This window comes from Chelonia mydas, chromosome 3, assembly GCF_015237465.2.
Source record: "Chelonia mydas isolate rCheMyd1 chromosome 3, rCheMyd1.pri.v2, whole genome shotgun sequence".
Lineage (NCBI taxonomy): Eukaryota > Metazoa > Chordata > Testudines > Cheloniidae > Chelonia > Chelonia mydas.
The window spans coordinates 90,973,997-91,046,085 of record NC_057851.1 but is presented as its reverse complement, the minus strand read 5'-3'; the positions used below and the strand labels follow the sequence as shown (position 1 = coordinate 91,046,085).

General features: G+C 42.1%; 3 protein-coding genes across 5 annotated transcripts in view; 1 reads left to right on the top strand and 2 right to left on the bottom strand.

Annotated features, from left to right (window-relative positions):
- Positions 1–3,232, top strand: part of CCDC185 (coiled-coil domain containing 185) — a 3,655-nt gene extending 423 nt beyond the window's left edge. The window contains exon 1 of the mRNA XM_027828501.3: positions 1–3,232. This exon is cut by the window's left edge and continues 423 nt beyond it. Coding sequence (XP_027684302.2) covers positions 1–1,515 — 1,515 coding nt within the window. The 3' untranslated portion in view covers positions 1,516–3,232.
- A 35,055-nt stretch (positions 3,233–38,287) lies between these two features.
- SMPDL3A (sphingomyelin phosphodiesterase acid like 3A) lies at positions 38,288–59,760 on the bottom strand. Of its 3 annotated transcripts, none has more exons than XM_037894712.2 (8): positions 59,417–59,760; positions 56,050–56,263; positions 52,922–53,066; positions 49,683–49,779; positions 47,170–47,348; positions 45,718–45,898; positions 42,117–42,241; positions 38,288–41,180 (listed from the first exon to the last, which is right to left on the bottom strand). In XM_037894712.2, the coding sequence occupies exons 1-8, from the start codon at positions 59,559–59,561 to the stop codon at positions 40,881–40,883; spliced, it is 1,386 nt and encodes a 461-aa protein (XP_037750640.1). In that variant the 5' UTR covers positions 59,562–59,760; the 3' UTR covers positions 38,288–40,880. The 3 variants fall into 3 exon arrangements, with proteins under 3 accessions (XP_037750640.1, XP_007066257.2, XP_037750641.1); XM_007066195.4 differs by lacking the exon at positions 59,417–59,760 and adding an exon at positions 58,680–58,759; XM_037894713.2 differs by lacking the exon at positions 59,417–59,760 and adding an exon at positions 56,637–57,015.
- Positions 59,761–64,577: 4,817 nt separating this feature from the next.
- Positions 64,578–69,180, bottom strand: FABP7 (fatty acid binding protein 7). The gene is made up of 4 exons (XM_007066194.4): positions 68,905–69,180; positions 67,939–68,111; positions 67,211–67,312; positions 64,578–64,934 (listed from the first exon to the last, which is right to left on the bottom strand). The coding sequence occupies exons 1-4, from the start codon at positions 68,975–68,977 to the stop codon at positions 64,884–64,886; spliced, it is 399 nt and encodes a 132-aa protein (XP_007066256.2). The 5' UTR covers positions 68,978–69,180; the 3' UTR covers positions 64,578–64,883.
- Between the last annotated feature and the right edge of the window lie 2,909 nt (positions 69,181–72,089).

Genomic DNA, 72,089 nt, shown 5'->3' with positions numbered 1-72,089 from the left:
TTCCGGGGGGACTGCGCGGGGCACCCCGAGAGCAGCCCCTCGGGCAGGGGCAGCCGGCTGGAGGAGGTGCTCAGGGAGGACCGGTGGGCCAGCCCTGTGCAGAGGACCCGGCAGTATGGCCCGGATTTCACCTCTGAGGCCAGCAAGCCCCTCTCCGCCTGCGCCTCCTCTTCCTCCTGCCAGCTGGAGAACGCCCCCAGCAAACCCGGGAAGAAAGAGCGCAAGAGCCGGGGCTGGCAGGAGGCGTGTGAGAGCAGCCCAAGCCTGAGTGACCTGGTGCACTCCTTTGCCAGACAGGATGAAGATGAGGATGAGGAGGATACACAAGCTGAAAACCATTACCACAGTCACAGCGTCCACCACCCCCCGAAGTCAAGAAGGAGAGAGCCCCAGGTCAGCCTCCAGGATCTAACTGATAAGAGATATGAGGACTTAATCCCTGAAAGGGACCTAAAGATTGCAGCTCTGATGCTGGCCAAGCATCGGGAGGAGCAGGAGCTGAAAGAGAGGCAGCTGAAGACCTCTGATGCCTGGGATAAGATGAGAGGGAAGGAGAAGAAGATCAAATCAAACCTGGAAAAAGAAAGGCAGCACCATCTTGCTGAAAGCTTGGAGAAGTGGCAAAGCGACAGAGAGCACAGGAAAGCCAGGCTCAGGCTGGAGGAGCAACAGCTTTTGAAGGCCAGAGAGAAAGAAATGATGTTACAGCACAAGAAGTGGGAGAAGCTAGCCCAGGAGCAAGAAATGAGGCGGAAGGAAAAACGTGAAAGAATTAAAGTGCAGGCTGAGTACAGGAAACACTGTCAAGAAAAGCAACTGAGAGAGAAAAGAATGGCTGAGAAGAATGCTAAGCAGCACAACTATAATCTATTAAAGGAAAAAATGGCACAGGCCTTTGAAAAAAGACTGTTGAAAGAAATGGAGGGGAAGAAAAGGAGTCAAGATCTGAACCATTATGAAAAAAGCAGACCCAGGCCCCTGAAAGCGCAAATGGATCACCAAGTCAAAGCTGATGAGCTTTATAAGAGGCTTTCTATAGAACAAAAGCTTCAAAGATCTCAAGAAATCCTTGATCAGCTGATGGAAGAAAGGAACAAAGAATTAAAAGAAAAATCTCTAAGGGATGAAGGACAAGGCCTATTGGCCAAGTTTAGAGCAAAAGAGACAGAGGAAGAAAAAAGAAGGCGTAAAAATATGTTGCTGCAGATAGCGGAGATGAAGATCCAGCAAGCCCGAGAAATTATGTCTAAAAATATCCAAGACAAAGCACAAAGTAGCAAGGAAAATAACTATTTAAAAGAAAGAAACCACCACCACTTTCAAAAACAAAAGGTTGAAGATGAAAAATGTCACCTACAGGAAAGTCAGGAAGCCATCAAAAGGAAAGAAGAAAAAAACAATAGAATTTTAAGGGACAAGGGGGCTGCTGTTGAAAACTCTAGAAAAATAGCCAGAGCATCTTATGACCTGAGAGAAAAAGTGAGAGAACTGATTAACAGCCATTCATTTGACTAGATGGCTTTAGAAGTCCATCACAATGGAAGTGTTCGTAAAGGGATCTAGTAAGACTTAAAAAGAAAAATTGCAATCATTCTTGTGCTAAAAAAGATGGTTTGCAATACATTCATTTTGTGGCTTGTCTAGAATTCTGCATTGTATTACACTAAAATGGTTTCACCCTTAACCTGGGTGTGTCTCATAAATGCACTGATCATTTTCAATAGGAATATGGCCTAAAGGATTTCACAATGTTTTATTTAAGTGCACCATTTTGCAATTGTATTCTGTTTATAAACTGAAAATGGGTCACCTAGAATCTATACTATTTCACTGATTAATGTAGAAGGTAGATCTTGCTGGAATCCAGAAAAGGTTACTAAAAAAGCACGAATGCTATCTCATTGCAAGCACACAGTGTGAAAACATGGGCAGATACCTTGTCTTAATCTGCATTTGTAAAGCATCTTACAGTATTAATGCTACATAAACCCATAATAACAAAAGTCTAGGTTCCAAGATTCCAAGAACTGAATAATGCAACGTCCCCAAATGTTAAGTAACTTGTTTTTTTCTGCCTTCAAGCACTTAAATACCCTGATCATGCCATATATTCGGTGAGAAAACATTACATAAGTATGTTAAACATGAATCATGCCAGATCTAAACAATCTATGGTTGCAGGTATTTTCTGACTGATAGTGCTTGCATACAGTGGAGTTCTCACTTAGTTCTTACTGTGAGTCATATGCTTTTTTTTTTTAAAAAAAAAAAATATATAAAGGTGTTCATTTCAATAGGGAGTTCCACATATTGACAGATAGAGGATCTGACCCTGATTGTATAAAGATTGAGTGCTTTCATACTGATCATGCATGTATCCAAAAGTTCTCTTTATTTCTATTTCTGTTGTCTGGGTGTTTCCCCAACTGTTTAAAATCTGAACTTTTCAAGCACTGAACAAATTTGGGTGTAATTTATTTTTTTAAACAACACTATTCTACTATCATGTCTGCATTTGATAGACTAGATGTATGGCTAATGTCCGAGACTTAAATCTACCTCCCCTACCCCGAATCTTTCACCAGTACTGATTTAACAGTAAAAAGAATGTTACTCATCAATATATAAAGAAAAATATTTACCAATAGAGTGTGTGGGGTGAAATCCAGATGCAACTGAAGTCAATAGCAAAATTCCCATTGACTTTTGTGGGGTTAGGATTTCACCCCTCCATAGCAGATTTTAAAGACACTAGTTTACAATCTGGTTAAGGGACTGCCATACTTCCACTGTCCCAAATGTGTCACACTTCAGCAAAAGGGTGCCCAAAGGCATCAAGTTCAAGTGCTTTCATCTTGAATAGGATTCAACTTGATTCACTTGGTAAAAATGCTTCATATCACATAAAGTTTCACAACGTTGAATTCTATTAAAAATGGAAGGGGTGAAATCCTAGTCCCATTAAAGTGGGCTTGGATGCTTTCCCACCATGTCCAAACAAACATTCGGCTTCTAGTTTTCTCTAGCTGAGATCGGAATATGGTTTTATGTCTAATTAACTGTATTGCTTTTGAAACACAGCTAAAGTTCCATTTTGAACATTTAGTTGAATTTACTTAGATCTTAGTGCAATCTAAAATGCAGCTCTTCCATTTCCTGTAGTTATGCACATTATTATGTTGGTTTTAAGAAACTGATGAATGCATTTGAGATGCAGTGTCTGGCCCTAGACTATTCCAAGAAGCAATTTTAAACAATGGCAATAGGAGGCTTGGGAATGCTGTGTGTATTTGAAAATCTAAGCTTTCAATTAAAATACAAAGTTTGTATATTTTGTATAGTATTTCCTCTTAGCTAAGCTTTTAAAGCACTGAACAAATTTGAGTACAGGTTTTTTTAAACATTTGTTATAATTCAGCCATATGAATGCTACTTCGATCAGTAGAAAGCCATATGGTAAAGGACTGGTAATGATACAGAAGGCCTTCCACTTCCCGAACACTAGGAGTTATTCCCATTGGTAAAATTACCAATGGTCAGTTTTAGTTCTCAAACATTTATTTAATCAATCCTACATAAATACTCCAAATAATTCATATATTGAATTTAATTCTAGTAATATCTAAATCATCCAAAATAGTAATAATTTTGGAAATATTCTATTTATATTTTAACATGTGGAATAATTTTGTTGTTCCTGCGTTGTACAATTAGTAGCTTTATGCAAAGAAAATGTAAAAGGTACAATATCGGAAACAGTTTTAAATGGAATTACTAATGTAAAATATATTAAGTATTGTGCTCTTCTAGAAACAATGGATTATTTGATTTTATATCAGAATATTCTGAGTACTTCTAAAGCACTCAGATGTAGATGTAAAGTTTTGTGATGTGAAGCGATATTTGCATCGGGTTGAATACTACTGAAACTTCAAAATGTAAAACAAGATGTATTAGACCATCTAAGAATAAAACTGCATTAGTATGAGTATACTATCAGAAATGAATATATTTTTATAAAATTTCTGGGACAGTGAATCAAATCATTAAATGTAGTATTTTGTTACTGTATAACCTCTGTCCTACTGCATTTATGTTTGAATTCATATTTTTCTTACAGTATGTTTGATTTTTAAAATGCAAAATGTTTGAACATTCACAGCATGCTAGACATAAAAATACATATCATAATAGAGAGAAAAAGAAATGCCTTGATAATACTTGAAGTAATTATGAAAAACAAGACAGAACCACCTGCATTCAGAATGTTGTGGGTTTCATTTTACAAAATACCAACCCAGCTGAAGGGTCCTGTGATGGGAGCTCTACTCACTGCTTGATGGCACACCTCCTGGTGGTTCTGAGGATTAGCTGTGCGAGGCCAATGCCCCTTCCTGCAGCTGCACTCTGTCACACTGTCTCTTTCACCCTCTGCAGCTCCTCTCACTCCAGGAGTCATTGACTCCTCTTCATGGCTCAGCCCTCCAGCTGGGTCACTATGTGGTTTCACCTTCCTGGGATTACCCAAAGTCCTTCCACACAAACAGTCACCAGTATTCTTCTATGGCACTAACCTGATGGTGCCACTTTCCCAGTGGCCAACAGGGAATCTGGGCCCACGCACTACTCCAGTCCAGGGACTATTGTGGGTTCCCTCAGACCGTGTTGCTCCTTCCCACAGCTTCTAGTCATCCTTGCCCCACTCCGCCAGGTGTACAAGCTCTAGCTCCCTCCTCCCAGGGAGTAACTACAGACTACTGATCCCTGTAGCCTTAAACACACCTCCCTTCTCCCAAGGAGTGATTGCAAACTACTTCCCTGCAGCCCCCTTCCTGTTGCCAGCTTCCTGGCTTTATAAACCTAGCGCAGCTACTCCCCCAACTAGACTTCATCAGCCAATTAGGTCTCAGTGATCCCTGGCTCTCTTCCTAGTATATATACTAGGGCTGTCAAGTAATTAAAAAAAGTAATCATTAATCACTCAATTAAAAAAAAATCTCAATTAATCATACTGTTAAACATAATAGAATACCATTTATTTAAATATTGTGGATATTTTTACATTTTCAGATGTATTTATTTCAATTATAACACAATACAAAGTGTACAGTGTTCACTTTATATTTATTACAAATATTTGCACTGTAAAAAAACAAGAAATAGTATTTTTAATTCACCTAAGTACTGTAGTACAATCTCTTTTATGAAAGTTAAACTTACAAATGTAGAATTATGTACAAAAAATTACTTTGTTCAAAAATAAAAGAATGTAAAACTTTAGAGCCTAGAAAGTCCACTCAGTCCTATTTCTTGTTCAGCCAATCTCTCAGACAAACAAATTTGTTTACATTTGCAGGAGATAACGCTGCCTGCTTCTTGTTTACAATGTCATCTAAAAGTGAGAACTGGCATTCCCATGGCACTGTTGTAGCTGATGTTGCAAGATATTTACATGCCAGATGAGCTAAAGATTTGTATGTTCCTTCATGCTTCTACCACCATTCCAGGGAACATGCATCCATGCTGATGATGTGTTCTGCTTGATAACAATCCAAAGTGGTGCAGACCGACACATGTTCATTTTCATCATCTGAGTCAGATGCCACCAGCAGAAGGTTGATTTTTTTATTTTTTTTTGGTGGTTCAAGTTCTGTAGTTTCCGCTTAGGAGTGTTGCGCTTTTAAGACTTCTGAAAGCATGCTCCACGCCTCATCCCTCTCAGATTTTGGAAGAGATTTCAGATTCTTAAACCTTGGGTCAAGTGCTGTAGCTATATTTAGAAATCTCACATTGATACCTTCTTTGCGTTTTGTCAAATCTGCAGTGAATGTGTTCTTAAAATGAACATGTGCTGAGTCATCATCCGAAACTACTATAACATGAAATACATGGCAGAATGCAGGTAAAACAGAGCAGGAGAAATACAATTCTCCCCTGAGGAGTTCAGTCACAAATTTAATTAATACATTATTTTTTAACAAGCGTCATCAGCATGGTAGTATGTCCTCTGGAATGGTGGCTGAAGCATGAAGGGGCATACGAATGTTTACTATATCTGGCACGTGGATACCTTGAATGGAATTTTTTTAGCCAGCATTGCAATTGCCTGTTCTCATTTTCTGGTGACATTGTAAATAAGAAGAGGGCAGCATTATCTCCCATAATGGTAAACAAACTGGTTTGTCTTATCAATTGGCTAAAAGAGAAGTAGGACTGAGTGGACCTGTAGGCTGTAAAGTTTTGTATTGTTTTGGTTTTGAGTGCAGTTAAGTAACAAAAAAAAGTCTACATTTGTAAATTGCACTTTTACGATAAAGAGATTGCACTACAGTACTTTGAGGTGAATTGAAAATACTATTTCTTTTGTCTATCCTTTTAGAGTGCAAATATTTCTAATAAAAATATAAAGTGAGCACTGTACACGTTGTATTCTGTGTTGTAATTTAAATCAATATATTTGAAAATGTAGAAAAACATCCAAAAATATTTAATAAATTTCAGTTGATATTCTATTGTTTAACAAATGCAATTAACTCAAAAAAATTGTGATTAATCACAGTTTTAATCGTGCGAGTTAACTGGGATTAATCGATAACTCTAATATATATATTACTCTAATATATATAAAAATAAATGAACGGCTAAAGTGTTGATTTTTTGCAGCTCCAGACTATTGACTACTGAAATGAAGGGAAATAAGGATAAAAACATATTTGAGGACAGAATCAATGAGCCACAACAGACAATATTAACCAAAAACTATTCTGTAGGATCAGATCTAGATTCTGAACGCTAGAGGGAGGTTGTCCACAATGCTATCCAAATGATAGAATTTTCACTTATTTGAAATACATTTGTATATAGTGTCAGTGCTGACTTAGTCTCAGACTGATTGTGACAGTGGCATCACCATTCATATGAAACGAAGACAAAACTAAATATGTAAAATCAAGTGAGTGAGAGTCAGAAACTAAAAACAAGAAAGTACAAATGAGAATTGGCACAATATTTCAAAATAGAACAAGTAGAATGCTGAGAAAAGCCTTTAGATGATGGCAGCAGTAACAATATTTCAGTGTGTTCATTTACTTGAGAACAAGAACACTGCCTAAAATCTGGGACAGCCTCATTTATTGTTGGACAACCAAATGAAGTATTTTCTAGCCATGAATAATTGATTAGATTTTTTCTCTTCAGCCTAATCAGTGGATCCTTAGCAAAATGCCCATGTCATTGAAGGCCTCATTGAATATGCTCTTTATAAGCAAGCTATCTACTATATGAATAGAAGAAGTTTTGAATTGGTCTCCAAAAAAAATTGTATAACTATGTAAATGTGAGGTCTATGGTCCTGATCCTGCTTTCAATCAAATGTATTCTATGTTATCCTATTCTATATAGATTTCTACCATTCTTCACAATAGCATCCAAGCACCTTCCAGTAGAGCATTAGGCAACACAACTAATATCTGTCACATGTCGTTTGTTCTCTCATCTTCTTCCCAGGGGTAGGGAGTTTGTGGGGGGGCAGGGGGGAGGAATTGGGTTTGCAGTGGAGTGTTTTGTTACGTTTCTGTTTTGTTGTTATGTACATGTTATGTGTTTACGTTACAGAAGGCAGGTAAGAGAAGTTTGCCTTGCACTTAGAGCAGAAGGTGGGGAGGTTTGTGACGATCTATAGTTCTTAGAGGAGTTCATTGCACTGTCTCCTGCACAGATGAGCTTTACTCTTATTGTGGGAAGCACCATTGTGCCAGCAGAACAAGGTTGTGCCCGCATAACAAAGTCCTCATGCTGGAACTTTGGGTGATCTTTTAGATATCCTGACTGGGCCATTGAGTGCCTTGAAGATAAGCATCAGAAGCTTGAACTTGACTCAATATTCTATGGGAAGCCAGTGTAGGGAGTGGAGGACAGGTCTGATGGCCTCACATTCACCTATGTTGCAGCATTTTGTACTGGCTGAAATTTCCTAAGGGCTGATAGCTTCATGCCCAAGTCCAGACAAAAGGTGATGAAAACAAGTATAAAAAAGGCCAGGTTATCATCTGTCAGGATGGGATGGAGTCTCCTGGCCAAGTGGAATTGATAGTAGGAAAATACCCATTTACTTCAATAGGCTTAAGATCTGGCCCTATGACATTTCTGTCAAACAAACAAAAAATTCAGTGCTGCAAATATAACCTTTGATTGTCCATATTATGTTACTGATTTGGGGTGAAATTTACATTTTTGCAGAAGACCAGCACAAGGTCTTGGGCTGCTCCTGACCAATGCCCTATTTTTAAGTGGTGCATAAATCTTGTGTAGGTCCTCTGCACAGGGTGAACTTCACCTTGTAAGAACATAGTCAAATGCTGGTAGTAATGTCAGGGACACTTGTGAGATACTTTTTCTACCTCATCATCTTCATTATAGCCTTTTACCGTGTATGGATGGATGGGGAAGTGAGCTGAAGTTCAAACTCCCTCCTTTCTATAATAAACAAAGTTCAAATCTCTAAAGAGAACATTTTTAAACCCACAATTTTAAACAGCTTTAAAATGTCATCTAAACCAGTGGTTCTCAAAGCTGGTCCGCTGCTTGTTCAGGGAAAGCCCCTGGCGCGCCGGACCGGTTTGTTTACCTGCTGCGTCCACGGGTTTGGCCGATCCCTTGGCCCGCACCGCTTCCCCCAGCCCCCATTGGCCTGGAGCGGCGAACTGCGGCCACTGGGAGCAATCGGCCGAACCTGTGGACTCGGCAAGTAAACAAACTGGTCCGGCATGCCAGGGGCTTTCCCTGAACATGCAGCAGACCAGCTTTGGGAACCACTGATCTAAACAATTTCCTCACATAGTCAGATCCCTTTGTGTTTTTTGGAAAGCCTTTTCCTTTAAGAAATGCTGTTTCTTCTGGCTAATCATAGAAAATGTAGGGCTGGAAAGAACCTGAGAGATCATCTAATCCACCCCACCTCATGGATGCAGACCAAATATACCCAGATCATCCCTAACAGGTCTTTGTCTAACCTTTTTTTAAAAACCTCCAATGACAGGGATATAACAATCTCCCTTGGTAACCTATTCCAGTGCTTAATTAACCTTATAGTTTGAAAACTTGTCCTAATATCTAAAATAAATCTCCCTTCCTGCAGATTAAGCCCATTGCTTCTTGTTTTACCCACAGTGCATATGGAGAACAATTGACCACTATCCACTTTATAAGAGCCCTTAACATACTACTAGAATTGCTGCTAACTGATATTTATGGCCACTGGCGACAACTAGTTCAGAGTAATGTTGAATGTTTTGAAATATTGTGTACACACACCAGGCTGGTGACTAAGACCTCAATCCTAAAATGAGGTCTGCACAGATTAGCACAAAGATCATAGCAGAGTCAGGGCCATAGTCTAAATTCACCCACTCATTGGCTGGACAGCTCTCACTAGACTAGGAAATCTCCCTTAAGTCCTGCATTGGCATGATCACCCCCAAATATCTGGAAGTGGAGTATTTTCCAGTTACAGTCTGAAAACCTTAATTCCCAAACAAGGCCAACAAGCAAGCTATTTGGAATTTTTTTTTATTGGGCTATAATGGATTGTATTAAATGTATAAAACTATTTTAAAAACTAACACAAAATACACAAGATTTTGGAGCAATGTTCACAATTGCTTTGGATAATCTCTGCTTTTAGGATTACTTTCTTCTTTTTTTAAATCAGATAATTTGAGGGATGAAGAAATCTATGATCTATATATTCTAATCATTGTCTTTCTTACTTCCATTTACTTATCTTTACATCATATGAAGGCAAACTAACCCGCATAAATGTCTTGTAGATTACAAGATCCCATGTACAAAAGGAAGACAGATGGACAGCATCTTATTAGCACACATTGCATAACACAATGAAAGACAATGAGAAATAGGACTTACATTTCTCCTTATCAAAGAGGATAAGAATGCCAGAGTTATCCAAAAAAATGGTTATGGACCAAATGAAACAGGAGGAAAACACAAAAACAAAAAAAAACACTTATAAGATAGGCTCATACCTCTGAGGTCGCTATTGTGATTCAGATACAATGCGCCAAAGCTATAGGCCAGTAAGCTGTTATCTAAAAGGGAGAAAGAAAAGGCTGGAGGCTGCAAGCTTCGTTCATTAGTGAATTCCACACTTAAGGGGAGGATGGGGGAGGGGGAGAGAAGGGTAGCATTCATGAAATGTTATAGCTAGGGCCCTACCAAAGTCACGGCCATGAAAAATGTGTCACAAACTGTGAAATCTGGTCTCTCCCATGAAATCTGGTCTTGTGTACTTTTACCCGATACTATACAGATTTCACAAGGGGAGACCAGTGTTTCTCAAACTGACCCAAAAGGGGATTGTGCGCGGGGGGGAGGGGGTTGCACAGTTATTGTAGGGGGTTGTGGTATTGCCGCCCTTACTTCTGCACTGCCTTCAGAGCTGGGTGGCTGGAAAGCGGCGGCCGCTGGCCAAGTGCCCAGCTCTGAAGGCAGAGCTGCCTCCAGCAGCAGTGCAGAAGAGTGGCAATACCACACTATGCCACCCTTACTTCTACACTTCTGCCTTCAGAACTGGGTGGCCAGAGAGTGGAGGCTGCTGCCTGAGGGCCCACCTCTGCAGGCAGCAGTGCAGAAGGAAGGGTGGCAATACCGTACCACGCCATCCTTACTTCTGCGCTGCTGCTGGCGGTGGCACTGCCTTCAGAGCTGGGCTCCTGGCCAGCAGTCGCCGCTCTCCGGCTGCCCAGTTCTGAAGGCAGCGTCGCTGCCAGCGGCAGAGCAGAAGCAAGTGTGGCAATACCGTGACGCCCCTACAATAACCTTGGGACCCCCCTCACTAGCCCCTTTTGGGTCAGGACCCCTCCAGTTACAACGCTGTGAAATTCAGATTTAAATATCTGAAATCATGAAATTATTTTTAAAATCCTACAACTGTGAAATGGACCAAAATGGACCGTGAATTTGATAGGGCCACAGTAATATACATAGTAAATTGCTCTTTATTAAAAGGAATCTGTTTTATTTAAAGCTGATATTGTTCTCTAGAGGTGAAATCCACTCCATCCACCTGCATAAATCTTGAGTATTGAGGCTCTATGGGGGTACAGTATAGAGATTATGGGGAGCTGATACCCATTCCTTAACGCAGGGCCAACAGGGATGCAGAGTCCCTCTCCCCACCAAAGCTCCAGGAAAATATGGCTCCCTCAGCCCTTCCCCAGCCCTTACTCTCATCGAAGCCTTCCGTATCAGCTTATGTGGGACTGGTGTTCAGACTTTCTGCAGCATGCAGCAGTGCTCAGTTTTTCTTTCATAGCTGTTCCAGATATGGAATCCTAATGCTACTAGGATGATCTGAGGAATGGAAAACCTGTCTTATGAAAGGGGACTCAAGGAGCTTGGCTTGTTTAGCTTAACAAAAAGAAGGCTGAGGGGAGATATGATTATCCCTCTGATATATTTGTAAAGAACAAATACCAGGGAGGGAGAGGAATTATTTAAGATCAATACCAATGAGGACACAAGAAGAAATGGATATAAACTGGCCATTAGGAAGTTTAAACTTGAAATTAGACAAAGGTTTCTAACCATCAGAGGAGTTACGTTCTGGAACAGCCTTCCAAGTGGAGCAGTGGAGGCAAAAGACATATCTGGCTTCAAGACTAAGCTTGATAAGTTTATGGAGGGGATGCTATGATGGGATAGCCTAATTCTGGCAATTAATTGATCTTTGACTATTAGCGGTAATGATGCCCAATGGCCTGTGATGGGGTGTTAGATGGGGTGGGATCTGAGTTACTACAGAGAATTCTTTCCTGGGTGTCTGGCTGGTGAGTCTTGCCCACATGTTCAGGGTTTAGCTGATCGCCATATTTGGGGTCGGGAAGGAATCTTCCTCCAAGGCAGATTGGCAGAGGCCCTGGGGGTTTTTCACCTTCCTCTGCAGTGTGGGCACGGGTCACTTGCTGGAGGATTCTCTGCATGTTGAAGTTTTTAAACCATGATTTGAGGACTTCAATAGCTCAGACATAGGTTAGGGGTTTATTATGGAGTGGGTGGGTGAGATTCTGTGGCCTGCATTGTGCAGGAGGTCAGACTAGATGATCATAATGGTCCCTTCTGACCTTAAAGTCTATGAATCTATTGTAATGCAGCCCTTGTTCAGGGCTTAAGTGCTGGGGAGATCTTGAACTCACCCTCCACACTGTGAGTGAATTTCACCCTGATACAATAATGAAGTAAGTCTCCAGGAATCTTCAAACACAGTGGTTCCCAAACCTTTTTCGATGGAGAATCCCTTCAAAATCTGTCTAACTGTTTTGAGCCCCTTTCATTTCCAGTACTATGGAACACCCCTGCCAGCATGGGAATGCCCCCGCCAGTGTGACCTCTCACACATGGTGGATGTGAGGTCACAATGCATGGAGGATGCCATTTTGTTCTCAAAATGGAATCCTCCATGTGGCAAAAGTGCTTGAACACCATTCTGGTGTGTTCTGGCCTGGCTCAAGGGACAGAACCCCACATAAACCCCGGTAGACCCCCAGGTTTCCAGGGACCTCACTTTGGGAATCACCGCCCTAACAGATCTAGTGGATATTTTTGTTCATTCTTTCACCATCCTGCCATCCCCTCCACTCAAAAAAAATATATATAGTTGCATTCCTCCTTTGTCTGTATTTTGTCTATTTAGATAATAAGCTTATCAGGACATGGCTCTGCCCTTTTACCTGCATGTAAAGTGCCATACATACCTGCAGCTATAAAAAAAATCAGATGGAATTCTTTCAGACATACTTGGAGAGTGGTGAATTTTAATTGTTATTCTGCTTTTTCATTTGCATCTGTCAAATGTTTTGTTTAAAAGAACTACCAATACTAACACTTCAAAATAAGAAACTGATATCCCTTGAGATCTCAGTGCTATAAGATTTTCTCTCCAGTTGAATGAAGGGTTCTTGATTTTCTCCACTTCCAGAAGAATTACAACGTTGATGTTTGGATTGACGAACTAATGAGTTGATGTTTGGGTAGTAGGGAAGCTACTCTTTTTTTTTTTTAAAGTGTCTTCAATAATATTTCCTTTTTGGGAGTAAAAGGAGAATTGTATTTCCTTAACAAAAGAGTTTAACTTCTTGACAAGTGAAAGTCATTTCCAAACTGGAACAGGGGAGGGCACTAAAGAGTTACACATTGATCCATAATCTCAGCAAAGCTTTTCCCCAAATGTAAGTTTGGTAGTAAAATTATTATTTCGGATTCATTGCTTACTGCTTCAATGCTTACTCTTTGTATACACTGACAAAACACGGATTCTGATTTACGTTTTCATATTAAATTGAATGGGTAAAGAGTTCTTGATGAAGCCTATATTAGATGTTTGAACCAATAGCATAACTTCTGCTTTGGATTTAATTGTATACCTGCCAAGTATAGAAAAATATAATTGTCAAAAGCTAACAAGAGAGATAGAAGGCCTCGGAGAGACAAAACAGAGAGAGAGAGAGAGAGAGAGAGACGGATGCTAGTCTTTATATTATACTGTACTTTCAGGGATTGCTAATTCAGTGGAAGTCATTTATTAATATAGTCATCAAATCTTGCTCTTGTCTGCCTTTAGGACTGTTGGAGGTTGAACGGAAGCTATGAAAGAACTGAAACATTTGGATAATAGCTTACAAACTTCATAGTACTTCTAAAAATCTACTGCAACTTTAATATACCTGCTTAATTCCCAGAGAAACCAGAACTTGGCTCCTTTTGGGAGACAACAATTCATCTTTGTTGACAAAACTGAACACTGTGCACTCATTACCATAATTAATGACCATTAAGTCCACAATGTAGTTAAAATGCTGACACAATTCTTCCCAATTTCTGCCTGGCAGAGGTGTACTACACATTCTAAGGGACACTCAGGTCGTTGTTTGTAGAAGCACATACAGATGTGGGCTCTCTCTTACCTGTAGCTGGATTTTTTTTTAAAGGGCCAGATAAATTTGTAACCAATAGTAACATTGTAATTATGCATGCTAAAGTAAAGCTAAACAGATCCATGCATTAGATCTCTCTGCTCTCACCTGCAAATTGTATAAGCAGGTAGGTGCTTTACTGGAGAAAGAGGAAACTAAATTATAAGGTACAGGCCATTGTTGGAATTATGGTACTGGAATTATGGTACTTGGTGGACTGATGTTCTGACAGATATATTCCTGTGGTGACCCTCTTGCAAAAACCTCCACCACATCATTCAACATCTACCAGTGAGGGACATCTTGTTTGATTAAGTGGAAGATTTGGGTTATTTTCAACTGAACAGTAAGGAGAGAAAAATGCTTTCAGGTAAATTACACATACAGTGGAACTCCATAGGCTTGACAAGTACTTGTAGTCACTAAAAATGTATAAGGTTTTGTTCTGAAATGGCTTTAAATTCTGTATTCAGTGTTTTTGTAGCCAAGTTGGTCCCAGGATATTAGAGATACAAGGTGGGTGAGATAATACGTCTTACTGGGCCAACTCCTGTTGGTGAGGGATATGAGGTTTTGAACTTACAGAGCTCTTCTTCATGGCTGGGAAATGTCCGGGCTTATCTACACTTAAAACACTGCAGTGGCACAACTGCAATGGTGCAGCTACACCACTTTAATGCTTCATTGAAGTTAATACCTACACCAACAGGAAAGGTTCTCCCATTGTCATAGATACTCCATCTCCTCCCTGAGAGGTGGTAGCTAGGTCAAAGGGAAAATTCTGCCTTTGACCTAGCATTGTCAACATTGGGGGTTTGGTCAGTTTAACGTGTCACTCAGGGATATGGATTTTTCATACCCCTGAGTGACATTGTTATACTGATCTAATTGCCACGTGTAGACCAGGACTTAGATGGAAAACCTGGAGACATATCTCCACTGCTACAGTGATCAATACCCACCACAACACCCCTTTAAGGCTCTAGGAGTCCTACACATGCTTATCACAATATGTATTGTACCTCATTTAATGTACTAAATGCTACAACAAGAACTATATGGGTCAAACCAGACAATCACTACACTCTTGAATGAACTCACACAGGAAAATGATAAACAAAAACACCATAACATCTGTGGGTGAACACTTTTCACAAAGCAATCACTCCACATCTGACCTCTTAGTCCTCATAAGAATTCTGCACAACACCTTCAAAACATGAGCTAGGAGCTTAAATTCATAACTTTGCTAGACACTAAGAATCATGGACTGAGTGTAGAAACATTGTTGTAATAAGCCATAAATCCAATCTGTAACCCACTACCGCCCCTCCCCCCCGCCCCCCCCCCCCCCGCATATTGCCACCCCCCCTTCCTTTTCCCTCTTTGACTGGAGGGATGTTAATGAGCCACTTCACCTTGAATGGTTCCTTGAAATGTGTTAACTACTTATGCTAAACAATCTGTTACACCTTGTATTTAATTGTGACACTGAGTAGGTTTCCAGACCTGAAGAAGGGCTCTGTGTAAGCTCAAAAGCTTGTCTCTCTCACCAACAGTAGTTGGTCCAATGCAAGATATTACCTCACCCACCTCATCTCTTTAAATTCTGTGGAAGTGCAGGCATGACTCAACTATGTCTTTAAATGGCAGTAGCACTAAATGACTGCAGTGGAAACTTACATTGCTCAGCAATGCTGAACAAATGTAGGATTGTGTTGATAAACAAGGGAGCCAGAAAGGCTTTTCCCCCCAACATTTCCCCACTGGTGAAATTCCACTGACAATGGGAACGCTAGTGCAGATGAGGCTCCAGGTAGCCACCCACATTTTAAACAGCATGTTGTCTAGCATTTCTGAGGTGAAGTCTGCATAACATGGTGCTTTAAAATTCCAGTGACTACCAATGTGTTGTGTACTCTAGCAACCCTACCATGGCTACTAACAGAGGGGAACTGAACAGGTGGGATATTTTAGAGAAATAATCCTCGCGGACAGGTGTCAGGCAGACTAAGAAGGAGCATAGCATGCTGCCAGAGTAGGTAAGCTGGGAAAAGAGAGAGGGTATGGAAGAGAGGGGCTTCTAGGAAAGGAATCACACACTCTGAAAAAGCTTTAACTGGTACAAAACACAGCTGCCCTGCTGTTGAGCAATACAGGTCACTTTGAGCTCCTCGCCTCAATGCTCTGCTCACTGCACTGGCTTCATATTGTAGTACATACATATTCCAGTTTGAGGTCTTTGTCCTGAAATTCAAAGGTTTTCATAGGACTGGTCGTAGCTAAATGAGAAATTGCTTCTTCTTTCATGACTGGCTTCCCATGACAACTATATTGCACTAGAACAATGAAACCATCAGCCAGTAGGGAGAGGCTTGACATGAGTATGGGAGACAGAACTTTCAAAGGAGCTGGATCTAGACTATGGAACTTACTCCCACAAGAGATAAGAATGGCTACAGAGCTCACCACTTTCAGAACAAAATACAAAATGCAAAACTCTCTCCTTTGATTTAGCATCCCTTCAATACATTTTCCACAGTTGAAAGAAACAACAACAAAAGTGCTATAGTCACAGCAAGAGAGTTACTGTTATTGTGAATTTCAAGTCTATGCAGGAGAAACTGGGTGTAGCTTTCTTTCAAAGCAACATCAGAAGCCTGCAATGATAAAAGTGAAGCAGACACTTATTCAGCTCATTCTGGGTGGGAAATTGTTATTAGTATATTACTGGAGAGCTTGTGCACTAGTTTAAAAATATAATCCTGTTTTTATAATTGCTGTACACTTATGTACTCAGTACATATAAGACTTTTCACAAATGAATTGCTAATGTTGCTGCTATGAAAAACAAGCAATCAAAGCAAAGTTTTGGCTGCTTGACATCGTAGACAATCTCAACAGGTTCTGCTGATAAATAGTATTTGGGAACTGTGAATAGGTTATTTCCTCACCAATATTCCCTACCCATTTTTGTTTCTTCCTCTTTAGTCTACACTCTGCTTTTGTGAGGCCTGAACTACACATTCTTTTTGTTCTCTTCATTACCATGCAGACAATATTCATCTGTTCTCAAGGAAGGTCTGGGGATCTATGCACTTTTCCCAGGCTTTCTTCTTTTCCATTAAAAGAAGAAAAACAACAAGGAGACTGTTTGGTGCTGTCTGGCTTAGCCGCCGTCTGATAGTGATGTAAGGTGCAAAACCCACAGTGACTGGCTGCAGCCAAACTGGCCATGTTCTGTCCACATATGGAACAGCAATCAGCTTACAACTAAATCACATCTGAGCCCAAGCTGTCCTCACAAAGACAGCTAAAGGGAAAGCATTCATAGGCTAACAAAGCATCAATGAAGCATGAAACCAAAGGGAATCTTGTGCTCAGAGATTGTTTCCAGCTTTTATACTAATTTGGAGATTGTACAGATTGTATGGTAAAAGTAGTCTAGGATTCTTCAGTTTAATAGTTGAAGGAGTAGCATTTTTTTAAAAATGGGGGAGATCAGGGAAGAGAGCACATAAGAATATAAGAACTGTCATACTGGGTCAGACCAAAGGTCCATCTAGCCCTGTATCCTGTCTTCCAACACTGGCCAATGCCAGTACCCCAGACGGAATGAACCGAACAGGTAATCGTCAAGTGATCCATCCCCTGTCATCCACTCCCACCTTCTGGCAAACAGAGGCTAGAGACACCATCCTGGCTAGTAGCCATTGATGTACCTGTCCTCCCTGAACTTATCAAAATCCAGCAGTTCTTCCAATTGAGGAACAGAATGGAGACCTTTGTTGAAAAGCTGCTTTCCCTGACTGGGAATCAAACCCCAGGCCGCAGTGGTGAGAGTGCAGAAACCTAACCACTAGACCACTAAAGGGTAAGAGAAAAATTGTGATATATTAAAACACACAAGACTAGATCTCTGCTGGTGTAAAACAGTGTGGTTCCATTGACTTCAGTAGCAGTATGCAGATTTACATCAGCTGAGGCTCTGGCCCAGACTGTCTGGCTGCTGAAGACTGTTGAGTTCTCAAAATGTTGAACAGTATGTTGATTGACAATTCTATACACCTAGTAATTTAAATATCTGCATACATATGATTTCCAGATTTTTCAAGTCTCACTTTTTTCTTTCTAAGACTCTGAAAGAAGTTTTCCCATTAGAGGTACAATACTAAACACAGAAATGAAAAGACACCTAGCCATGATCTCCTTATAGTGTCCTTACAGGATGTGGGTTTAAAAGTGGTTTATTACTCTTTCTTCATGACAGTTTTTTAAAACATTTAATTTTTTCTAAACGTGTTATGAAGGGGGACACTCATCAGCAGTGCTGCCTAATGGTCAGGCCAGGGTGTGACACCTTGTCTTCTGTCTGAACATTCCCCTTTCTCACTAGAGCTCTGCCAGATGTGGGCGGTCTGTCCTTTTAGCAACTCAGCTGTCCAGTCAGGTCACACATTCAAGTTCACCCCTTTTGGGGTACACATAAGGAGCCCAATACTGTGGACATCTTCAGAAGTCAGCAAAGGCTTCAGGACTTCTTGGACTCTTGCACCTTCAGGGTCTTCCCCAAGTAGGTACTCCACCAACAGATAGCTGCTGTCATTATGCCATCTTTAGGGGCTGGTAAGGGAGCCTGGGACCACCTTCTCTACCAGGCTCCAATCCAGGGCCCAAAGGTAGGCAGCTAAGACCTGCACCTTGGGGTGCTATGCAGCTGCCTCCCCAAATCGCCTCTTACCTGTGCTCCCTCTTCCCCCAGGGTAAAGAACTGAATACAAAATAAAGTTTCTACCCTTTGAAAGTCACCAATCCCTCCTTTGCGGTTTGGTCAGATATCTCCAAGCTTCAGGGAGCAATAGCTCCTGTTGTGCTCCTTGCCAGGAGTTCAAAATGCAAGTCAGCTCACCTCCCCTGCCTGACTGCCACTGAGCTACTCTGCTTCCCTTTTTAAGCTCTCCCTCCAGTTTATGTAGGCTTTGCAGGTGTGGTGGGGCAGGACCACCTGAGCCCAGAGCAGCTCCTTAACCCCATCTTCTCCAGTGTGGGGTTTGAATACCCCATCACACACGTATACAATGATATATATGATGTTAAAGTGCAAAAATCCTTTCTTCGGATGCCATTTCTCCAATGACCTGGTGATTTCTCATAAACGGCTTTTCAGTTGTAGCTTTGAAAATTATTTACATTCTCATTACCATAGGTCATAAATGGGTTACTATGGAAAGAAATTCTACAGTTTTCACACTCTCCTTGTATGACCTTGCTAGACATTCCAGAGAGAAAAGGCTTATTAAATATAAGAGGCTGTCTCACACCAGAAGATAGTCAATACAATGTGTTGACCATTCTGCTGAGATTTGTTATGTGTGTTAAATAACTTCACCTTTTCATCCCATTCCCTCTCCCCCTCTAGCATCTCAAAAGCTGACTCCATTGGTGGCCTATTTGAATCTAGGCATTCACTGCTCACAATAGCTAGAGTTGCAGTCCCTTGACAGTTCTGTTGTAAATGGAAAATCAAATGAATCTCTGCAACTCATTTCTGGAGAGGCAAGACATTGACACTATAAAACCAAATCTCCACTTTCAGAAAAGGTTGTCAGACTTTAATCCAAAGGGGGCCTGAACAAATGCACTGTATGTCCCTCGAATCCTGCCCCCTTTTGCTTGCCCCCTTTTGCTGGATTCTAAAGAATCTTCTGAATACAACTTGATATCATATTGTGTTGTCTTCTCTTGAATAATAGATCTCTGGCAAAGTGCAGTTTAACCAGTGCAGGGTATCTCTCAGAGTCCCAGAACATCTCCAGGCTGAAGCTTAAACTCAATAACATTAACAGGTGGAAATTAATTCATTTATTTCTAATTAAAATAGAAATAATAAATAGCCATCCATTTAGTCTGGATGCCTTCATGCTAATTAAAACACAGTCCAAATATAAGTAGCCAATAAAATACAACCGCACAAACCATCTCTGTGACTCAGACAAAAACAGTTGTGCCCTCCCCACGCACCCACACCATAAAGACTAATAAAAAAACATTCCAAAAGTCCCCTGATAGGCATCAGATCCCTGAAAGAAATCCAGAATCGATTTGTGTTCACAGTTCCTACCTTCCATCTCTCAAGAGCACCCTGGCAGTGCCTGCTGCACGTATCTTAGTGACCCTGCATGCTTTGGCTTCTTAAAAATAAAGCACATTGTCATTCTACATTTCAGGGGGAAGCTATCCCATCCCTGACGCTTCCTTGGTGGCTTTCTAGGCCATCCGATATCTCACTTCCAGGAATAGGTATCTGCAGGCTGGTTCATTGAAAAAATGAACAAGTAGACCTACAGCCTTTTCGGACACTCACTCCTGAACCATTATTTAAATTCTGATTTTACTCTTCCCAAGGAAAAATATTAATCATTATTATTAATAATTATTATTATTTGTATTATTGTAGCACATAGGAACCCTAGCCATGAACCAGGACCACATTGTGATTGGCACTGTACAAATAGACAGTACCTGCCCCACGTGGCTTACAGTCTAAGGGCATGTCTACATTCTTGCTGTAACTTGCTGCATGTTTTTGTGTGTCTGTGTTAAGTGTTCTGCAACAACTGCTGTGCAAGTAGTCTGTATACACAGCAAGGTTAGGCAGTGCTTTCATATTACTATGGAATGGAGCAATGGAGAGTACATTCCCCTTCCTAAAATATGGAGATTTCCTCTCAGGAGCTAGACATTTCCATTCCTATGGGTATAAAAATACTGTTGGCAAAAACAAGCAAACATAAAAACCCTTCTATGTGTTCACTGAAGGAATATGTGGGTTATATGTAGAGTGCATATCGGAACACAGACAGGCGACCCAGATAGCCAGCAAAGGAGTGTGGGATATCAATGGGAGGCTGTGGCAGATACACAATGCTTACTATGGAATGCGGATGCATCCACACCTACTTCGCTGAAGATAAACTCATCCAGCATCTAAGCATCCACCCACTTCCAAAACGGGTTTGGTAAATTGGATTAAAACACCAGGTGATGTGAAACAAAACATTTTTGTTTTTATGTGAAACATCTCAAGTTGACTCCAAATACATCTGAAGTGTAGACAAGCCCTCTGTGTAAGACCAGAGACAACAGATACAGACAGACAGGGGAAGTACAAGGAAACAATGAGACAGTACTGATCAAGAAGCCCTTTTTCTCCCCATAGCCTCCAAACAGTGCCTCTACCCTGGAATCAGAGTAGCAGCTGGGTTAGTCTGTATCCGCAAAAAGAAAAGGAGGAATGGTTGCCTTGCTCCAGCTGCTCTTCCTTCTTGCCCGACATCTCCTCAGCCCCCATGCACCTCTATTGTAAGAGTTAGCAGAGGTTAGATGATCTGTTTCTGTCAGTGGCAGGTTAAATCAGAATCCATGGAGTGCTAGAATCTGGGAGAGCAGAGCATTTCACTTTCATGATCTGCCACCCTCAGTATGAGACTAGCAGCTCCCACTGCTGTTCTGTTTGCCCCCCATGCTAAGGAAATAGGTTTGTGTTCACCTCCCTGTTCCTGAGAACAGGCAAGGTGTCCATCCAGGTGGAAAGGCTGATGGCTGAGAGGAAGAGTCTGTTGAGGGAGCCCACAGTTCTTGAAGGGCCTTGAAATTTTAGGGGATAAAGGCCCCATTTATTTGTATACCACTTATGTATCCTTTGGGTCCATGGGAATTTCTTCATTTAAGTTTATCACTCTCCAGGACTTCATTTTCAAAGGCCTCAATATGTTCAAAGATTTGAATAAACATTCCAACATATCCAGAGCAAACCAAACTACCAGACTGACCCTTTCAGATTCATCCATCATTAGTTAAGAAAATCACACCACATACACACACTCTCTCATAGCTCTCAATAACTGAAGTAGGTCTTAATACAGAAGGCAGTAGGGGAAAATACCCCAAATGAGGGCAATAGCAACAGCAGTAGCAGCAATCAAAAGTTTGAAATTAGAGCTGGTTGGAAAATGGAAAGTATTTTCTGCAACCATATTTGAAAGAACTGAAAAGTGCTTGGGTTTCTTCTAAATATTTTGCTGAAACATGCCAACTTTTTAATCAAAAACTGAAAAATGTTTCATTTTGGTTTAAATAAAACACCCCAGAAAATTTCAAAATCTTTCTCCTTCCAGGCTCTTTTTGTGAATTAACTTCTCTTCCCATCTACAAGCCTTTTTTTTTTCACTATCTTTCACTACTTGTCTTCCAAGACCTATCCCTTCTTTTCCAAGGCACCTTCAACTTTATGGTCTTGCTACTAATTTTATTTGTACTAACATTCAGACCACCACTGCTAGCTACCAAAAGCTACAAGTAACAGAAGCTACTATTCGACGCCACATACTTTTCAGGGTATATCTACACTGCAGCTGGGACTGGGACTCCCAGCCCAGGTAGACAGACTCATGCTAGCTCTACTCAAGCTAACATGCTAAAAATAACAGTGTGGACAGTGGGGCCCCGGCAGTAGCTTGAGCTAAGCACTGAGCTTAGACCCAAGGGATCCGCCAGTCTTGGACTTAAGCGATTAGCCCAAGCCACAACCCATGCTGCAACACCCACATTGCTATTTTTTGCACTGAGAGCAGCTAATGTGAATCTGTCTACCCAGGCTGGGTGGCACACTCCTAGCGACAGTGCACACATACCTTAAGGACTCTGTTCAGACATGGCAATGCTCTGCCTGGCCTCATTTTCTCCTGCTGACAACAGGACAGAAGGGAAGGCAATTCACTACTGAATCCTCACCTCCAGTTGTGGGAACTGAAAACTCACTCACCAGTCCCCTTTTATCCCTACTCAAAGTTTGATGCTTTGCTCTTGCTTTGAGACCCCTGCACTGCAAGCATATTCCTTCTACCACCAGCATTTGCTTTGTGCAGACTATCACATTGACTTCCTCTTCCTGCTTTCCTCTAGCTGCTCAGACCACAACTTTAACAACTGGTTTTAATGAGCCTGTATGTAAAGGTAAACCCTCATGATGACATTTAAGCACCAAGTAGACTAAAAAGATTGTACAAAATGAAGTGCATGTAACAAGTAGTAAATGTCTATTGAAAGAAATGCAGTGGGACCTTTAGGCCTGCCAGGTGGCTTTTTAATAAATACCTGCTGTTGATATAAATCAGGTATAATAAAATTTCCCATGGAGAAATAACACATTTGTTGTTACTGTTAATGACTGACCAGGAGCAGGAAGGAAGAAACAAGAGATGATAAAAATCTTGAGGCTTTATTAACATAAGAAAGATCTGAACATTAAATACATTTGCACCTGAAGCATGTTTTCTACTGATAAGTGTTCAACAATTTTATATATAGGTATATAAATACATATAACCCACATGCCTTCAGTGAACACATAGAAGGGTTTTTATGTTTGCTTGTTTTTGCCAACAGTGTTTTTATACCCATAGGAATGGAAATGTTTAGCTCCTGAGAGGAAATCTCCATACGTTAGAAAGGGGGAAATGAAGAAGGGGCTTTTAATTCTGATGTGAGATATTTGGTTTTTCATTCATTTTCTCTGGGTGGATCCAGGCTTGCATGCTGGGGTGATTTGTGAGTGAAACAGTTCTTTCTTGAGTATTTTATAAAGGATAGTCAATCATTCCAGTACGAGACTGATTTGGAAGGGGAGCAAAGGGGAGGTCATGCGCAAGAAAGGTTGTATTTCAAGACTTGCAACCAACTGGAACTGGGCTGTGGGAAAGCAGCGTCACATTCACAGAGACCCGGAACTTGGCCTTATGGAGTAAATAAGTGCTCCCTGTGCCTGCGGCGTCTTCTCACTGAGAACCACCACCTAGAAAATAAATCCTGTCATGAAAGCCCATTACCTCATAACATATCCCTAGAAGGGACTGATCCATCTAATTTCTCTTGCTTACAAAGTGCCATGAGGTTACCATAGTTCAGGCAGCCTCATTAGAAGCAATGCTAAATGTGTAGAGACTGAATGGAGATTTAACAAAAGCACTATGGATGGCTGTTACACATAATTCATTTGTTACTCTGCTTCTAGCAAACAAAAGGCTGTATTGTTCAAGGGACTGATTTCTGCCAGGGGTGGAAAAAAACCTTAAATGATATTCCACTAGGTTTAAAAGGAATAGACTGCCTTCTTCATAAAGCTAATAACTCATAATTTTAAAAGAGTTGAGAATTAAGAGAGTAAAACTAAAAAATTAGATAAATGAATTAGTATCAGATTTACAGTAAAGTGGAATTTGACAGGCCTGGTCGTCAGCACCTGGGAGCCCTGCATTTTCCAGGGTTATAAAGTGAGTGTGGTTCTCATGACGTTTTAAACGGTGCCCCATATAACTCTGGACCAGCTGTGGAGTTCATAAGCAGTTTGTTTCAAGTTCATGATATTCTCATCCCATTTACTTCAGTTGGCTAATTTAGTCAATAATTCTTCAATGTAATGGGTGATGAAGCCTCACTAAGGATATATGTGGAAAACGATCTGAAATAAAAATTATAAAAGCATATTTTAGGAGCTTTTGTCTGAAGGTCAAATACCACAGTGATGGGCACAAAACAAGTATCAGAATCAGAACAGAATGGAATAGGATCAAAATTAACTGCACAACCAAAGGCTTGGATAAGTACTACAATGAAAAGGATGAAAATAAAAGCTACTTATAGTAATTTTATATGGCACACATGGGATTCTGCTTAGTCTTCCCCCTCCCTCCTGCACACACGTTCATAAAAAATGTCTGAGCCCCTTCCACCCAATGTAATATGAAGCCGGTGCAATATTTCATCTTTAGAAATAGCTTAAGATACATAGCGTCATATTCTCAGCTTGACTTCACCGGAGTTATGCCAGTTTACACCAGCTGATGATCTGACCTGCAGTCAGTTTTCATGGGTAAATTATTATTTAAATGTTTCTTGCTGCTGATGTTAATTGTTTCGTGGAAATGTGTGCTTTAAGACTACATTGTAAACAGATGTGGGTTTTTATATTGTTTATCTCTGAACAAAATATAATTATACAAGCAGCTGAGTTACTACGAAGCTCCTAAGCATAAAGTACACGTTCTTATATAAATAGAAGTGTGCTTTGTGCACCTGACTCGGAATAGCTGGGGATCATTCTCCAAGCAGAACACAGACAAGAATGTACAGAGCCAAAGTCTGCACTGGGCCTTATTATGTGGAGTGCTGTTTTTTTCCCCCAAGCAGTTTGAAAGTAGTTTATCAGCTGAACATACAAAACAGCAGGGATTTCACAGGCACATTCACAACAGGATGCTTCATTTGTAGCAACACAGGAACAGTCTCCTGCCTGAAACAGAAATGAAATTCGTGGAAGTCCCGAGATACTGGTACAACTCACTCTGAGCTTGGAGCAAAAGGACAACATCTTCCCATGCCCAGCCTACCTTCAGGAGGGAAAGAAAAAAATAATTAAGAGACTTTGAATGCATGAGGGGTCTCAGAAGGGGAATTAAGCATTGTGCAGCTCAAAATATTTATTTTATTTTGAACTCACAAGGAAAAGTAGCTGCAATGCATGACCTCATGTAATGGCATGAAGACAGAATTAAGGCAGAGATGCAGTTTTCTGTGGGAAAGCATCTCTCTTGAAGTATTCAAAACCAGTGACATGTTTTCATATGACTTTGCAATCCAAACTTGGTACTCCACAATGATGACAGAGTTGAGAGCAAACTGTCCTCCATGTAGAAGCAAGGCTTACTTACATTAGCACATTTCCATTTGATCCCACTGTAGCGGATTTTGTATATAATAATATGAACATGACAACTATGACTATTGTACATAAACATTGCTATCTAAGGTCCAGACCTTGCAATTGGCTCTGCATGAGTGAACACATGCCTGCAGAGAGCCCCAGGGACCTCAGTGTGGCTTGGTGCAGGTAGAGAGGGCCGCCTTCGTGAACTCTGTCATGTACTTCCTGTACACGGTAGTTTGCAGGGCTGTTACTAGCAGGTCAGACTTCTGTATCAGATGGAGACTGACTACAGAATTAATTCTGAGAGAGATACATACCAGATGTGTTCACCACAAGATCTTTTACTACCTTCTGAGGAAATTCTGCTCCAAAAAATTACAAATTCTTCATATTGTATTTCTCAATAAATAAATGTGGAGACTCCAGCATGGCAGTGGGCAGTACAGGCCACTGGCTGCACAGAGGTGGGAGGTCACCCTGCAGCCTTCCAGGACACAGACTCAGTGGTGACATAGGGCAATGGCCAAGCCTGCCCCAGAAACACCCCCGGGACCCTGCCCCTCCACGCCAGGTGCAGCAAGATAGCAAACAAGAGGGACAGAGTCTTGCACGCACATCCAGCCCTGGCCCCCAATCCAGGTGTGGGGCAGACAGGCTCAGCCTGGCAAGATCAAAGTATGGAGATGCTTAGTGTGGGGGGAACCAGGTGTGGGGTGATAAGGTTCTGTGTGGGGCAATCTGGGAAGGGCAGCTCGGCGGGGCATCTGGGTGCAGGAGGAATGATTCTCTGCAGGGTGGTCCAGGAGAAGGTGGTTGGGGCTCAACAGGGGGGAGGGAACTGTGGGGGGGGGCTGGGGCTGGGGGGGGAGGTCTCGGTACAGCTGGTTGAGGCTCAGTGTGGTGGGGGTGCAGGTGTGGAAGGCTTGCTGGGGTGGGCCAGGAGCAAGATAGGTGAGGCTTGTCGGGGTGGGGATTCAAGTGCAGGGGACTCAGCAATGGGTGGTCTGGGTGCAGGGGTGTGGCTCCAGATGCAGGGGGTGAGGCTTAGCAGGGTGGTTTGGATGCAGCAGGCTCAGTGGAGGGTCTGGGTGCAGGGGTGAGGCTCGGTGGAGGAGTCTGGATATGGCGGGGTCTGGATGCATGGAGGTTGGGCAGATGGGGGAGCAGCTCCCCGTACAGTTACCCCTTCCTCCACGGCTGAGGAGTGATGGGGCAGGAAGCAGAGAGGGGGGATGCAGAGCTTCCTGCAGGTGGGGGAGGTTTCTGGGGGCCGCTTCTTGTAGGGGAAGAGGAAGTTCCATCCTTCCCTGCCCCCAGCCCAGCCGGGAATAGCAGCTGATCCTGGCACAGGGCAGGACCCACTGGCTAGGGTGTCCCCCGCCCCCTCCCCCCACTCCCACAGTGGTTTATCTCTCTGCCAGCTGCTCTGGGAGACCAAAACCACAAGCCCACTCTGCTGGGGAAGGGTACGTGACTGCTCTTGTGGCTTCCCTTTGCTTCCCCATCAGAAGTCATATTTCTGCAGGGAAGCAACGAAATCTGCAGGGGACATTAATTCTGCGCATATGTGCAGTGGTGCAGAATTCCCCAGGAGTATTTAATGCTCTGTCAGCTATGGCTAAGATTAGCCTAAATGAGATATTTTACACACAGTGCCACCTAGTGGCTGAACAGTATAACTGTTTAGTATTCCATTGTAGGATCTGGCCTAAACATCTGGTTCATGTCTGTTATGTGTTGCTTATACAACTCCAGTACATACGGAAAGTCAGAGCAAGTCAGAGCACTTAGAGTTCCAAACTCCAAAGACCATCATTTCTTAAAGGTGAATTTAAACTTCTTGTCTGTGCTTTCCAGGTAGCTGGGTACCCTCAATAAGATAGATCCTGAGTGGATGAAGTCCTATTGTAGTCAATGGAACTACACATGGGAATAAGTGTTGCCTAAAGTCAATGGGACTACTCAAATGCTTTGCTGGATCAGAGCCTAAATCTTTAATGTAGCCTGCTCACTGTATTCCACTGAATATTTTGTATTAGAATTACTCCAGTGCAAAAGGCAAAAAGTAGTATCTTAAATGTTGCAGCACTGGGTAAAAAGGGAAAGTCTTATTTGAAGTTAATATGAAATATTAGACCTAAGAGTGAAAACTCAAGTGGACTAGGCTCAGCTGAATTTAAATGAAAACAAGTGGTACCACAAAATAGCTGCCTAAATCAAAGGTGTAAAGTGGTGCTGGAACGAGCAGAGAACCCTGTTTACAACCAAATAGTCTCCACGATCTATGCACACAGCCTGGTGGAACTCTGTCCAGATATGTGCCCTAAAGAGCACACTAAACATGGCCTCCCAGTCAGGGTGACCCTTAGTCTGTAGCTTCTGGTGCCAGGATTTAAGAAAAAAACTCCTGTGTTCTAACAGTAGAAACCACATAGTCCAAAAGTTTTATACCAAATGTATTCTCTGAGTAACACTGCAAACTTTCCATAGTGACTGTACGGGGAGACTATTTGACACACACAAATATTTAGCAACAATTTTCAGCTGAAAGCTGAACGTTCCCAGAATCACGGGGAGGAAATATAAGTGATTAATGGATTCTCTGCTGAACAAAAACTACTTAGGCCTGTCATTAGATAGTTGCTATGGTTTCTTGATGCCTCCCGGCAGCAATTTGCTAGCTTAGCAAGAAAAAAGATACAAAAGAATGCTATAGAAAAATGCTCCATGAAACACTAACAATTGTTCCATGCACAATTCTGTGCCTGTCCTGAATATCAAGCCTTGAATATATACTTTCAATTAATTTCTTAAAACAAAGAGAGGTCTTTATTACAAACAAACACCTTGAAATATATCTTGTTAGTAATAGGTAAAGCATACTGGAGAGTTTCATCTGGATTAATGTTTTCGTCTTCTAAAAAAACAACCTCTCTCTGTGAGAATAAACACTCTTTGCAATTTCTGAATTTTCCAAATGATGCTAGAGTAAGATGGACTCTCCATCAACAGATGGAAGTTTTCATGGGTTTGAAATATACGATAAGGGAGAAGTTAATTCAGACTTGTTTAAAAAAAATAGATAAGAATGGGCCAGAGGTGGTATTTTTAAAAGCACCTAAGAGTGAGATTTGCACCCTCACTCTGGCCTTTTTACATTATGTAAAGGGCCAGCGTGACATAAAGGGGCTCTAGAAGTCCCAGATCCAGGTACTAGAGAATTTTCTCAGGACAGGAACTGATGTGGATATCTATATGCTGTCCTCCAAGGATCCCTCCACTAGCCATTGCGTAGAGGCCATGCTACGTGGCAAAAGAGTATATTGGTGTGGGGGCTTAGCACACAGTGCTGCAGAGATTCTGGACAGCATTGCCACCCATTGAGCAGCATGGCGAGGCTGCCGTAATTTTCACAGGCGCTCAGTGCTGTTTAAATGACTTAAGAACATAACATAAGAATGGCCATATTGGGTCAGACCAGTGGTTCATTTAGCCCAGTATGCAGTCTTCTGACTGGCCAGTGCCAAATGCTTCAGAGGGAATAAACAGAACAGGGCAATTATCAAATGTCATCCAGTCCCAGCATGTAGCAGTCAGAGGCTTAGGGACACCCAGAGCATGGGGTTGCAACCCTGATCATCTTGGCTACCAGCTATTGATGGACCTATCCTCCTTGAACTTATCTAATTCTTTTTTAAGTCCAGTTTTAATTTTGGCCTTCACAACAGCCCCGGCAATGAATTCCCCAGGTTGATTGTGCGGTTTGTGAAGAAGTGCTTCCTTTTGTTTGTTTGTCTGCTGCCTATTAATGTCATTGGGAGACCCCTGCTTCTTGTATTACATGAAGAAGTAAAAACACTTCTTATTCACTTTCTCCACTCCATTCATGATTTGATAGACCTCTATCATATCCCTCCTTAGTTTTCTCTTTTCCATGCTGAACAGTCCCAGTCTCTTCAATCTCTCCTCATCTGGAAGCTGTTCCATCCCCTTAATCATTTTTGTTGCCCTTCTCTGTCCCTTTTTCCGATTCTAATATATCTTTTTTGGGATGGGGACTACCAGAACTGCACACAATATTCAGGGCATGGGCATACCATGGATTTATATAGCGCCATTATGATCTTTACTGTCTTATTATCTATCCCTTTCCTAATGGTTCCTAACATTCTGTTAGCTTTTCTGACAGCTTTTTACTGAGCAGATGTTGTCAGAGAATTGTTCACAATAACTCCAAGAGCTCTTTCTTGAGTGATTACAGCAAATTTAGACCCCACTTGTTACTAGCTTTGCCCGTTACTTTGGAGTAGGCTCATTTATTAGGGTTACTCTTCTGCGGGGGGGGGGGAGGGAGGGGGGGTTCTGTAATTCTAGCAATGTGCTGCTTGTTTCACTTGTGCTCTCATACAGAGCTCTACTTCTCCCTGGTGCAAGTTCCCTCCCAATGGAGCTAGCCTGCAGGACCTAGGTTCCCCAGGGCGGGGTTCTTCCAGCCCCAGAATCAGACGAACACACACACGTTAACAGAGCGCGTCTGAGAGGACCAGATTAATCAGCACTCCCAAGCTGACCCCTGCTATGTCCCTGGGCTCAGCAGGCTGGGTCAAGAAGCATTTCCAAGCTGCCACCCTCATATGTTGCAGGTTCAGCATGTCCCAATCCCCACCTGCATATTACAATTGTTCTGGTAGTAACCCACTTGATGAGAAAACCCCACAAGATTTTTGAGCGCTGCAGGGATCTTTACCTTAGGTACAAGGAGGTTTGCAGCACAGCAAACAGGAAAGCCACAAAAAAAAAAAAAAAAAAAAAAACGAGGAGGAGGAGGAGAGAGAGAGAAGCAACCAGCTTAATCATGAAAGTTATTTATTTAAGGCAGCTTCACTATTTTGGATACCAGTAAAAGATTTATTACTAGAATTGGACTGATAACTACTGAGCTGGGTGTGTGCAGGTGTGGGTTCATTAACATCTGGAGCAGAGATCCCCCATGATGCAGTGCTTCCCTGTTTTTCTGGTCCCAGAGTTCATTGTGATTCTTGGCTTGGAATCTCTGTTCTCCATTCTATATGCTAATGGAGATGCCTCCCTGTCCCATCTTCGATGCAAATGTGGCTAGGAGAGTTTCCTTAATCCTGTCCCCCTTGTCTGGAGGGGTTTAGGTGTGTCTCCCCCTGCCTTTTCATTGCTTTTTGTAAGTCTTTCTTCTGATTGGCTTTGGTTCAAGCAGAGGTGGGGGGCCCTTTGTGAGTCAGACAGGTTAGATACTGTGCCCTGGTTCCCCCAGAACACAGAGCTGACAGGTAACACCCTATTTTGTATGTATAGTCGGGGTTATGTTTTCCAATATTCATTAGTTTGCATTTATCAACATTGAATTTTCATCTGCCATTTTGTTGCCCAGACACCCAGGTTTAGATCTCTTTGTAACTCTTCACAGTCTGCTTCGGACTTAACTTTGGAGCAGCCAAGCATCAGGAGGGCACAAAGGTGGCTCCACCACTCTGGGCGGCAAGTTCTGTGCTGTGCTTCTACAAGGGACCAGCACAGAACCTCACCCTGAGTGACTTAGGAGCACAAGTCCCATCAACTGCCCCATGGACTCCTGCTTCTAAGTCACTTGGATGCTTTTAAAAAAAAAAAACCCGACTTCCAGGATAATTTGGTATAGCATCATTAACTTCAAAACAGCTATGCCAATTTACACCAGCTGAGGATGTGGCCCACAAGAACTGTCACCACACTGGCTGATTATATAGGACATTAAACTGCTCAGTGATAACAATTAATTAATTAACATATATTTATGTAGGTCATGCTGGATGCCAAATTATACAGCATTTGGATTCTCTCCAGTAGTTTTGCCTCTGTTGTGAAAGAGATTGTTCTACTATCTAATGAAATAATTTATAGGAGTTATGATCCCGATGTCAATTTTGTTGTCCAGTATTGTACCACCCAAGATTGAAAATGTGATAGGGGTAATCACCCATTTTTTCATGGTTTGTGTGTATAAAACCGTCTTCTGTACTTTCCACAGTATGCATCCGATGAAGTGAGCTGTAGCTCACGAAAGCTTATGCTCAAATAAATTGGTTAGTCTCTAAGGTGCCACAAGTACTCCTTTTCTTTTTGCAAATACAGACTAACACGACTGTTACTCTGAAAAAACACCGGTGATTAGTTATAATACTGTAGACAGCTACATTAATATTGCAACTAGACAGAAATATAGCTAATAAAAAGAATTTACAAGGCAAATTCTAAAAACTCCTATAAGTGTTTATGCAGCACCATTCTGTGAACAAAACTGCTTGATCTCTCACTCTCTGTCAGTGGAGACTACCATCTGATTGATAACATGGCATCAGCTTCATGTGATGATGCAGGGTAGGACTTAAAGAACCAGCTTGCCTATAAAAAAAAAAAAAAAGGATTGGAAATCAAAGTTTCAAGTTTTGGTAACAGAAATTAAGCATTTTTTAAAAATCAGAGAATTTAACTTTTTCCATTGATTTCTAATCGGAAAGCGATTTGGGGCCATAGACAGCAATTTTTTGATGCACAGTAGTCAGATCTGCCATGTGCATATCATTATATACCAAATCCACTACCCTGGGATCAAGGGAGGATTCACTCCAATGGCAGGAGGCAGGTAGCATTTGCATTGCCATCACCATGCCCTTTGTGGGATTATGCCAGGGAGAGCTTCTTTAAATTGCAACTGAGAATCCATAGGAAGTTAAAGCCCACTGGTGGAGCCTGCACAAAGATTCAGTGAATCAGAACATTTCCTAGTCAGGCTGGTCATGCTCCTTCTCTGGTGAACACTGCCAGCCGCTGAGGCACCACTGCCCTGCTCCAGCCCTTCCATCCCCTGCAACAGAATGCTTGCAACCAACCCCTCCCTCTCTCTGGCTAGATTTTCTGCTGTTTGGAGCCTTCTGCTGTATCAGTGGATAGGGTCCCTACTGTGTACCCATAAATTACCAAGATGATGACTAGGAATTTGATTGTTATTCTTCTGATACTTAAGGTACTTAATTTGTTGGTGATTTACTCCGGTATATAATTAGCATAACATTTATTTTACACGGGAGTGTTTTGCAGACCCACGAGTTGTGAAATGGCATGGAACTTACAAAATTCTGTATGTTCCGCCAACATAGAAAATCTGCGAGAAGCCACATATCTGATTCAGAATTTGAAATCTCAGAGTCAGGCTGTCAACATGACTCCTTACAGACGATATGCATCTCTAACATTTTAAATCAATGATGTTATGGCTCTGGGGTGAGCTGTCCCATTGCCCCCTCTCTCTCCCAAAGATCTCCATATGCAACATCTTTCAAGTGACAGGCCTACAGGCATTCTCAGCATTCTCCCAAGCAACTGCTTCACTCCTATCTGGGGCATTTCCCACCCTCAGACATGTGTCAGACATTTGGCACTACTCATTAACTGCCTCAGTTTCCCCACTCTTGGATAGAAGGTGATACACAGCACGCCTCCGCTGTGCCCCAGTTTCAGCCACAGTAATGCTCAGCTCTGCCTGAATTTCCTTGATAAGAACAGGCAGTGAACGGGCTTCCTTGGGTACTGAATCTGGCCTCAGAAAGATTACACTTGATCCGGTGTGACTCACACCTGACACCTCCCATGTGGGAATGGGTGGAGACTTCCCTCCTCCCTACTCCAATTCATGTGCTCATTCACAGATGCTGGGGAAGTCACTTCCTTCCCATCGCTCCATTGGCATTTTGGCTTGCACCTTCATTTGCATTCATGCAACTTGCTGGCACAATGTGCACAGTTCTGGCCTAATTTCCAGCTTGCCTTGTGCACACAAATATTTGAAAGAAGGCCTTTGAAAAGAGGCATCTGGGTGTTATTCAGCTATGCAACCCCGAATCCTGCAAATCAAATAGTCACTGAGGGGATACTGTGTAATCAATAATTAGAATGTTATTTGGTGGGGAGGTAGAACACAAGATGACCTCAGCTAAGTGGTGACCCATGCTATGAAGTTTATTCTGGCCTGTTTGAAAAAATGAGAAGTTATTTACTTTGTACAATAACTGGAGCTCTCAGGGATTTGTTGTGCATGTGCAGATTCCATTAATGGTATGCATGCACCCCATGTGCTCAAGTTCAGAATCTTTTGGCCAGCAGTGTCTGTATGGTGTGCATGGGTCTTTGTGACAGGTTTCAGAGTAACAGCCGTGTTAGTCTGTATTCGTAAAAAGAAAAGGAGTACTTGTGGCACCTTAGAGACTAACCAGTTTATTTAAGCATGAGCTTTCGTGAGCTACAGCTCACTTCATCGGATGCATAGCATATCGTGGAAACTCGTTATGCTATGCATCCGATGAAGTGAGCTGTAGCTCACGAAAGCTCATGCTTAAATAAACTGGTTAGTCTCTAAGGTGCCACAAGTACTCCTTTTCTTTTTATGGGTCTTTGTGCTCGTCAGAAGGGCATAAAAGGGTGGAGAGCATAAGCGCCAACTTTTCCTGGTGCCGGTGGGTGCTTGACCCCCGCCGCTCACTGCTGGCCCCGCCCCGACTCCACCCATGCCCCGCCCCCATTCCAACCCCTTCCCCAAAGTCCCAGCCCCAACTCCGCCCCCTCCCTGCCCCTATTGGACTCTTTCCCCAAATCCCAGCCCCGCCTCTTCCCTGAGCGCACTGCTTTCCCCTCCTCCCCTGTCCCTTCCAGCACTTGCTGCCATGAAACAGCTGTTTTGTGGCGGCAAGCGCTGAGAGATGGGGGAGAAGCGGGGACGCGGCGTGCTCAGGGGAGGAGGCAGAGGCCAAGGTGAGCTGGGGCGGGGTGGGGGGTGAAGCGGGGAGCTGCTGGTGGGTGCAGAGCACCTACCAATTTTTCCCAGTAGGTTCTCCACCCCCGGAGCACCCAAGGCGTCGGCGCCTATGGTGGACAGCACCAACTGCCATCAGTTTCCACAGAATCTCAATATAAGGAACTCTAAAGTGAAGAAATGGAGGTCAGGTCACAGAATGTGCATACGGACAACACATCTCAAAGAACTCCAGTTACCGTACAGGCAAGTAACTTGCCATTCTCCTTTGAGTGATTGTCCATATGGACATTCCACTGATGGTGACTCTCAAGCAGTCAACCCCATGCACTGGAGATAGGATCTCAGAGTCTAGGAGAAGAGAGACTGGAGTACGCCTTTCCAAATGCAGCATCGGACCTGGAGACTTTGATAACTGCATAATGCTTAGTGAATGTATGAACTGATCGGCAAGTAGCTGCTTTGTGTATACAAGATGGAGCTATTCTTCAATGAGGTTGCTGAAACTGCCTGAACACTAGCAGAATGAGTCTTAAGGATGGTAGGCGGGTCCTTATTTGCTGCCTCATAGCAAGCCCTTAAATTAGTAAGGCTTTTGCCACAGTCCCACATGACATTCTCATAAGCAAGCTAGGGAAATGTGGGCTAAATCAAATTACTGTAAGGTGAGCGCACAACTAGCTGAAATACTATACTCAAAGAATAGTTATCAATGGTTCACTATCAAACTGGGAGAGCGCATCTAGTGGGGTCCTGCAGAGGTCAGTCCTGTGTCTGGTACTATTCAATATTTTCATTAATGACTTGGATAATGGAGTGGGGAGTATGCTTATAGTATTTGCAGATGACACCAAGCTGGGAGGGACTACAAGCACTTTGGAACAGGATTAGAATTCATGAATTTGACAACTTGGAGAATTGGTCTTAATTCAACAAGACGAAATTCAGTTAAGACAAGTGCAAAGTATTTCACCGTGGAAGGAAAAATCAAGTGGACAACTACAAAATTGGGAATAACTGGCTAGATCATAGCACGGATTAAAAGGATCTGGGGGTTCTAGTCTATCACAAATTGAATACAAGTCAATAATGGGATGCTGCTGCAAAAAAGACTAATATCATTCTGGGGAGTATTAACAGAGATATGTAATATGTAAGAGATGGGAGGTAACTGCCCTGCTCTATTTGGCACTGGTGAGGCCTCAGCTGGAGTATTGTGTCCAATTCTGGGTGCCACACTTCAGAAAAGATGTAGGCAAACTGAAGAGCAACAAAAATGATAAAAGGTTTAGAAGACCTGACTTATGAGGAAAATGTTTTAAAAAACTGGGCATGTTTAATCTTGAGAAAAGACTGAAGGGGGACCTGATAACAGTCTTGAACTCTGTTAAGGGCTGTTATAAAAAGGATGGTGATCAGTTGTTCTCCATGTCTCTGATGGTAGTACAAGAAGTAATGGGCTTAATCTGCAGCAAGGGAGATTTAGGTTAGATGTTAGGAAAATCTTTCTACCTATAAGGGTATTTAAGATCTGGAATAGGCTTCCAAGGGAGGTTTTGGAATCCCCATCACTGGAGGTTTTTAAGTACCGGTTGGACAAACACATGTCAGGGATGGTCTACTTGGTCCTGCCTCACCACTGGCACTTTGACTAGATGACTTCTTGTTATCTCTTCCAGCCTTACATTTCTAGGATTCTATGATTGTCAGAGATCCATCTTCACAAATATTGGGAAGATACAGCCTTGTCCTGAAGGCCAGAACACATCTAACTAAGCTGGGCAAAAAAATTTTGGTGAACAGCAAATTCACTGAAAAATTCATTTTTCAGTTCAAACAAAATTCAGCTCAATTTCATCAAATAGTTTTGGCAAAAAAAAAATTGGAAAACAATTCTAAAAAGTTGAAACCACTCATTTTGGCCATTTCAAAACAAAACATTTCAACTTTTCATTTTGAAAAAGCTCATTTCAACCATTTCAAAGCATTTTATTTTGACTTTGCACTTTGAAATGGTATTTTGTTTGGACATTTAGGTCATTTAAAAAAAAAAAAGGATGAAGAATATCCCAAAATGAAAGCAAACATTTTTTTGTTTTAGGTTAAACAAACATTGTGTTTGACCCAAAACATAGGTTTTATTCATTTTGTTTGTTTGTTTCAGGTGTTAAACCAAAAAAATTCAGTTCACAACATAAACTATTTACATATTGCATGTTTTCTAGAAATGTGCAATTCCGACGGCAGTGGTTGTACTTGAGGTGCCCATCATTGGCAGCCCTGTATCTTTTGCAAGAGAAGCAGTACTTAAACCCCAGGGACCTCGAAGAGGTCATTTTCATAAAGTCCAAATCAGTTGTTTGTTTGCTTGAAATTTGCCAGTGGATAAGAACAACTATGAACAACTAAAACTATAACCATAACTACACAAATAGAGCTGGAGTACACAGCAAGCCCTTCGCCTGGTTGACAGACGGCAACTGAGAGGAAAGGATAGCAGTCTGTGAACTCCGCCCTTTTGTATCCTTGCTGAGGCACATGAGGAGCTGCATGATGTACACGCACTGCAGATACTGCTGTCCAAAAGACTCTGAACTTGAGTACACGGGGTGTTTGTGCACCATTAGTGGAATGTGTATGTGAACAATCACTCAAGGGGAAAAAAAACTATCCTTGCTTACCTTCTAAATTTTGACTCTAGATAAACTTAAAGGACTTTTCAAATCCACTAGGTGGTGTAATTTGTCTTTTTCTGTTAAATATAGCTTTACAAATATTCCTCAAAATTAAATGTAGGCAGGAATAAGTAATTATACAAATTATGAAGCAAGAATCTTATCTTACAAACAATAACCTTACAGAGGTGTATAGATTTATTAAGGCCAGAATGTAGTATGTCCTCCCTCCTCACTGAAGTTATGATTAATTAAAATAGCTACAGTCAGGAAAGGGGATCTGATTTCCAGAACATTCATAGAACCAAAGAGGGAATTCAGTAATTGCCTTGAGCCCCATAACTCCAACCTAAACCTGAATTAAATTAAAGGGGGAGTCAGCTTTTATACCTTTTTAAAAAATGCCTGAAGGATCAGACTTCACTCTGTAGGACTTTATTCGCCCATGCAAAAAGAAAATGGCCACTAAGTAACCTGTATTGATACTTAAATGTTTCAGTAATCAATAATTAGAAGAAATTATTGAATCTGGGGTCTTTTTTTCTAGTCAGATAAAATTTGGACATTTCTATCAATTTCAAATATCAATTTTCCTATAAAGCTTTGAGCCTGTGAATTTGTATCTGTTTTAGTTGCCTTCAGGATCTGGTATAAAAGAATGACCGGTGATGCCTTTGATTTACTAGTTCATTGTATATGGTTTATGGGGGTGGTCCTGTGGGTCCTGCTTAACATTTAGACTCAGAAGCCACAAAAAAAGAAGGAGAAAAGACCAAGTGGGGCTGGATTAAGCAGAACTGGCTATGAAAACACATAGTTAACATCTCAGCTGCTATTGTCATTGCACCATCTGCCTATGTTTCCTCTTTGCGTATATTTGCATAACATATTTTATCAGTGGAGAGTTCAGGTTGCTCAAGTGCATTTCCAAACAACAAAACTGCTAGAAAGTCAGGAAACTACCAATTAAGCTAGCATTCACATCCATGTCAACCTCAATTCACGTTTCTTACCATCCAAATACCAAGGTGCACTCTGTGAGTGTGTTTGAGTACAAGTAGCTCTCTTTATTTTATTTATTTATATCCTGATACATCTGAGATTACCTGTAGCAGATCAGTTGGATGGTAAGGAGTGTAAGGTTATTTTACTTCCATTAGAATGTAATCAGACTATTTGCTGGTATTCATTCTAAATGATTTATTCCACTTTAAAGGGGGTGGGGAGGGAAAACCACATCTAGGCTGACAAAACATGGAAAATTTCAGGAAATATAATTTAAGAGAAATATTACAGTAGAAATTTGGCATAAAAGATGAGGTTTATAAGGTGTTTCTACCGGTATTTCTATATTTTACACATGCTCAAAATATGAATGAAATGTTAATGCAGCAATTAAGTTTGTGCACAAACTTTTTTTTAAATTATGAAATACAAGTGGTCAAGTTATCAGAGAAATGTTATTTTGGACAGATTGTTCCTAACAGCAATGGGAAAATACTACAAATGTATAATGTGGGTGAGTTTGCTTTCATAAGAGGGCCTTCATACTTGTATTTTCTTATTTTATTTTAAAAACACATCTTTTCTTTTGTATTAATGCCACTGCCTCACTTTGAAGTGTAAATATATATCTTAATGCAAAGACATACAGTTTGGACAAACGCCAGGAATCACAGCAATGCTTTTAAGAAGTTAGTCATGCTGCATTCTAGTGTGCAAAGGCCAGTATATGGGAAAGATTAATAGAAAGTGTGATCTAATGATCAAGCACATTCTAAACATTCATAGGAAAGAAGGAAGGAAGGAAGGAAAGGAACACTGTCAAAGTATGGAGCCTTGTTTACAGAGAATAACTGAAAAAAAGCCAGACTAATTTCTCTTACCTTTTTTTCAAAGTCCATATTGCTAGAGTTGAGCATGTACGGACACCATTTAAAATTTAATGAGATTTCCTATTGTGCATATTCGATGACCTGCTCAAATGTTAATAACATTGAAAGATTTGTTTCAGAATGCAAACTTAGCAAAAGCAAGCATTCCTCATTGGAGGATCCTTACATGACAAGTCTAAGATATCTGATCTAAAAAGTTAACAATATTTTTTTTCTTACTATTTTTTTTTTTAAATTTCTTCTTCATAACCAAGAGCTGAAGGGATTTTCCCCTCAGACTTTCCAGAACAAATTTCACTTTTGGGTTGAGACAAAACATGAGATGTTCTCCAACAGCAAAATCTATCTCTAAGTTAAGACCTCATGAAAAACAAGGGGTTAATAATGGGAATAGTTTTGCAACCATAGCTGTAGCTTTGGCTACCCGTGAATAATATATGTATTAACCACAGTTCTCAAACTGTGGCCCTGTGCTCCCTGGAGAGCAGAAAATGACTTCTCATTTCCATATGTTGAATTGCATTAAAAGACATTTAAAATACTTGGATAATATTACTTTTTCATGCAAACAATAGCTGCAGCTGACTCAGGGAACCGGCGGTCTGTGCAATCACAAACCAGAGGAAAGGTTGTCCATGAGAAACTCTGTATTATGATACAGTCCACCCTATGAAAAAGTTTCAGAAGTCTTGTGATAGGTGCACATTTGCCTGTATTACACAGATGAATGTGTGTTCATATCTCATTAGTAACTTCCATTGATTTAAACATGATTTGTGTCTCTTCATTGTCAAAAAATCTGTTAATATAAATACGTATAAATCTGACATTATCACTAATATACACAGCTTTATAGAGAGAAAGATCTTCAAAGACACTGAGGTGCCTCCCAAGGGTGTTAGTTGCCAAGCACCTTTGAGGATCTGAGCCTTAGGGTACCATCTACACTTGGAGCTGGGGGTATGATTCCCAGCTCGAGGAGACATACTCAGATTAGCACTGATTGAGCTAAGCCGCTAGAAATAACATGTAGCCACGGCAGCACTGGCGATGGGACAAGCTAGCTGACCCAAATATGTACCCATCCTAGGCATGCGCTCAGGGAAGCTAGCCCATCCCGCCATTCACGCTGCTGCAACTACACTATTTTTAGCACGCTAGCTCAATTAGAGATAGCAGGAGTATATCTCCATGAGCTGGGAACCACACCCCCCGCTCCAAGTATAGACATACCCTTAGTGCTGGAAAGTCCTGTGTCCTTCAACTTTCAGTAAATATTTACGGATCACAAAGGTGTGTGTACTGATTGTGTGATAACTTGACTTACACACTTATACAAACATTGCTTTTTGCAGTGTTACAGATTATAATCTAAACAGCGTATATATTGCCCAAGTATTCAAACCAAGGCACCTAAAGTTAGACACCTAAACCCATATTTACACACCTGAATAAAAATGGCTTGTTTTCATAGGTACTGAGCAACTGCAGTGCACATTCACTGTAATGGCTGTCAACAGGATCACTGAAAACTCAAGCCATTGTTATTAAGGTGTTTAACTTTAGACAAAGCAATTGGGAAATTGTGGCCAATATATTTACCAAGAATAAAAGATGCCTCCCTGTAATTCACAGAGGATTGCCACAGGCTCCCACTTCAGCAGAACAGGGGAACAGATTCCTTAAAATACAGGCTACATAACAACATCAGTACCGATCACATTATACTTCCTCTCCACACTATCCCCGTTGGATACAATCTGTATAGAAAGATCGATCTAAATACTGCATTGCACATATCTGGCTGGTCTTGCAGTCCCCTTCACAGACAATGCTTTTGTCATAACTCACAATGAAATTATTGTAATATTGTTGAAACAGTTTGCTGTGTGGCACAGTGAATTGCTTTGCCATTTCATATAAATTTTCTGGCTTCAAGTCTTCAATACCATATGCTTTGGTCAGGATGTATTCTAGTTTCCAGTTCGATTCATTTTTCATGTTGGCATCTGTGAGATTCAAGTAAAACTGCCAAAGATCCTACACGTTTAAAAAAAAAGGGGGGGGGGCACAGTTGTATTGCTTGCTTCATTAAGTTTCTTGAATGATATATTGATTAGGAAGCTGTCACTGCTTATTATTCACAAATGAATAAAAGGTCATGCCCCACCCCAAGAGTTGGGCTCACACCATAAGCTGGCACTTGCATTGTAGTAATGGTGGGGGGAGGAAAGAGAACAGAGACACAAATGAGGTAGCTACGTTATTGGAGGTGCTTTCCTTCAAAGAAGAGGGTAAACCAAAGTGCCTTATGCACATCTCTGGTGGGCTGGCCAAATGAATGTTAAAACCAGATCTAGGCTACATATAGGGAGAAAAGCACAGTAAGGGCTGAACTCACTTTTCCCCAGGCACCATTTGGTGGCATATGGATAAGTGGCCAGTGGAGACTATGGGAAGAATATAGGGAAATGAAGACTTGCAGGAATGAGGGTCATGTAAGAAATGGGCAGCAGATATGCACATAAGCTTTGCCATTGACTCCAGTGAGGCCAGGATTTCACCCTGAACCTTCTGGAAGTTCTCTGAAAGTGTTTTATACAGTGCCAGACTAAGTGCACCAAAGTTATTGTCTCTATCACCAAAGCTCACGTGTGTCTAAAGAGACACCTATCCATATGTGCCAGGATTTTACCTGCCTTTTCCACAGCTAACACGGCTTTTTTCTGACTCTTATTCTGTATTCTAGGGTTTACGCAGCAGAAAGAAAATGGGTAGTGGATCTTTCAGGCTCAGTAAAGGTTGCATAGTTCCTATTTGAAGATTTTTCCTTTCCTCCCCCCACCCTTCTCCGCCTATCACTGAGGAGACAGAACCCACCACCAATCTGGCAGCAGGACACCCAGTATGAAAAAGGCTTGAGCTATAGCTATTTTAATACTTAACACTAACACAATTCTTTTAATCTTCACATACCAACAAGCTATAATGAAGAGGATCGTATTGATACAGTCTGACTCCAGGATTGTTGGACTCTCTCTGCACCACGCTTTTCACTGGTGTCACAGCAGGTGCTACAAACAAGGAATTTATTGGGTTTTCTGAAAAAAAAAATTGGGAAATAATCATTCCCTTTAGGGTAAATGCTTTCAGAAATGCATTATTTACATTTGAGAACAAAGACGACAAGACCTAGGGTGCTTGGCTTAGGTACTTTAGGGACTTTTGCACAGGAGTAGCTATATCAGTGCAACCGCCCAGCATAGAGTTGCTGTGCTGGTACAAACCTAGATAAGTCTCACCCATATAAACTCCGCTTTACCTCAATGCAGGGCATCTACACTGGAGACTTGCACCAGAATAGCTACATTGGCACAACAATCCAGAATGTAGCAATGCCCGACGTATCCAGTGCATTTCTGTTGTTAGCCTGGTGACAGATATGGCAATTTCCTGCACCACCTCACTGAAGAGAGACAAAGTAGGTGAGGTCATTTTTCTTTTATTGGACCAACTTCTGCGGTGAAAGGGAAGAGCTTTTGAGATTCACAGAGCTTTTCTTCAGGTCCTTATTGAATTAAGTCTATGTATCATTGTGGGCCAGGGATTGTATGCAATTCCATAGGGGATGGGAACAACAGTCCTCCAGGAACTATGAATAATGTGGGAGTGAGTATGCAAATTTACTCAGGTTATAATATCTCCAGGGAGCTACCACCACCAGAAGAGATTCACATATACTGATTCAGACTGGATTCTCTAGAGAACCAACCATCAGAGAAAGGACTTTTGGATAAACAGCTTGAGTTTGAACTGTCCAAGGGAGACCCCAATCCTTCCTTTTATTTTTTTAATATATTTTCTCTGTAATGCTTTTACCTTCAGAATAAATGTGCTTGCTTAGAAAGAGCTGGGTAACTTAACTGTGGGTAATTATGCTGCCTATAGCCTCTGAGGAGAAGGCAAAGCAGGCCTGCTCCAGCAGTCTGATTTGCTGGGGAACTCAGTTTAAGCAGGGAGCTGCGCAGCCTGGAAATACCCTGGTCAGAAAGGAGAGACACACATCCAGTGTTCCTTCTAATTTTTCCCATGCATGTGCAGAATGAATTTTGTTACATAACCTCCATATTGGTGCACGTATTACACATCATCTCCATATTGTTGGTGCACATAACAAAATTAATGTGGTGAGGGTGGGGCCAAGGGGTTCAGAGTGTGGGAGGAGGCTCAGGGCTGGGGCAGAGGCTTGGGATGCCGTGGGGTGAGGACTCCAGCTGCGGATGCGGGCTCTGAGTTGGGGCCGAGGATGAGGGGCTCAGGGCGGGGGCAGAGGGTTGTGGGGAGTGGGCTCTGGCTGGGGGTGTAGGCTCTGAGGTGGGGCCAGGGCTGAGGGGTTTGGAGTGCAGGCTGCCTTGGGCCTACAGTGTGGAGAAAGGACTCCCCCTAGCTCTCTTTCCCTGAGCAGCACCTGGGCTGGGGGCCGGGAGGGAAAGGAGAAGAGGCACCTCTCCCTGCAACAGCAGCTCCGGGCTGGGGCCGCAGGATAGGCGCTTCTCTGTGGGTTGGGCTGCAGCCAGGGAAGGGGTGCTTCTACCCCAGCAGATCCAGGCGGGGGCTGGCTTAGGGCCGGTGGGGAGAGGTGCTTCTTCCCTGATCGCGGCAGGTCCGGGGCTTGGCTGGGGCCGATGTGGAGAGGCGCCTCTCCCCACTGCAGCCTTGAGCGCCTGCACAGAGCTTAATAGGCTGCTGCACGGCCGCAAAGCTTCGAGGGAACTCAGGAGACGTCTCCACCCAAGAGAGCTGATAGCTGGGGAGCCAGAAGCCTGAGCGTGGGTGCCCTTGCTGAACCATGGAGGGGGAATTCAGGTACAGGTGCCCTGATCTGTGACAAGCCTCACCAAAGGACACAGATCAGAGCTATCTTCAACTTACGTCTTATATGCAGCTTCCTTCATGTTTTTTGCATTATCAGAAATGCCAGGAGCCTACAACAATTTGCCCTAAAGCTCACCTAACCAGACTCTGAGAGAAATCCCTGCTGGCATCTGTTATGTCTACCCTGCTCTTTACAGCAAGTCAAAGGGAGGATATTTGAGGACTTTCAGTAGCGAGAATACACAGGTACATGTATTTAGAGCATCTCTATGAAGAAAGTTAGATATTCCTTTATGCAGCCAACATAACAGTGCTGAAGGCCACAAGCGAGTAGGAGCTCTGAAAACTGAAGAACGGTGCTGGAAAGCCAGCAGACTCTTCTGAAGGAGATAAAATGGACTCTGTATCTCAATACATGGATTTTGCCTGCAAATTCCAATTGAGCTTGAATTCAGCAAAGCTTTGTCAATAAACAAATGCCTGAAATGAGAACACACTCTGAAAAGAGCAAAGTCATAGTTAGCAAGATTAGACATGTAAGTGCCTATTTTTGTCAGAGGAACAAGACAATAAAACAGATTCTGAAGCAGAGTGACTTGCATAATGCAAACTGCAGTGACAAAGCAGCAAGGTTGGTCTGTTTCGCGTACTGAAGTTTGGATGTGTAGTCAGTTAATTAAATGTGCAGCCAGCCCTGGGAACATCATCTGGGCAAAACACTGCCTTAACAGATATGGTAAGAACAAGCTCTCTAAAGGTGGTTCTCTCACTTGGTGTGATTCCTTCTTATTGGGGTGTCAATGTGAAATTGGTCTATGTTAAGAGGACAGTGACTTAGAGTGCAGAGCTGATTCAATGAAGGGTTTTAGGATTGTTTTTAGAAATTCGTATAAAACCTATTATAAATGTGGAGTCAATTATGGTAAGTTTATAGATACTGTAACGAACTCAGGCACCGAAGTCACCGTTCTATGGTATAGATACAAATATTTAAGCAGCGATTTCTATTAGAAACAACATCCTTTGTAGCCACTCTGACTCTTAAAAATAAGTTATTTCAGAGCACAATGCAAAACCTTCAAAGCTAGGTGCTTATCCTAAAGAGAAATCACCTGATCAAGGAGATGGCACAAGCAGAGATTTCTTTTCCCAACCCCCGCCCCTTATCTTAATTAACTTTGAAGCAGCAGGGAACCCATGAGAGAGGTTCAATAATGATGCAGGAAACACAAAAAGCAGGACATGTTTCCTTGACCTGAGAACATTCCCTTTGACATACATAACACACAATAGGAACTGGCCAGTGCAATTTGACCATGTCACTGAAAGAGAGGAGAGGAAAGACTAGAGATGCTTGTCTAGGAATTACTGGCATTCATTAAAAGAGTGACACTTAGAAAGCCTCTTCTAATATCAGTAGAAAAGGAAAATGTGGACAGTCTGTCTTACAATACAATGCGAGGTTCTTCTGCACAGTTCTCATTACAGGAATTTGGGGAGAACAGCATTTATACAGTGTTGTCGTAAGTGTTCAACTATCTTGATAAAAAAATAAATAAATAGCATTTTCATCCCCATTTCTTTTTAAAAATAATTCACACCAGACTTTGACTGGCCCCAATATACACCAGAACATTCTTTTACTTGGAGCCAATCAGGAAAGGATGCAGCAAAGACACTTGTATTCTACAAACATCATTACCTTTCTCATCCAGAAGGATCATGATGCTATCTCTGTGAGTATGTCCAAAAAACTGTCCAGCAATAACATCACTATACTTGCGAAAAATCTTTACTAATCTCTCATTGTAATATCCTCTTATGGCAGTAATGTTCCTTGTGAAAGGCAGATATCCTACTGGCACATGTCCTATCACATATACCTAAAAATCAGATAGATACAACACAATTAGCATCCTCATATGAAGCAAACATTTTCAGCTTTAGCTTAGAACTGATTAACACTGAGTCTCATAATAATGCGGTCTTTGAAAGACTTTGTCAGTCTGAACACTGTAAGTTAGTTTTGTTATAAGCAAGCATGAGTAGTTAGTAACAGAGTGTAAAGTAATTATGAACCAATATTTAGTAACCTTACATCAGAAAATGAGCATAAGCAAATACATTTATTACAATATTAGGGAAGTGGCAACTCCTAAAACTAAAGCTGCATACATTTCCCTTCTAAGCCTTTCTTTTTGAACATTCACAATTTTTCGAAAAATATTTGCCATGGTGACATTTTTTAGCATTGTTCTTTGGACTAGTGTGAATATTTTGGGAAAGGCTGTGCAAAAAAGATTTCAGTCATTTAGGAGACAAGGAGAGTGAAAAAAATATACTTGTTCCATTATTAAAAAACAAAACAAAAAACTTTGTGCTGTTTTCTTGAACTGTTTTATGTTCCAAAATTGTTTGATATTTTATTGTAAGGTTTAAGAAATGGCATACGACTGTTTGATTAAATATTGTAGCAATGTTTCCACATGGGGGACAAAACTGTGTACACAATTTTAACTTTCATTTCTTTACTTCTGCATGCTTAGTAACCTGAACAACATTTTGTGTATGCAATAAGGATAGAGTTTGTGAAATATAAGACATGCTGTTCATGTGTATTATCTGCTAAAGGGAAAGAATGTAATATTTGTACTTCAAGTACATGTACAAACATACCCATGTTCTTTGGTACCATGTTACAGATGCAACTTTTCAACCAAGTTCCCATTTAAATAGCAGAGATGTCCTCTGCATCAAGTCTTGTAGTTTTGTGGATAATTCCATTTTGGATTTCCTGGGCTATGAAAGTACTGTAATAGTCGTTATAATGTAGACATGATTCTGATCTCACTTTCACCAACACAGATCAGGAGTGAGGTCAGAGTTATAATGATATTAAACCTGTATAAGTAAGACTAGAGTCAGGTCTTTTTTCTTTCCTATTGCTCACTACTGCATGTAGCGGGTAGCAAATATACATTTCTTAAAGCCTCTGCCCTATCAAATCAATTGCAAATTCTAAAATAGCCCTGAAACTTGATTCACTTCTTTCTCTTTTCCTTTTGCTAGCTTTCTTTCAATTTACACAAATAGATATGATGGATACTACTACTGATGTTGAGTTGATTCATTGTATTCTGTGTGTAACGCCTACCTTCTCCTTCTTTTGAAGAGAGATTTGTAGTGTGCTCTCCAACCATGCTAACTGGTTGGCCGGGTCAGTTATATTCAGAGTCACATGGTTGGGACTGTAATATAGATTTGTGTTCAAACTGATTATCCTGAGTGGTTGAGGGCTAACACTGGATTGAAAGAGTTGGGTATAAAAGCCACCTGTGAAAACAAGATCAACAGAGGAAGAATGCTTTCAAAACACAAGTTTAACGTGAAAGGACTACACTGACAGTTAGAATAGTAAGACTTCTATCAACCAGATTCTGAAATGTTTACTCATATCGAGCAGCATCTTATTTCTCAAGTAATCTAGTTGATTTCACTGTATTCAATATCATTCAGAGGTGAGGAAAATGACACAGGGCATTTTTTAAGACCACTTCTACTTTTTGCCCTTTATTTGTCAATTTGCATGTGTGTATGAATTGGATAACTGCATAAGTGGTGCTAAATGCAACAATAATATCCTAGACATTTGGGGGGATTCTCAAAATTAGCATTGTGTGAGTTCACTGATTTTCCTGTAGCTATAGGACGTCTGATTTCCAAAACAGAGATCCAATTAAAGAAAAATACAATGTTTTTTCCATCCATTCTGGCTCATGAAAGGAAGCCTATGTTATGCAGTAGTGTGAAAAAATTAACCCACAACTCTGGCCAACCCTCTATAGCAGCGGTGGGCAAACTTTTTGGCCCAAGGGCCACATCAAGGTGTGAAACTGTATGGAGGGCCCAGTAGGGAGGGCTGTGCCTCCCCAAACAGCCTGGCCCCTGCCCCCTCCCACTTCCTGCCCCCTGACTGCCCCCCTCAAAACCCACAACCCATCCAACCCCGCTGCTCCTTGTCCCCTGACCGCCCTCTCCCAGGACCCCCTCCCCTAACTTCCCCCTGGGATCCAACCCACCCCTTATCCAACTCCCCCTGCTCCCTATCCCCTGATGGCCCCAACCCCTATTCAAACCCCTGCCCCCTGGCAGGCCCCCCGGGGACTCCCACGCCTATCCAACCCCCCCTGATCCCCATCCCCTGACCGCCCTGCCCCATCCAACCGCCCCCAGTCCCTGTTCCCTGACTGCCCCCCGGAACCTCCTACCCCTTATCCAACCCCCCTGCTCCCTTACCCTTACCATGCCGCTCAGAGCGGCAGGAGCTCGCAGCCACACCACTGTGCTGCCTGGCAAGAGTGGCGGACCAGAGTGCGGGCGGCGCAGCGAGTTGAGGCTACTGGGGGGGGGGGGGGGGGGGGGCTAGCCTCCCCGACCGGGAGCTCAAGGGCCGGGCAGGACGGTCCCATGGGCCGGATGTGGCCCGTGGGCCATAGTTTGCCCACCTCTGCTCTATAGCATACAGTAGAACCTCAGAGTTACAAACACCAGAGCTATGAACTGACCAGTCAACTACATACCTCATTTGGAACCAGAAGTATGCAATCAGGCAGCAGCAGAGACCAAAAAAACAAAAAACAAAACCAAATACAGTACACTACTGTGTTAAATGTAAACTACTAAAAAAATAAAGGGAAAGCAGCATTCTTCTTCTGCATAGTAAAGTTTCAAAGCTGCAGTAAGTCAATATTCAGTTGTAAACTTTTGAAAGGACAACAGTAACATTTTGTTCGGCATTGTGAACATTTCAGAGTTATGCTCCTAACTCTGAGGTTCTACTACAGATGTTGTGGAGCGGATCCCTTGGCTAGTATACCTCCACTGATTTCAATTAACACCAGCTGAGGGTCTGCCCCTCTGTGTGTTATTTTTCTCTTCTTGCTCTCTTCTTGCTTTCCCTTCTTGCTCTCAAGTCCTTCTTACCCAGTCTCTCCTATTCAGAATGCCAACCCCCAAATATTCCAGTTCAAATTAAAATTCCAAACCCACAGTGTTTGTGGGGGTTGGAAATTGAGTTGAGTTTGTCAGCCCGTTGGTTTAAAAAAAAAATCATTATTGTATCAGCCTATATCTGATTAACTAAATTAGATACGGAACATTTTAATTAATTGTATAATCCCACTGATTATTTACTAGCACCTCACTTTGCATAAAGGTGTTACTAGATCTTTGAAACTTTCTCTTTGAATTGCAAGTAGCCTCAAAGTAAACAAACAATTAGTCTTCAATTTTTCTTTAAGTACGAGTGTAACTATGGCTTCCCATACCCTTCCTTGATAGTTATGCTCTTATTTTAGATTGTGAACTCTTCCATGAAGAGAGTGAGTCTCTTTTATGTTTCTACAAAGCTTACAACATTGTAAGTGCTACCCAAAGCAGGGAATTATTATTACACTAGAACAAGAATAAAGTCTCTCTACAAGATTAACTGTAGACAGGAATTGCTATATAGCAAAAATCAATAACTCTTTTACCTCTGGAGAAACTGGGCCAGATGCTCTACTGCACTGATTCATCCTTGCAGTTTAGTGAAGTAGAGAGGGAAAATCTATAGAACTGTCAGTCCTCTCAACATTAGTTTTACAAAACGTAGCTACTATATTTTACCTTTCTTGAAGGTACTGATTGCCTCATCAGTTAGCCAAGGTTTCCAGAAATTGGCTACTGCACTGTAAACTTCATTGGCAGATACAGGCAGCTGATCCTGCCAAAAAACAGAACTTTCATCACTCTGACACACAAATTCATGGATTTTTAAAGCCAGAAGGGACCATCTGGTCTGATCTCCTGGAAAACATAGGCCATAGAATCTCATCCAGTTACTTCTGTAGAGTAGTAAGGAGTGGGAGCTTAAGGTACTTTTCTGACTACAAGATATCACTGATGACCAGTGCAGCTCTGGAAATTCCTTTCACAGTAACAGAAAGATATGTGGTGCATGCAACAAAAAGATTTTTATGGCCCTACTTACATGCAAAGCCTAAAGATCCTTTGTCCACAGACCTTGAGACAAGAGACTCTACCCCAAGTGCCGACAAAGTTTAATTTTTTACATTTTATTTCAACAAATCTGAAAACCACCATAATGCTATTTCCCCCAGCCCTCTTTTGCTCCCAAGCTAAAAATGTAAACAGGTTTTTTTTAGGGGAAAAAACTTTCCATCTTCTGTCTAAGTTTGATGAGAGAGTTCTCATCTCATCTCATTCACGTGAGCATTGCTTGGGTCAGATGAAAGTGCAGGAGTCCTAGTTAAAGATGTTGATAAAACTTTTTCACATAAAAGTCAAAACAAAAACGTTTTGTGGAAACAAACATCCACCCCCTCCCCCCATCCCAGAATAGCCTAGTGGTTAGGGCACTCTCCAAGGCTGTCAGAGGTCCAGGTTCAAATAATCAGAACCAAACACCTGAATTTCAGTCAGAACTGAATGTGAAGTCTCTTTTCTATGGCGTTTAACACCACTAGTAAATGAGTGCCAGAAAAATTTAAAGCAATAGGATTAGGGCTTAACAACTCGGTTGCACAAAAAATTTCAAAGTTTCAAAATTTGTTTTTCTTTTTGAGGCAGGATGAAAATGACACCTTTCTGATTCACAAAACATTTTGTTTTTGACTTAATGGGCGGGGGAAATAGTGTTATGGTGGTTTTCAGATTTGTTCAAATAAAATGTAAAAAATTAAACTTTGTAGGCACTTGAGGTAGACACTCTTGTCTCAAGGTCTGTGGACAAAGCATCTTCAAGTCTTTGCATGCACGTACAGCTATCAAAAACCAGTCTATATCTTTTTGTTGCATGTATCACACATTTTTGTTTCTGTGAAAGGAATTTCCAGAACTGCACTGGTCAAATATATGGTTAGTGTTCATCCAACAGATATGCTTAAATCTAGCTCCAGATTTGAGGCTGAATTGTGTGTTCAAGGAGGCTTCGATCTGGCTCCCAAACAGATGGTTGTGTTCTGTGTACATTTGGATTACACGCTAAATTAGGAAGCCTGTTCTAATTGGAGCTACCTGGTAGGCTTGTGCAAGAGGGCCAATGTGACAACAAAGACTGAAAGACTATTCAATGATATATTAATCTGTTGATACTTTCCACATATTTTGCAATAAGAAAAGGACCAAAGATCATTAAGTAACTTTACTCAATCAGTTGGTGTTCAGCATATTGGGGCATATTTCACTCCTGCTTTTGGACTGCAACAGCAGCTATATGTGCTGTGCCACATCAATGTCAGTTTGTGGCACATAGTGCCAATAGTAAGCAAGTGCCTATACAAATATAGCCCATACAAACCTGCAATACCCTCACATTTTGTACAAACAGTGTCTCTCTTGTATACTCCCACATGATTCAAACTATGGGGAAAAAACATGGCAATTCTGCACATCAATGAAGTCTGATATTTCAAAACGAAATGCCATACAATAAATACTCACATGTTTTAGAGTGCAAAGCTGAGGGAAATAGGTGCAGTTTCACTTTAAACAGCAAACAAGTTTTTGGAGCATGATATTTATCTGTCCTAGTTTACTATATTTCAATGTGTTATATTGCATCCGCTTTACAAACACAACTCACATTCACCATGCAGGGTGCCCATTACATAAATGCCAATGTCTGCCCTGAGAATTTACATCAGTCGATGTAAATGAGAATATTTGTATGAAGCTATCTTCCTCTAGATCTCAGGAGGTTGCTGCATGTCAGTTATTCTCCCTAAACATTGATATTCCTTTAAAAAATAAAGCCAAACAAATCTGAACTAAATTTCATTTAAGCAAAGGGGAGAAACAGATGTAACTATATATTATATTAACCCCTCTCCCCGCGTTAGGGCTAATGGATATACAGAATGCTGCTTGGGGGGAAAAAGGACTGTTTAGAGTGTGGGAGGATCTTACAGAGTCCTAGCTAATATTTAAAAACAAATTACTGCAACTGATCTGCTTATATAAGATCTACCTCTGCCCCTGAGATCTGGTGGGAGAATTTGGCCCTTACTCCTTTGAACTGCTGGATTAACTTTGAAATATGTTTAGTGAATATGTTCAGTTTCTAGTGTTCACTATGTTTTCATCTATGCCAAGAACAACATTTCTAACACAATGTGGAAGTCAGAAAGGCATTGTGCCAGACTGGAATGAACTATGGGACCAATAACTTGTCAGTGGAAATATCTGTAGCAGTCCCAAACAAGACCAAAAACTACTAATGCAATTTTTGATATTAGTGAAGGAACAGTGGGATTTTACATTGTCAGTTGTTTTTGTTTTATGTCACCATTAGAAAGCAGAGGAAATTAATTACAAAAAATGTACACAGTCCTGATCCAATGTCCAGTGAAGTCAATGGACACACTCCCAATGAGCTTTTAAGCAGGCCTTGAATATTACTGGCACACTGACAGATCCAATTAAGGATGCCACCTGTAGTACTGAGCTCAAATATTACATACATATGCATGATTTACCCAGCATAAAAAAAATGAAATTTAAATAAATTGTGTATATGAGGTAGTGGTTTCATGATTTGTAAGCATCCAATTTATCTAAGTCAGTTTGCAATACCATAGGTCAATAGAAAGATTTGATCTGACATCAACATTAGTTCAGGTAACTTTACACACAGAGAAAGCTGTACTTCACATCACTGTAGTTTGGAAATATTTACACTCTGAAAATCTAGGTGTAAACTGGACAATCATAGGGTACTGCTTCCAGTATAACACACAAACACACACAAAATTTCATTTTTACTGCAGTGTTCCAGCTCTTTTAATTAGACTCAGCCATTCTGGTAAAGAAGCCCGTCTGCTCATATTCCTAAAAACTCACTTTACCTGTGGCCAGTAGTCATGATTACCCAAAGCAGGAAACACCTGGAGATCTGGAAAGAAACTTTGAATGGTGGAAGTCATATTGCCAATAACATTAATGACCATCTTTGTGGAGAGTTCCTCCACTGGAACATGAGGTGGGCTATCCCTAAAAAGAAGAGGACTTCATAAGTGTCAAAGTAGTTACAACACTGTAAAAAACTACTCATTTGTTGTTCTGAACAACTCTGCCAATGCACCTAAATTCTGGCCTGGAATACTGCTACAGAACTCAAATAAAAAGCTCGTGCATTGTCTGAGAGGGTCCCTGCCAAGTCCCTCCTTCCCCCCTTTATAAATAGGTTCCATGTTTAACAGAGAATCCCATGATAAATACTTACCACTATTAAGATTTCTCATAATCAAACCAACCCACTCAGAGTGGATACGTAATCTGGATTTCATTCCTTCACTCCCCCTCCCCCCATAAGACATTTAAGGGTGGGGGGGGGGGGTGTTATTTATTTATTTCCCTCCCATTCTGTTGAAAATAAACTGCAGTGGGTTAATCTAGACTGGTCTGTTTATATATACACTTGTCAACATCCTACCCCTGAATTTACATATCACCTTTTAGCTCGAAAGACCCTGAAACACAAAGACAAACCAGTAATCATAAGCATCACTACCCATCACTAAAATAAATACCCACCACTAAAAATAAAGCATCCACTAATTTACACTGAAGAGGGAATTGTAGGTAGGTAGAATGTGGTATTTTGGCTAGGACACCAAACTAATCACCTCGAGTTCTTACCGAAAATACCATGAAAGTCCTGTTTAACTACTGACATGGCCCCCATCACCACAGTGTTCAAATGCTTCATAAGCATTTATCTTCACAGCATCCCAGTGATAATGGGAAGTATCATTACCCCCATTTTACAGATGGGGAACTGAGGCACAGACAGAGTAAATGTCTTGCCTGGGATCAACATAGAAATTGAACCCTGCTCTCCTGCATCCCGGGCCAGTGCCTCAACCACAGGAGCAACCTTTGTTGATGATAAGTGGGCAGGTTTGTTCTAATTCTCGTCAAAAAGAGCACCACCACCAGCACAATACTGAGTTATCAGTTCAGGATTGACTCAAAGAGGAGAGGGGTTCCTCCTGAATTTTCCTTAGAACCTGATTTTTTCTTGAAAGTCTCCCATCTGAGTAGTAGCCAGGCCTGACCCAGTCCTGTTCACCACACAAGTATGAACCCAATATGCAGATTCAAACCAAAGACTGCCTGGTCCTTCAGTTGTTAAGAGACGATGAGGGCAGCATTATAAAGCGGATATCTTTTTTAACCAGCCACACCACACATTAAAGGACAGAGAAGTACTGCAGATAGAGAAAACGTAGCAGATGAAAATCACACAGGAGGTTACCATGGATACAGGAAGGTCTGACTGGGTTCAGGGACCTATAGGTCTCCCCTTCAGGAGTCTGTGACTAGAGGTATCCAGTGATCAGACAGCCTTCTCAAACCAAAGTGTTGTTTATTTTGTCAATGGGAACAATGCATTTAGAGAAAAAATATTTTAAAATAGTCTATACGCGTGTGTCTGACCTAAAGGCTTACCATCATCTGATGGTAACCTGGCAGGCCTAACTTCTTCAGACTCCCCAGTGGGTGCCTTTGTCTCAGCCTGGTTCCCACAAACTACTCCACTCATGCTTGAAAGTGTGTTTCTTTTTAAACCTGCCACAGTTCTTTTGATCACCTATGCTCCTGGGTCTCTTCCTATCCTGGCATTATTGTCTCTTAACACCCACAAGTGTTTGCAGAGAAGTGGCTTCTTTTGAGTCATTCTTTTTCATGGATTCTTAAGAGTTGAAAGTCAGATGGGATATTAAATCATCTAGCCTGACCTCCTGTATAACACAAGCCATTAAATTTCATCCATTTATCCCTGTATTAAGTGTATTACAATAACTTGTGTTTGGCTAAAGCACAGAAAGGCATCCAGTCTCCCAAGAGATGGAGAATCCACCACTTTCCTTGTCAGTTTGGTCCAGTGGCTAATCACCCTCGTTAAAAATGTGTTGTTTATTTCTTTTTCCCTCTTGCTTGTTTTTGCCAACAGCCAGTATTGAACTATTAAAAATATATTTATACAGTAAACATCCCAATAACCAGGTCAACATACAATATGAATAAATTATTCCACTGCACCTACAAATCTTAAACATTCAGTCAGTCTTGCAACTTGTTAGTAGGGATGTCAAATGATTAAAAAAAACCCTGCAATTAATCAATTAAAAAAATAATCATCATTAATCACAGTTTTAATCACACTGTTAAACAACAGTAGATACCAATTTAAATTCAGCATGGAAGCATGTCCTCTGGAGTGGTGGCCAAAGCACGAAGGAGCATATGAATGTTTAGCATATCTGGCACATAAAATACCTTGCAACAACAGTACCATGTGAACGCATGTTCTCACTTTCAGGTGACATTGTAAATAAGACGCAGTCAGCATTATCTCCCGTAAATGTAAACCAATTTGTCTGTCTTAGCGACTGGCTGAATAAGAAGTAGGACTGAGTGGACTTGTAGGCTCTAAAGTTTTACATTGTTTTGTTTGAGTGCAGCTATGTAAAATAAAAGTTCTACATTTGTAAGTTGCATTTTCACAATAAAGAGGAACTACAGTACTTGTATGAGGTGAATAGAAAAATACTACTTCTTTTGTTTATCTTTTTAGTGCAAATATTTGTAATAAAGTGAGCACTGAGCACTTTATATTCCATGCTGTAATTGAAATCAATATTTGAAAATGTAGAAAAAAGTCCAAAAATATTTAATATAATAAATAATAAAATTTAAATGGGTATTCTATTATTAACTGTGTGATTAAAATTGTGATTAATCATGAATAGTTTTAATTTAATTAATCACTTGCTTATAGCCCTACTTGTTAGTAATTCAGACAATGCAAACGGAGCAGACAGAAGCAGCATTTAAAAGGCATCAGACTCAAATGTATTGCTGCAAACAGAAACAAATGTTTGAATATTTAAAACTAGTGCACTATGGTCTTCCAACTCTTCAAAGTGTTTCACTAACAGGGTAGCTATTGACTGACTCCATTACTTACCCTGTCCATATCATGAAGGAAGCTTGTTGTTCAGACTCTTTCATGTACTTAAAGGCTGATAAAATAAGTTGATAAGGAGAATCACAGAAAAAATCTCCAAAAGGCCCAGGGTTGGAGGCATTAGCCCCTTTGGAAGAAGAACAAACTTTGGTGTGATCGCCAGTGATGTGGTAAGTAGGGTCTAAATGCAAGTCGGATACATGCCAGAACTGCCCTGTTTTTAGAAAACAAACAGTAATGAAAATGACTCTCTCTTGCCAAGGTGCTGAGTTTCTCCTTACAGTCTGCATTAAGATTGATGTAAGAGTCAACATCATCCTCTTTTGCCCATGCTTCACAAATCTATTTATCAACTGAGATTGAGAAACTAACCCTGGTGAATGTGGGGCCTATGCCATCAATTTCTGCTGACTTTAAGCTTTCATTTTAAAAACTAAGTTTCTTGCCTTCATGATTACAACGACAACTTGCAAATGTGAACGGAATGCACAAGATGCAGTGTTGTAATCCTAAATTTGCAGACTGCTCCAGTGCTTCTGTTGCCCCTCAAAGTTTTGCTAAGCAGGAGCAGAGTAAACTTAACAAACCTGTGATCAGTCCCACTGCTGCTGTTCCCGAGCCTGTGTGAGTGGTTTGAAACTGCCAAGAATCACATCCATTTCATTCTGTTGCCTCTGCTTGAGAAAGCTGTGAGCATGAGCAGCAGAAAATGACCCAAAATTGGAGGATGAGATGGGGTGGAATGATGGAGATCCTCCTTATTTACCACTGGGTGTGGGGAAAGAAAGAAAGCACTTCTCCCTTCCAACACCTAGAGGAGGATGGAATTTCAATTTTTTCAGACATATACTATACAAAAGTGGATAGGAAAGAAGATGCCTCCTGTTAGGGTCCAGAAACAACCACCTCCCCAGCAGCTCTGATAACAGGCAGCCTAGACTTCTTACCAGCGCATGGAGGCTCTACCAAACTTATCTTTTGTATCTGTCTCTAGCTACTAGGTGTCTGGTAAGTTTTCAACTGCTGTTCCTGAGCACTAAGCAGAGACAAGCACCCAATGGACTTTAGGTGCATATTAAACTAAAAGATGAGTTACAAAGTTACATATTATAGGAATACTGACCTTCAGATTTCAGATATGACAATAAATAGCCCTTTCAAGCTGTAGATTTCAACGCACTTTACAAAAGAGAAAATTATCTTTGTTATACAAAAGGGAAATTGAGGGATAGAGGCGAAGTGATTTGTCCAAGGTCACACAGCCTGACAATGGCAGAGCAGGGAACAGAACCCCAGTCAGACTCATCCTAGCATGCTTTAACCAGAAACTTATTTCAGGAACTTGAAAAGAAGATGTGAACATTTGAAAATTGTAATATTGCAATTTCTGCTAATGGTTGCAAGATTTGTCTTCTGGAAACTTGCAGAGGTTTGCATTTGAGATGCATGAGTCACAGAAGCTGAGTATGGAGCAATAGTTCTTTTAAAACATGTATATAACTGGAAAAAAATAAAATCACACATAGAAAATGTGGAGTTTGCTTTGCTGACCAAAGGCAAAACACAAGTTAATGTTTATTATAGCGGCCATAAATACATACATTTCAGACATATTGCATTATTAAGTAATGCAGCGCCTAGCCTGTATGCCATTGTCTGAACCACACATCATGCAGACAACGTAACCTATACTCAGCTTTGGAAAGATTAGATTTTTTATTGGTAAATGTCAGTAACATCTATTTCACTGTACACACACACACACCAACCAAAAAAAACCCCAATCTGATTGTTCCATCTCAAAAAAGATATATTGGAATTGCAAAAGGTACAGAAAAGGGCAACAAAATGTTTAGAGGTATAGAACAGCTTCCATATGAAAAGAGATTAATAAGACTGGAACTTTTCAGCTTGGAAAAGAGACAACTGAGGGGGGATACAATAGAGATCTGTAAAATCATGACTGGTGTGGAGAAAGTAAATAAGGAAGTGCTCTTTCTCCTTCTCATAACACAAGAACTAGGGGTCACCAAATGAAACTAATAGGCAGCATGTTTAAAACAAATAAAAGGAAGTATTTCTTCACACAATGCATAGTCAACCTGTGGAACTCTTTGCCAGAGGATATTGCGAAAGCCAAGAAGTTGGAATGGGTGACGGGGATGGATCACTTGATGATTACCCGTTCTGTTCATTCCCTCGGAAGCACCTCTCATTGGCTGCTGTCAGAAGATAGATTATTGGGCTAGATGGACCATTGGTCTGACCCAGTATGGCTGTTCTTATGTTCATTAATATTAATCAAAAATTTAGAGATAGCAAAAGTAAGAAAAATGCTACTTGAGAGTTAAGAGTTTGATTTAAGGATATTTACTTTGTATATTTTGACATGTGATGGTCACAATTTGTGTTTGGATGCTTATAAAGCTTTACGATTTTGAATCTTAATGTCTACTACCATTAAATAATTGTGTGATCCCCCAATTGTCATACACGCACCCCCAATAATTTCCCCAAACTGTGAAAATTTAGATCAATAACAACTGGGGGGGAAATATTTAAAAATAAACATTGATCTTCTCCCTCTATATATTATTTTTTAAAAAAAGATAGAATTCTGCCAAGCCTACTTGTAGCATGCTCTGCTCAGGTCAGGCACCGGTTGATTGATTTATCTGGGAGAGTGCTGGAGTCACACAAATGCCTCAGCCTTGGGAATGGAAGTAAACAGCATGGCATTGTACGATTGGTGAAGAATAAAGCAAACTGGGATAGGGGAGTGTATAAAAAGGAAAGGGGGAGGGGAGAATGCTTCCTCAGGCAGGGAAGTTTCTGGAGATTTAGAGCCAGGTACAAAGGGAGGAGGGAGGCTGAGGACATACGAAAGCAGGTGAGGGAATGTGGCAGTGCCACAGAGCCAGTTCACAGACGCAGGGACAAGCCACACGGGATGGATGTAAAGCTTTCCCAGGCTACTAGTGAGGTGTCTCCAGTGAGCCACCTAAGGGGGGGGAGGGAAGTCCCTAGCTCCCCCCGCAGCAGGGGCCCAGGAGGAGAGCTCCGTCTGCCTCTCGTTCTCAGCGTGGGCTTTGCAATTAATCAGCAGCCGGGGGGATGAAGGGGGAGGGGGCAGGAACAAGCCCGGCTGGCTGGAGCTATTGACTGGCAGCTCCTTTGTGTCGGGGTCGCTCCCGGTCGGGAGGGTCTGGCTGCAGGCGACAACCCCACCGAGCCGGGGCCCCAGCCCTGCCCCTCCGCCCCCCTCGCCGCCCTACTTCTTCTGGGGTGGGGGGAGGAAGAGACAAGCCCGGCGGCTGAGGCTCAGCGCTGGCTCCCCGGCCGCCCCGCAGCGCTCAGCCAGACTCACCCACGGCCGAGGGCCCTGCTGGGGCGGCGGCGCCCGGGGCCGGCAAGCAGCACAGCGGCGGCAGCAGCAGCCACAGGCTGAGCGCGCAGCGCCCGCCCGCCAGCTCCATGCTCCGCGCTGCTGCCCTGGGCCGGGCGCCTCTCATGTGACCGGCCTCGGCAGGGGGAAGGAAGGTGAGCTGGGGCAGGTCACGTGGCACCCTGCCTGTCCTGCAAAGCAGCCCCGCCTTGCACTGAGCGACGCTGGCCCGGCTGCCCCAGGCCGGGAGATCTAGCCGTGGGGGCTGCTCCTGCTCCACCCTAGCGGTTAGCCCCTGGGAGCGTGTCTGCACCGTACCTTGCACCCAGCCTCTGATGCAGGTCTGAGCCCAAGCGCCCCCTTTACTCCGCACACAAATGAGTCCCAAGTCAGCAAGCCCGCAGGACCTGGGTCCTAGGACCCTGCTGGGGGTGGGTCAGAGCTTGAGTCCTGTGGTGACTGGGTCCAGGGCCTTCTGTTCTGCAGTGCGGACACAGACCTGAGTCAGAAGCTCTGCATAGGCGTTATGGATGCATTAGCATTACAATGAGACCCAGGTCCAGCAGTTGTAAACCCACCTTTACAATGCAGCGTGGATGCTCAAGCATGGACTTGGAAACCCCAAATCCACAAGCTCAGGTCCCACAGACCCAGGCTTGTGGTAGCGTGAAGACATACTCTTAGAGGTAGGAACTGTTGTCCAAAGAGCAGTGGGGCCCCTTTCACTCAAAGCCAAGACTTCCAATAAGAAAAGTCACCTGTTGTAACTAGGGTGTTTTATCTCCCCTAGGACAATTGGCAGGAGAGCCAAAGTCCATGTGTTAGAGAGAGACAATCACACCTTTAGAGATGGAAGAGCCCAATGAGATCATCCAGTCCTCTGCCCGGAGGTCACTGCAAGAGTGCAGTGCTCTCCGTTAGCTAGTGTACAAGAGATGGGCCTTACAGCACTTGTCTAGGACAGTTATTAGCAGAGCTCATTGTCACAGGCTTCTATTATTAGAGCGTATTCTGCACTGGATGCATCCAGAAACCTCTGACATGTAGGGAAGCCTGCTGGAAGTACAGTGCAGAACGGACTAAATATATCTGAGGTATAAGATTACAAGTGCCTTAGAAAGAGGCATGTGGTCACACTGCATAGTTAGTCAGGAGAGTTGCAACTCAGGAGAGTTGTGTTTTTGTTCCTGAGTCTGACTCTCACCCGGTGGCCTTAGGCAAATCATTTTGACTCAGTGCCTCAGTTTTTCCATCTGTGAAATAGGGCTAATGATACTTTCCTTTGTAAAGTGGCTTGAGATCGGTAGATGAAGAGTGCTATGCAACAGTGAAGTAATATTATTAGCAGTGTAATAGACAGAATTTGGTCCTAGGTTCCAGCTACAAAGGGCCCAATTCTGCAAACACTTGGGCATGTGTGTAACTTTGCTCCTTTTGCTCCATGGGACGCTCCCATGAGCAAAGTTGCATGTGTGTACAGAGGGCCTCAAATCCTGCACAGGTCACAGGTGGACCTCGGCACCTCATAGAATCATACAAATGTAGGGCTGGAAGGGAGCTTGAGTAATCATCAAGTCCAGCCTCCTGTGCTGAGGCAGGACCAGATAAACCTAGCCCATCCCTGACAGGTATTTGTCCAGCCTGTTCTTAAATAATCTCCAATGACAGCGATTTCACAACCTTCCTTGGAGGTCTATTCTTGAGCATAACTACCCTGATAATTAGAAAGCTTTTCCTAATATCTAACCTAAATCTCTCTTACTGTAGATTAAGCCCTTTACTTCTTTTCCTACCTTCAGTGAACATGGAGAACAAATGATCACAGTCCTCTTTATAAAGCCCTCAACATATTTGAAGACTTATCAGGTTCCCCCTCAGCTTGCTCAAGGCTAAACATGCCCAGTTTTTTGCACTTTTCCTCAAAGGTCAGGTTTTCTAAACCTTTTCTCAATTTTGTTGCTCTCCTCTGGACTCTCCAATTTGCCCACATCCTTTTTAAAGTGTGGCAATCTGAATTGGACACAGTACTCCAGCTGAGGCCTCATCAGTGCTGAGTAGAGCAGGGTAGTTACCTCCTGTGTTTTACAACACTCCTGTTAATAGACCTCATGATGTATGAGCTTGCATGTATGAACTTGCAGGATCAGGGCTTAAATGTCTGCAGAATTAGGATCCAGTTTTGCATTGCTCCATTTTCCAAAGCAGAGTTATGGCCAAAGGACTAATCTTTTGGTAATGTAGTATAGCAGTGTTAATTCTAAATCTGAGTATGCCTTGGAAAGGATATTCTGAAGCATCTTACATTCCTGAATGAATAAAACTCCAGTAATTACAGAAATACTAAAATTAAGTTAAAACCTAATAAGATGTGAGAGTTGAGACGTGTATTCGTGACATAAGATAAGGAGTGAGTGAAGTATGTTGCAAATACAAATGCTTATCTGTTCATACTACAGGAGGTCTGTGATGCCATTTATAGACAGAGAAGTGAGAATTGTTTTCCACAAAGGAGAGCATGAGGTTCCAAGGTTAGCTAACTCAGCGATATTGTAATAGCAGAAGTTCAGGAAAATTATGCTTTCCACCTCTAGGCCCTCTCTGTCTCTGATCTTTAAATGTTCAGTTACTCTCCATCCAGTGAATGTATTTTTCCTTCTGTGTATTTTTCAGTGGTTTGCATTACTATGGTTTGCCTAACTATATTATTAAATATTTACATCCATCCACAGTTGCAGGTCCCTCACATCTGACTTTTCTCCTTTCCCTTCCTCACTCACAATAACCCCTCAGGCATTTCACAAATGCCACTTCTCCTAGTCTCTAAGGTGCCACAAGTACTCCTTTTCTTTTTACGAATACAGACTAACACGGCTGTTACTCTGAAACCTAATTTCCTTTGACATTCATAGTATTTGTTTACCTTTGAGATGGCAAAAGCCTACGTCAGTAAAGTTGTACTGGGTAGCTGTTACATGTAAAACATATGCATACAGGGCATGAAGTGAAGGGGGGGTTGCCTTTGTTTAAATGTGTTTGTAATGCATATAAGGAGAGTAAACAACAGAAGGGATGGAGAGTTCCCTTGTTAAATATTTACCATTCAGGCCTTATGTGTACTCCAGAGCCTTTTCTATCCATCACCTCATTCCTTTCTGCACAAGTAATAAAGACTTTATTCTTTTACTTCGTGACACTATAAATCAGTTGTCATGGATATTAATGCCACTCGTAGAGAATCATGACTTCTTTCCATGGAGATGAAGCAAAAGCATCTGCTTCCAATTCTCTGGGAAAGGGATGGGTGAGAAAGGGAATCATGTGATTTGCATACATAAGGAGACAGCTGTGATGTGAGCCATACTGATGGATGACAAACACAGTCTGTATTACTACACTGAAACTGAGGTTAAAATCAACCAATGCAAGCTCTGTAGTGTAGTGAAGAGGCTCTTTAAAGCTGCACACATGGACAACAGTGGCTGAAGCAACCCAGAATCCAGTTCCACAAGCCACGAAAACGAGTACTGCTTTTCACTCCCATTAGCCTAAAAGTTCACTTTTTTAGAACATGGTGTTCATGAAAAGAATGCAGAGGTTGACGTTCCGAAGGGACATTCACAACTCTAACTGACTTCCATCGCAGATGCAGGAGCTCTGCACTTCTGTAGGTCAAGCCCCGAGTTTTTAAAGTGATTAATATCTATCAAATCAAATATATTCATGGTGGTTTAGAATGAAGGGGGCTTTCTCCTCTGCACCTAGATTTACAGTGCATAGTAATACGGTGTTAACAGTCCCTTCAGAGAGCACCTCCCTGGAAAAGTTAGGATATTAGAAAACAAGAGCTTGTATTCATGTCTTTTTTAGGGCCAAGTTGTTGCCTAGACCCTTATCAAATGAGGTGCTCTTGTGCTCCCTGCACAGAAGGACCAGCCATAGTTGCAGTTGCTGAGACCAAGCACTAGTCCTCCCTCAGTGTCCTTATGAGAAAGCCACCTATGGTGGGGAGGAACCAGAACTACTAACTACACCAGCTAGCAGATCTAGGGAATACCATGGTCCAGCATCAGGCCCGGGAGTTCAGGTGCATTTCCCCTCCTGAAGCACCTCTCTGGCCATACACCTTTGCAGCATCCCCAGTGTGGCCCACTGGTTAAATGTCACAACTGTGTCACTGTTAAAAAAAGGTCTTAACCAAAAGCAGATATGGCCCATGGACACAATGTCCTAACAGAAGGGGGATTCTCTTTACATCTTTTCCTTCTAGTTACAAATATGATACCATGTAACTTTTTGGTTTTATTTGGCTCAGAAAACTGGGGTATAGAACCAGTTCACAATGCTTTTAAGATGGTTTATTAATACAATTTTGACTTCTGTAAAATGCAGTACTACTCTTAGAAGAGATAAACTGCCCCTCCATACAAATTAAGGTCCATAATGCACCATCGTGTGGTAAAAAGTACAAGAAGGCACTCCAGGAGGAGGTACACATCATGGGGTTTCCACTCTATGTTCCCCTCAAGGAGCCCTAACCTTGTGGCATCTGAGGATCCCTAGGAAAGGCAAGCTATAACCCTGAGGTTGATGAGGGCCTGCTACATTTCTACTGCCCTCCACCCCCATCTATGGAGCATTTCTGCCTTTTGGTTCTGATTTACTTCCTTCTGCACTGAAGATCATAGAATTTGCACCCACTTCCTCCATTAGCCACATTAAAACACACACACAAAATAGTAAAGGATTGATTCAAAGCCCACTGAAGTCAGTGGAAGTGTTCTCATTGACGTCAGTGAGTTTTGGATCAGGCTGAAAGTGAAGATTATTATTATTATCAGAGAGGAAAGGGACTGTCAGTGGTTTGAGCCAGGGAGGTAGAACCCATGTTTCCTCTCATCTCTCTGTCCCCACTGCAGCACTACAAAGATGCTGCTCCTGAGTGTCTCAAGCAAAGAGAAGCCACTAAATTGGAGTGAAGTCACACCTGGTTTCCTATGTGACCAAAGTCACCCCATATAGCCCAGCCTACTGTGGCATCCTGCCACCACCCCTCCTTGCAGTATTAACCCCATTTAGGAAATGTTTTTCATATCACCTCCATCCAAAGCACTGAAACACTAGTCCATTAAATGCAAAACTAGCATGGGTTTAAAAACATTTTAATTTTGAGTTTGAATTGCATTCCATATCATGTCAAATATGTTCCATTTATTGTAAAAAAACAAAGACAAGTGTTTCAGAGATTTAATGCAAAGTTCCACCTGTCGCACTTTACAGAACAAGAGTTTGCCAATTTGATGGTATAAAGTAAAAACAAAAAACCAACAACCCACAAGCTCTTCATTAATCTTTCATGCCAGGAATGTTCATGTCACTTAGCTACGTTCAGTTGTGGATGGCAGTTAAATGCATCCAGCAGAAGTAACACCTGGACGGGGACAGGTAGCTTCTATGCTTTCTCATAGTGGCGAACAGCAACCACATCACCAAAGGTGAGAGTCTGCAAGTTGGAGAAGAAATAGAGAAGTTAAAATGCCATACCACGTCTCAACCATTTTCTACATATTGCTCAATCTATAGAGGTTGTTCTAGTGGATGTCAATCATATAAAAGTAAACAAAACATACTCATGCACCCTTAATATTGAGTGAAAAAATTCAGATTTGTGGTTCCCACAGCAATCATACCTTTCTTATTGCTGTTTTCAATACAGGGTAACTCATGATACAATAGATCAGAAAGGGGACCAAAATAAAGGATGTCTGGGAACCAAAACAGAATTTCCTAACTTTTGTGCATTTAAACTCTCAGCCATAACATTGAACCTATATTAAAACAATTTCCTTAAAACAAAAGCCAACAGCCAAAAACCCCACTGATCCCATTTCAGAATGTGCAGTGCACTATGTGTATATTTCAGAAGTTCATATGCAATACTTATTATATGTAGGGGGTATATGTAAAGGGAATCAAGTGTTCAAATAAATGTACCGTGTCCACTGATGTATATGTAACCACTGAATATGGCTGGTAATTCCAATGTATGGACCTCCCAATATATTGCCTCTTAGAGGTGCCAAGAGGGTAGAGTGAAATTTTCCTGATCAAATTCCTTGTAAAATAGTTTGCTGCACATGGGCAAATATCATTGTTACTTGCTTTATAACAAACAAAACACACATTTCTCAACTACAGATTGTGTCTGCATTTTTAAGTTTAAGCTATTTGGAATTCTCCACGCATGAAGAGAGTATCTGAACAAAAACAATAGTTAAAGACTGATTCTCCAATGGCCAGGTAACAGAAAGTAAAGTAGCTGAACATACTTCTTTTTCATGCCACGAACAAACGTGAGAAATTTCAGCCCAGAGGCTACATTTCCACACACACACCCCCTCCTCCCAGTGTTGTAAGGGTTTAGAACATGTGCACTTTTCAGCCATAGCTTTAGTATCACTGCCAGGGCGTCCCTAGACATTTGGGTGCCCTACGCAGCCCCACCTTGGGGGGGTGGGGGTTGGCCCCAGGCCTCCGTGTGGGGGGACAGCCCCAGTCCTCCGTGGGAGGAATGGGGGGGCACTGCGCCCAAGGTCTGTGGTGGGCAGGAGCAGGCTTGGGGGAAAGGGAGGAAAACCGCCTTCCAGCAGGAGCTGGCGGAGCGGAGAGGGTTGGGGCCGGGCCGCTCCACTTCCTGCCGCCCAGTGATTGCAGGGCCGGCCCAAGCCCGCACTCACAGGGTGGTGGGAAGTGGAGCGACCCGGCCCCAGCCTACTCCGCTCTGCTCCCCTGGCTCCCAGCCTTGCGACTTGGGGGGCAGAGGGGAGCCGCCCCCCCAGCACTCACCGGCTCCACTTCCAGCTGCCCGGTGAGTGCAGGGCACGCCCGACCTCTGCTGCAGTCCCCCGGGACGTGGCTCAGGGACAGGGATGGAGTGGGGGTGGGGGCAGAGCAGGGGCGGGGGCTATAAGGAAGGGGTGGAGTGGGAGCGGGGGCAGCTTTTCTGGCTGGCTCAGCTGGCTGGGGGATCGGGCTGGCCGCTGGAGCAGCATGCAGCTCCGTAGATCACCAGGAAATTTGGGGCACCCACCACAAAATTTGGGGCAGTTTGGTGCCCCAGATTTCCTGGTGCCCTACGCTGCTGCATAGTTTGCATATGGGTAAGGACGGCCCTGACTGCCACAACATTATAATCCTGTTCTCAAAGCATCACTGGAGGTAGGTGAGTTAAAAGCATAAAAAATTACTCTTTACATGAACCTCTTCTCCTGGTCATCACTTTGGAAAATAATCTAAGCAGGAATCCTCCATTCATTATCAAATGCAAAAATCCTCAGGATATATTACCCCAGAGAAATACTTATTCTAAGTAACTAGTTGTATATGGAAGTATAAGAATTTTATTTTAGTGATCTAAAGTACCAGCTGTGTAAAATGGGTTAATGCACATTTAATCAAATAATACATATTTTTGAAGTTCTAGAAGTGTATTTTGTTTCATTTGGGATTAGTACAATGCTGTATTTAACTCCCCTCCCCCAAAAGTCTTATAATGTTATTGACACTCTCTGAAGACCCTTAGCTAGAGCTGATTGAAAAATGCTGAAAGTTTTCCATTGTCCATAAACAGATTCAAAGCAGCAATATATCTATAGGTGAACTTTTAAAAATTCTCAACCAGCTTTATGCATAACTAGCTCTAGATTTTCTATAAAAATAGCATGTTCTCGATAGATCTAAACAAATAGTTAATCTGAGCTCAGTGATCATTCTACTTACCATTACCATTTTGCCATCCTTAATTTCTCTAACAAAGTTTGTCTCTCTGCCATCCCATTTCTGTACATGAACTAGTTTGTCTCCATGCAGGGTCACAACTGACTGGGATATCAAAATATACAAAGAGAAGGATCAATTTAAAACAGTAGCAGGTACTATTCAGATTTCTGGGGAATGTATTCAATAGCCTCTACTGGATTCTCTTCAACAAACTTACTCAAACCTGGCATAATAAACTAGTTCTAGTCATTTTAAATGCAAACCCATGAACCCTCCTTGTTTAAAATGAAAAGACCATTTGATTCTTGTTTGTCCAAAAAGGATTAAATAAATCCTGCTTTGTGTGTCCCAATGACATTTAAATGATCATTTCACATTTGCTCTGGTGTAGCAACTTTTTAAAGCCCCCAAAGTTCAGGCAGCATGTCCTTCCTCATTTCAGTTGAGAAGCATGTCTCCTAAATTGATTTTTGGATTAAAGCAACTGGTACAAAAATATGGATGAGGCATCTAGCAGAATTCCTTCATACTGGAAGGCCAAAACATATGTCATAACATCCAGACATGACTTTGTGTCTCTAGAGGAGTAAGATGCAGTCTTGCCTTTCCTTACATTCCCTTTCTGTGCTACTAAACTGTAGCAAAGAAGTTGAATCATTCCTCTAGTTCCTCCCCCACCAAAAGATAAGACTTTTCAAATGCTGCAGCCTGAGAGGGTGTTCACTTACTTTGCAGTGTCTGTCATCTGGGGTAGTTTCCTCAAACTCTTCTCCAAGTTTGAAGCTGATTTCAGTGTTCTTGAAAGTGCTCTGGGTCCTGATCATTACTTTGTCCCCTTCATTGCTGATTATCACTGTGGGCTTAGTGACGTTCCCCACCTGCCGAGTAGCAAAGCTCACTCCTAACCCACCAAATGGAAACAAAAATCCATCAGACCCTGATTTCTTTTACACCCTATTTGCCAAACAAACAATGAGGTGAAACCTTCCATCCTGTTCTGTTCCTTTCACTATCACATTACACTTTACGCTTCTCTGCCCAGTCATCCATACCTCATCGACCCACTTTCCTACACTCTAACTCTCTGTATATTCTTCTGAGTCGTCAGGTACCCACTTAAGAAACACAGTATATTGCAACGAGGACCCCTTAAGTCAACAGTGTAGTACATCAGCTTCTTGTCACTGAATTAGTGACAGTTACTTTTTGCTTATTTACGTGGCAATCTTTATTATTCCAGAGTAATGAGAGGGACCTGTTTGCTTTTTTGCAATCAACTTTTGTTGATGCAGTTGATCTCATTGTCTTTTCCTAAAATAAAGTTTTAAAAATCACAGCCTTACTACTCTGTTCCCCCCCCCCCCACACACACACACATACACACACTTACAAACCCACCATGCAAAGTACATCTATATCGTATTAGCTTTGATAAAGAATGAAACGCTGGGAATAACGGAGGAGGCAAAGCCACAGCCCTTTCACAGTCTCTGCAGCAACACAGGTTATTCACTCAGCTAGACAATGATTCTTTTTTTGGTTCTTCTCAGAAATCACTCAAATGCTTTAATCCAATGCAAAATCTCAAATCCCACGATCACTCTCCAACCTAGCTGTGCTGGAAAACATCATCAGAACTTCAGGAACAATTTCAGCAGCCCAACGGCTGATTAGCAGGAGCTCCTTTTACCTACCCAGCGCCTTCATGTATTCATCAAAGTTCTGGCTCTCAGTCAGCTTCCAGGTAGCACAGAATGCCTCAACCATTGTGGCCGCAGGAAGGGTTAGACAGTTGGAATGAAGCTGGCAGGTGGGAGGCCGTGTCCAGTCCTGTTGGGATTTTACCCCTAAGAGATCCTCCTGCACCTCAACTGCAGCTCAGCCCCCTTCTTATTGGGACTCGGAGAAGAGGCGGGCAAAGAAGAAAGGACCAAAATTGCAACCCAACCCTGCCCCCCAGCAGCCCTCTCCCTCTCCCTTTGAAAGTAAGGCGAGGAGGGGCTGAAGGGTTTCAGTCCGCTCTGTGATTGGATCAGGCCACTGGGTCAGCAGAGCAAGTCTTGTGCCGCCCTCCCTTTACCCTGAAGCTCTCTCCTGCCTAGAGAGAGGGCTTCAGGGTAAAGCAGAGAGAGAGAGAGAGAGCATCATTCAAGTCCTGCTTGAAAACTTGGCAAGAGCAATTGCAGCCTCAAAGAAAAGATGCACAGTAAGAGCTTCAGCTTAGCTTCCGTTGCACTCTAAGCTGGTGGCAATTTAAAAAGACACTAAGGAAATTGAAGTCTTATCCTCTTGCAAAGAAAACTCGGTATTTTCTCGTACACATTCAAATAGCAAGGTATAAAAGGGAAGTGTAACAGGCAGGGATTCAGCAAAGAGGCTCTTCAAAAGGGAGGGACCACACTCATGTACCGGGTAGCATTATGTGTGCCAGATCTGCTTACCCACGACACTCCAGCCGACATCCCAGTTAAGAGTGGAAACCATCTGAAAAGGAAAACCAGATCCTGAAATCAAAATAAGATGCTTGACTGAATACCCACAGCAGGACAAAAAAAGGGGTGCTGGCTGCATTTTACTTTATCTTTGTTTGACAATTTTTGTATTAAAATCAGAGCTTAAATTTTCAAGTCCATTTTTACCACCCACTTTGCCATTAGCTAGTGCATCCCCCACATGAAATGGAAATTGTGCCAATGCTATCCCAATTACAAAGCAATCACTCCCCTTCCTTGTCACCTCCTGAAAACATCCTCTCTGCTAAATTGACAGCGTTTGGAAACTATTTTTAAAAACTGATCTTAAAATTATTTCAGTTTAGTACTTTGTTTGTTCAAGATACGAGGTGGTGACCTAATCTCCTGCACGTTTCTCACAAAGTAGCCTGGTTCTGTCGGCCAAAATGATGTCAGCCATTCAGACAGGCATAAAACTTGGAGGGATTCCAGAGCCCCCTGGGCTAACATCTTAAAACTTGTTAGGAAAACTCAGGGACTGAAAGAACGAGCTATTCTGTAACTCAAGGAAGCAAAGCTTGGGGACCCTGTGCCTATCCAGGGTTAAGAGCTTGTACCTTTATTGAGGTATAAACAGATAGGGAACAAATGGGGAGATAAGTTTGAATTCTCTGTAAATGCGTTCTTTGTCAATGATTGGCATTTGTGTTTCTTTCAGGCACTTGAAATACTGCATAGTCCTTGGGGCTAGGATGCCTAATTTGGTAAGTCTCTGTCAGTCCTTGATCAGGCCTGTCACCCTTAGGGTATGTCTTCACTGCAGAGTCCCAATATACAGAGTGCAAAGGTTGCTTTAAACCACCTTTGCCTTCCCACCCAATCCATTCCTGCCCACATGCAGGACCAGAGTAACAGAATCAGCCCCTCAGTCTGGGGAGACAGACTCCAATCCCCCATTTACGTGTCAGCTCTTGCAACAACATTTCAGGTGTTGAGACAGTGGGGCAGGAGTGCAGTATTGGGCAGCTCAATATGACTGCCAGGTTCACATAGTCAGGAGAGTTGACAAAGAGGTCCACTGCTTTGGGTTCCTGGTTAATTACCTTGTTGGGAACTTGATCTGTTTGGCCAGTTGCTTAATATTCAGGTTGCTGAATATATTTAGATTGGAACAGTCACTGTCCAAGATCAGGCTTACTCACTCTTCTGCAGTGTCTGTCTCTAGAGTCTAAACCAAAGATTGCAGGAGAATTCTAGCTGGAGCTGACTTGAAGGCAATGACCTACCTGGTTACCTTTCTTGCCTTCTCAGCAGGACAATAACCCCAATAAAACAAAAAGAAAAGGAGTACTTGTGGCACCTTAGAGACTAACCAATTTATTTGAGCATGAGCTTTCGTGAGCTACAGCTCACTTCATCGGATGCATACTGTGGAAACTGCAGAAGACATTATATACACAGAGACCATGAAACAATACCTCCTCCCACCCCACTCTCCTGCTGGTAATAGCTTATCTAAAGTGATCATCAAGTTGGGCCATTTCGAGTACAAATCCAGGTTTTCTCACCCTCCGCCCCCCCACACACAAACTCACTCTCCTGCTGGTAATAGCCCATCCAAAGTGACCACTCTCTTCACAATGTGTATGATAATCAAGGTGGGCCATTTCCAGCACAAATCCAGGTTCTCTCACCCCCTCACCCCCCTCCAAAAACCACACACACAAACTCACTCTCCTGCTGGTAATAGCCTATCCAAAGTGACCACTCTCCTTACAAGGTGCATGAAAATCAAGGTGGGCCATTTCCAGCACAAATCCAGGTTTTCTCCCCCCCCCCACACACACAAACTCACTCTCCTGCTGGCAATAGCTCATCCAAACTGACCACTCTCCCCACAATGTGCATGACAATCAAGGTGGGCCATTTCCAGCATAAAAAGTTTCTGTGGAAACTGCAGAAGACATTATATACACAGAGACCATGAAACAATACCTCCTCCCACCCCACTCTCCTGCTGGTAATAGCTTATCTAAAGTGATCATCAAGTTGGGCCATTTCCAGCACAAATCCAGGTTTTCTCACCCTCCGCCCCCCCCCCACACACACACAAACTCACTCTCCTGCTGGTAATAGCCCATCCAAAGTGACCACTCTCTTTACAATGTGTATGATAATCAAGGTAGGCCATTTCCAGCACAAATCCAGGTTTTCTCACCCCCCCACCCCCCTCTAAAAACCACACACACAAACTCACTCTCCTGCTGGTAATAGCTTATCCAAAGTGACCACCCTCCCTACAATGTGCATGATAATCAAGGTGGGCCATTTGCAGCACAAATCCAGGTTTTCTCACCCCCCCACCCCCATACACACACAAACTCACTCTCCTGCTGGCAATAGCTCATCCAAACTGACCACTCTCC

What these genes read in the sequence shown, in the direction of transcription:
- SMPDL3A (XM_037894712.2), bottom strand. Translation starts at nt 59,561, where the DNA reads ATGAGAGGCGCCCGGCCCAGGGCAGCAGCGCGGAGCATGGAGCTGGCG. An exon ending in ATCATGACTACTGGCCACAG is followed by an intron (nt 49,780 to 52,921) that starts GTAAAGTGAGTT and finishes GTTTTTTGGCAG; the next exon opens with GATCAGCTGCCTGTATCTGC. An exon ending in GATCCTTCTGGATGAGAAAG is followed by an intron (nt 42,242 to 45,717) that starts GTAATGATGTTT and finishes TTTTTTTTTCAG; the next exon opens with AAAACCCAATAAATTCCTTG.
- FABP7 (XM_007066194.4), bottom strand. Translation starts at nt 68,977, where the DNA reads ATGGTTGAGGCATTCTGTGCTACCTGGAAGCTGACTGAGAGCCAGAAC. An exon ending in CAGATGACAGACACTGCAAA is followed by an intron (nt 67,313 to 67,938) that starts GTAAGTGAACAC and finishes TTGATATCCCAG; the next exon opens with TCAGTTGTGACCCTGCATGG. An exon ending in AGGATGGCAAAATGGTAATG is followed by an intron (nt 64,935 to 67,210) that starts GTAAGTAGAATG and finishes TCCAACTTGCAG; the next exon opens with ACTCTCACCTTTGGTGATGT.